Source organism: Zingiber officinale, chromosome 7A, assembly GCF_018446385.1.
Source record: "Zingiber officinale cultivar Zhangliang chromosome 7A, Zo_v1.1, whole genome shotgun sequence".
NCBI classification, from domain to species: Eukaryota; Viridiplantae; Streptophyta; class Magnoliopsida; order Zingiberales; family Zingiberaceae; genus Zingiber; species Zingiber officinale.
In genome coordinates this window covers 7878701-7949951 of record NC_055998.1, presented here as the reverse complement: position 1 = coordinate 7949951, position 71251 = coordinate 7878701, and the positions used below count along the sequence as shown (strand labels likewise).

The window sequence follows — 71251 nt, the reverse complement described above, 5'->3', positions numbered from 1 at the left end:
CGTCCCGACTCTTGGTCGGTCGCCCGGGAGGTTTATAGTCGCCGGTCCGACTTTCGATTTTTAACGACGGTGCTCGTCGGCGCGGATATTTATAGCCGGTCGGCGCGGCTCTCGATTTTTAACGACGGTGCTCGTCGGCGCGGATATTTATAGCCGGTCGGCGCGGCTCTCGATTTTTAACGACGGTGCTCGTCGGCGCGGATATTTATAGCCGGTCGGCGCGGCTCTCGATTTTTAACGACGGTGCTCGTCGGCGCGGATATTTATAGCCGGTCGCGGCTCTCGATTTTTAACGACGGTGCTCGTCGGCGCGGATATTTATAGCCGGTCGGCGCGGCTCTCGATTTTTAACGACGGTGCTCGTCGGCGCGGATATTTATAGCCGGTCGGCGCGGCTCTCGATTTTTAACGACGGTGCTCGTCTGTCTTCAAGTGAGACTATATACCCGACCGAACGGCTCGGGCCTTCACATCGAGCGCTGGGCTCGGATACCATATACCCGGCCGAACGGCTCGGGCCTTCACATCGAGCGCTGGGCTCGGATACCATATACCCGGCCGAACGGCTCGGGCCTTCACATCGAGCGCTGGGCTCGGATACCATATACCCGGCCGAACGGCTCGGGCGTCTTCGGTCGAGCGACTAATACAGATCATATAATTGACAAAGAACAGGTAACAGAAAAACTGACCGAAGTCATGAGGATGGCAGAACTCTCCGACATCGTCCATCTTCACGTTCCAGATCAGGCACGTTCACACAGCGGGCTCGAATACCATATACCCGACCGAACGGCTCGGGCCTTCACATCGAGCGCTGGGCTCGGATACCATATACCCGGCCGAACGGCTCGGGCCTTCACATCGAGCGCTGGGCTCGGATACCATATACCCGGCCAAACGGCTCGGGCCTTCACATCGAGCGCTTGGCTCGCATATAATCCTCCCCGAGGTAGTCTCGGCTATAATGTACCTGGCCGAGCGGCTCAGGCATTCGCTCCTAGGCAATAACCTCCCTCTATCATCCTGAACAGCGCAGGGTTTTGGTTTCCCATCCTGCCATAATAGTATGCAGCCCGGCCGAACGGCTCGGGGTCTTCGTGTTTGAGCCTGTGGCTCGGATATAAACCTCCCGGCCGAACGGCTCGGGGGCCTTCGGCTTCGAGCCCGTGGCTCGGATATAAACCTCCCGGCCGATCGGCACGGGGGCCTTCGTCTTCGAGCCTGTGGCTCGGATATAAACCTCCCGGCCGCTCGGCTCGGGGGTCTTCGCCTTCGAGCCTGTGGCTCGGATATAAACCTCCCGGCCGAACGGCTCGGGGGCCTTCGGCTTCGAGCCCGTGGCTCGGATATAAACCTCCCGGCCGATCGGCACGGGGGCCTTCGTCTTCGAGCCTGTGGCTCGGATATAAACCTCCCGGCCGCTCGGCTCGGGGGTCTTCGCCTTCGAGCCTGTGGCTCGGATATAAACCTCCCGGCCGAACGGCTCGGGGGCCTTCGGGACTAATACAGATCATATAACTGACAGGATAAATACCAGAAAAACTGACCGTGATCATGAGGATGGCAGAACTATCCGGCGTCATCCATCTTCACGTTCCAGATCAGGCGCGTTCCCACAGACGGCGCCATTTTGATCCTGTCTGGAAGCTGAGAAAACGAACCTGCCGGTGTGACGTGTCTGGAAGGTTGACCGCATCCCCATGACCCGGTCGATGATCTGTCCTCTACGTTGACCAGATCGTCAGAAGTCCTCCTCCGGTCAACTGTACCTGTATCCAGCGACCGGGTCGCCCCCGGTCTCTGGTACCTCGGTGCTCGAGGCGAATCCCACAGACATATAAATAACCGCATAATAATATAGCATAATTAACTGAATGCAGAAAAGGTACGAGAACGTACCCTGTCCCAGGGGGGCGCCCTCGGATGGATGGATGAGCTGGTCGAGCTAATGATCAAGTCGTCGTGGTCCCGGATCCGAAAAGCGACATGTAGGCCGAGACATAATGGCTCGTAGGCCGATACGCGGCACGCAGGCCGGATAACACAGATAGCTCGTAATCATAAGAGATGCACAGAGTGAAACCCAACGACTCAATGGCCGGAACAACCTCGGCTCGATGGCCGAACCCAACCTCGGCGCGATGGCCGGAATAACCCAAATAGTATCGAGCTGCGGCTATCTGGAAGGTGATGATATCCACTAAAGACAGCGGCAGTAGATGCGAGATGGGGAAGATGCGGCTGTCGGCGGCGACTGTGGCCGCGGGGGAAGGCAGCAGTGGCTGCCGGCGGCGGCTGTGGCCGCGGGGGAAGGTTGCTGTGCGCGCGGAGGCTGCCGGCGAGAGGGCTGCTGTGCGCGCGGAGGCTACCGGCGAGGATCTGCTGTGCGCGTGGTGGCTGCCGGCGAGGAAGGCTGCTGTGCCCGCGGAGGCTGCCGGCGAGGAAGGCTGCTGTGCACGCGGAGGCTGCCGGCGAGGGAGGAGAGGAGGAGAAGAAGGGAGCGCCGGCGGCTTCGTCGGCGCCGGCGAAGAGCTGGAGAAGGAGAAAAAATCTCCTTGATGGCTGGCGGCGGCCCAAAATCACGAAACCCCCCTTTTTCTCTCTGCTGGCGGCGGCCTCTTCTTTCTCTCCCTCCTCTCTACCGCCGCCTCCCCCCTCCTCTCAAACCCGAGCCTTTTTTTTTCTTTCAAAACCCTAGCTTCCCCCTAAAAGACCTAAATGCCCCTCTACTTTCTCCCATCTCCTTTTCTGCCCCTTACACAACCGGATCACTTATAAACAAAAAATTGATTCATCATCTCTCATGCCTTGTCTTATCATTACCTAATATATTTTATGGACAAACTTTTCTCCTCAATGAATTTGTCGACATAATCCCGATGTCTTACGCAAAGTTTGAAATCACATTCCATGTTAAGGTATCGATCTTCAGTCGGAATGAGATGTGCCACTAGTGTCAGTGGCATATCACAGTGGAGCCAATTGCACCAATCAGCAGGAGGAATTGATGAGGGAAGAAGAAGGGGGAGGAACCTCATTGAAGATTTCGCTGACTTCCAATTTATGGAAGTTTCATGGGATACTCGAGGAAGGCAACGGTGGAACCCCAATTTACAGAAGTTCTTGCAGAAGGTTCTGCTGATGATCTCCAATTTCTGGAAGCCTCGAGAAAGTCTCGTGACGTCCTCCGACAAAACCCAACTGAGGCTCACGGAAGCCTCAAAGAATTAGGCTGTCCAGCCGCAAGCTTGCCTTACTATACAATTTTTCTGTCAATCGGTCGAAAACTCGCTCGGTCTCTTCATCCATTCGACTTTTTTAGCCAGTTGGCCGCACGCTCACTCAACCACCCGCTCATTCGCTCGTTCGATCGCTTGGCTGCTGGCCCATTCAGCCACAAACCTACTCGGACTCTCAATTCGCTCAGCCGCTCATTCACTCGGACGTTCATTCGCTCGTCCACTTTATTCGATCGACTATATACTCACTCTTCCAGCTGCTTGTTCAGTCCGCTCGCCCCGCTCAGCCATACACTTAGTCCGTTAGATCGTACGCTCGCTCGCTCGCTCGCTCGCTCGGCCTCTCAGACCCTCAATCGCTTGGTCTCTCAGCCTGCTCTACTATTAGGTCATTGTGCAGTCTGCCTTCGATATTTGACAGAAATCAGCTTCTGCTGATAGCCTGAGATTATCGATTTAGATTATCTCGACAGATAAATTAAATTAAATTTTATTTATTTAAATTCGATTAATTTCCTAAAATCTCTGATGAATTATTTCTCAACTCAAACCACCCACAACTCCCAGAGTGAAATCCGTATTTCATATGAAGTAACAATAGGCGTTGCCTATAAGAAAATACAATTGAAACCCACAAACATATAAAAAATCAAAATTTCTCATCAATGCTACCTTCAGAGATGGATTTACCAATAAGAAAGCTCAAAAAAAGTGTACAAATTGAGAGATCTATCTAATGTTGAAACACGAAGGACTCGCGGATGGAGAAAAAAAGAAACCGGTAACGAAATCAATACTCCCAAATGCGGTATCTTTTTGCTCGTTTTGGTCTATATTTCCTCTCCGACTTCGGTTGCTGACGCCGCCGCCGAGGAGGCGTCATCCTCCTCCCCTTCGGCGAGCGAATGATTGGAGCATGAGGGCGAAACACGATTCCCCAAAGTGCCACTGATATCCATTTTTGGCAACCAAATTAATGGATTAATAAAATTTAGGATTCGTGACATCTTAATTTGTCACATATTCGTGACGCCACGGCTATCAGCAGTGACGTCATGCTCGTCCGCGGCGGCTTCCGAGTATTTCGATATAAAAAAATTTTTAAGTAACGGGAAATGAATTTCCCATTGCTCTGAGGATAGTCCAATCGAATCCAACTCTCGAATGTTTAGATTTGGTTAATTTATAATCGAGCTAAGTTCAAGATTTATTTAACGAATATATTTGATATCACGGTAAGAAAGAACTCATCTGTCATAAATCAGTTGACACGGTGTCAGTCAAAATCAAGATGGTCAACGTTAAGATTTATGGAAAGAAACTTAGCTAAAGGTGGATGTCTGTTTATTCCGATCGACAAAGGAATAGGTCGAGAGGATTACCCGGCCAGTCAGACGAGTAGATCATCCGACTGGTCAGACGAGCGAACATATGAGTCGGTCGAACCAATGAACAAACTTGTAATCAGTTGTTCCGGTTCGCAGGAAAGCGGACCACTCAGACCACCCGTCCGGCGCAAGGAATGACTACACAGGAGGAAAGAAAATACTCTATCTATCATTAATACACGAAGTCAAGACAAAGAAGAACACTCCATATATCATTGATGCATGGAAGTCAAAACAAAAAAATCTTCCTCCGATAATTAATATTATTAAATGAGGACAAACGAACAACCACAAAGAAAGGTATAAAAATAGTACGTCAGGTACGAGGAAAGGCAAGATTTATCATTTTCTTGATTACTCTCTTTTCCTGATTTTAACTTGAGCCTCGGAAGACCAATGTCAGAGACCCCTTCCCTGATTTGATTTTGTTTTGCAAAATCGAAGTCTTCTTCCCGTTAGTGGTCATCCCATCATGACTTTCTAGCTTCTTTCATTTGAACAGGATCAATATTCATGACTCATAAGTTTATTCAAACATTTATCAAGCTTAAACAAGGTTAATAAATATAAATTATAAATTTATATATTTATTAAAAATAAAATTATTTATTTAGAGAAAATTATAATATTCTTATTAAAATTTATAATTTTATTATAATAAATAAATTTACTATATTTGTTTACATATTTCAGTTAGTGTAAAATCTATAAATTCAATATCAAAACTATTTTTTTTATTTAAAAGTTTATTCATGAATTTAACGAACATGTTCACGACTCACGAGCTAACGAACCAAATATTATGAAACTTGAGCTTGATTTATTTATCTTAACGAAGCTCATTAAACGAATTCAAACGAGCTTTTATTAAATCAAGCTTTGAATATCTCATAAACAGCTTAGTTCATTTACCCCTAGTTGATTTTACTTTGGAATCACAAAATTTAAAAAGAAACATAATACAAATTAAAAGACAATTTCAAATCATTCAAGATTTTCTTTTTAAATTAATAATAAAAAACTATAAAGCATCTGATTGATAAATTGTTTAAATCCAAGTGAAAAAATACCTAAAATTTAATAAGGCATATTAAAGATATTTATTTATCGATTTAAGTTAAAAGTAACAAATCCATATTGGGCTCGTCTCAAAATTTATAATTTAGGTGAAGAAATCTTTATTGAATTAGTATGTATATTTTTCACCATATAAAACATCATTTTTTTTATAATTTATTATATCTTTATTTTTAATTACTGTTTCTCCCCTCATGTAATAGCTACTTTTCATTATTCAATTAATTTCATTTAGTTTTTTCTCTTCCAAATTAAATAATATTTTAATATTTTTAAAAATATATTTTAAAATTTAAAGAAGTATTATTTATAAAAATCTAAATTTAAGAAATAGATAAGACAGATGTAAAAAAAAATTAAATAAAATATAAAATTTATTAATTATTTTTTAAATAAAATATAAAATTTAAAATAAATTTTATATTTAAGGGAGCTGATGAATTTAATCGATAAATATTTATATTCTTACTTAATACGATATATCTATTTAAAAGACATTTTGTCCACCTAAGTTTCTAAAAGGGTATTTTGATATTTATCAAAGCTGGCCTTTTTTATGAAAATTATTTTTTTATTTAAAACTTTTTATATTTATGATGATACAAAGTAAATTATGTTTGTCCTCAACATCTCGTTAATCTGTCTCAAAATTAATACGGTGGAGAAAAATTTCTTACACTCATGGTGATAATAAAAGATGTGTCTCCAGATTAAAAAAACAAAAAATTATAACATGAATTTGTAGTCGATTATTAAATTCACTAGAAACCAGATTGGTTAAAAATCTCACAAATCCGCGGCGACGAATTGTCGTGCCACTTGACGGTTCGACCAAGCTGATTGTAGGCTTGTAGCCTGCCGCGCCAATTGGACGACGCGTGACCTAGACAATTGTGCGATCTGACCATGTGGCATTCCCAGATGCGAGGCCAAGCCGTGAAAATTTTTAAATATATTTTTTAATAATTTTTTTTTAATAAATATGTCTTTTAATAAATACTAAAACTGCAGTCAGCTCTTTCATAATTTTTAAAATCTGCGTGCGTATGTTGTCCAACCGGACTATTTAACCGAATAAAGAATTTAAAAATTAAATTATCAATCAATTCTTTTTAACAAATTAAAATTCTGAAAAAACTAAATTGAATTTTTAAAATTTGATTCATGAGGGGACGACGGCGTGAGCGAAGCTTTATGGTAATTTTGCTGGAAAGAAACACTTTTGCCAAAAAAGTACAGCAATATTCGGAAATTACAACTACACCTTTTTCTGATTTTTTTTCCCATAGATATAACAATCAAATTTCAGTCCTATAGTTTTTTTTTTCAAAAAAAAATAATTAAGAAACAGCATCGGAGTGAACAAGGCAATTGAGCCAGGCGCAAACTCAATCAGCGACGCAGGGAGTTCTAAAGGAATATATGAGACTGGTAAATACACATGAAACTATCGAGCTGAGCATCATCTCAGACCATCGCGAGCTAGCGAGACTTGAACATCAACGGCAGGGATAGACGATGACGGCGCGACGGCGAGGCGGAGGGGAGCAGATGAGCAACAGCACCATGGCGATGACAAGCGCCATGAGGAATCCCAGAACGTTGATGCCGTCCTCTTCTGGTTCGGTGCAACAAACCTTCCCCATCGGCAAGGGGGGCCTTGAACAATCCATTAAAGTACCACGAAGCCTCTTTTAAAGCGTTTGTGTCGATACAAAGTTGTTCGACCATCACTGTCGATCTTTTAGTTTCAGACTCTTGGTCTAGTGCGGCCAGAAGAAAAGATGATTCAGTGGCCTTGTCAATTTTCACTTTTTTATTTCCCCATATGAATCGAGTGGCGTTAGGAACCACTAATTAAGCTGTTGAATAGACAACTAATCCTAGGAGTTGATTCTCCTCTCCCGGGCCTACTGCCTCTGTTGGTTTGTTGGAAGATCGAGAAGTCGGTCTACGTTTCAGGAGGGAAGAACATTCAAATGCATCTAGTCATAAGATGGTCAAACACGCTGGCTTCTAGATTTCATTAACTGGCCAAACTGTTGAAAATTATATTTTCCTAAAATACATATGAACTCGAAACAGGAAAATAAATAGCACAAGATCTGGTTACATCGATTATACAATAAAAATTAAATATAAAAATAGACGATGGACTTGAATATAATAAAAAAAATTATATCTCCATGTGTCATCCTCTAAATTTGACAAAGAAGAAGGGGGGTTGGATCTTACAAAGGAATTAGGTTGACGGCGCCATAAACTCTTCGCTAATAGAAAGCGTAGAGTTCTATTAGAATACCTAATCTAACAAGGACTACGTCCTAAATATGATGGACTATGTCCTAAATATGATAGACCCACATTTGTTATCAACACATCATTAAAAGTGGTGCGGGTTAACTGATTCTATATTGTAAATCTCACATTTAATAATTCAAACCCTCCTCAACAAAAGTAAACTATAATTAGCAACGGTTTTAGTGAAGAGTAAATAATTTATTGCTATTAGTGATTGATGACTTATTCGTCGTCAGTATTAGTAACGAAGTAAATACTCCGTTGATAATTATATAATAAAATTTTAAAAATCAATCAATTATAGCAACAGAGTAATATTAGTCGTCACTAATCATTACTATTTAGCAATGAAATTAATATTTTGTCGTTAACAGCAATTGATACGACGAATACGATGGGGCCCCCAAGTCCAGTCAAAATCCAGAAGATCAGTTGACATGACATTCAAAGTTAAAGAAGGATCAACACTAGAGGGACATCTTTATCCATTCCTTCGGCCGAGTGGTTATCCGATCGGACTCTTGGGCCGATCGGATCCCGAGTCCTTCAATAGTAGTGAAGCCCCAAGTTGAGCCAATATCTTCCAGAGCCAAGTCTTCTTCATCACTCGGGGATAACGTGATCAACTATTCCGCCAAGTAATCTAGTCGATCGGACTTATCGTCTGACCGGACAAACTATACACTTGGTCCGATCGAAGCGGCTTAGCGAAGAACGAATCTCTAACAACATTTCTCAAATCTGACATGGTCGTTCCTGTGAGCAACAGTAGATCGGACTACAGAAGGAGCTTGGTCGGTTTGCCAGCTAAGCATATTTAGGGTCTCTCAACCCGACAACCTCAAATCCTTTTTGGCACTTTGTGCCACAAATGATAGAGAATATTTCATATACAAGTTGTAATATAGAAGCTTCCACTCTGCCAAACGCTGAGATTGCAGGTCCTTTTTTGATAAAGGTGTCAGAGTATCTTTATGGTTTATTCTTTTTTAGAAATGATTTAAGATTCATGCATAGACAAACAGTAACATTCTAAAGGAAGTCTTCATCTACAGACGCAAGTGCGCTTACATTACGCAAACGCTATACACATGTAACATTACGCATCCACTATTCATTTATTGTTTACAACTTCGATCGGTTACTGACTTGAGCGTCAGAGTGCCTGCACCGAAGACTCTTTCCCTGACCTGATTGCTAACATTCTTTTTGACACATAGGGTGGCTCGGAGTCATTTTTCTAGCTAGGAGTCCTCGCCCAGTAAACATCAGAGCCGCATACCTTACACGCCATCGTCACTGATTTTAGACAGAATTAGTGATAAAATATTAAACTTTCATCACTAAAATTGGGAAAATATAGGGTTTTCGACTTTATCTCACATTCACGCAATTGATCTCCCCTCTCGCTCACCCTCTGGCAATCCTGTCCAATGATCATTCGCATGCAGCATCTCCGGGGTGCTTCTTCTCCAACTTGTCCTCTTTGGTGTGTCCTCTCTGGCTAGTCTTTCGCGAGTTCTCTAGCATTCCTTCACATGTCCTTAACGGCGGCGTCCTCAGCCTCATGTCCACCAGCCTCAGACTCTCCGCCCTCCTCAACACTCTCTTCGGCATTCCCGAGTTATTGGTGCTCTCCAAGGTCCACAAGTCAATGTGCCCAAGCTCCTTCTCCTCTCTGGAATCCAGCTCCTCTTCGGCGTCGTCATTGTGCCCTAGCTCCCCATCGTCCATGACCACTCCTTCGAGCGTCGTATGTTTGCTCCTCTCCGTCATAAGGTAAAACTTTATTCTTCGAGGTCGTGTATGCTTGCAAGGCTGCCTACAACATCGCGTTGTGTTCGCGAGACTGGATTTGCTTTTGAGGCTACTATGCTTACGAGTCCACTGTGCTAGCAAACCCGGTTAGACTTGCAATGCTATTTAATGATATTATGTGTATGTTTGAATTTTTAGAAAAATTTTACTACACGAAGTTCTCATTTTGATTGTTCAATTAAAGTTTTCTAATTTCATACATGCTAATTGTGATGTTTGATAATTAGACTAAGTTAAAGATGTAATGATTTATTTTCAATTATAATTAGTTTCATGAGACCTAAAAATGAGCTTGTTCTTCTAATCCAATCATAGGAGAATCTCTTACCAAATACTAAAGTTTCCGACATTTACCTTAGAAAAATAATTATCTAAAAAAAATTTATCACTTACAAGATACTTGGGTAATATGAGTGCATGCTAGTGTGAAAGTTATGCTTTTTTCACTTTCTTTCCCAATTGTCTTATTTATTAATGTTGCAGAGTGAATTTAGTATCAAAACTAAGAATTAGAAACCAGTAGTTTGGGCATTAGATTAAGATAGGAGTAAGCTTGAAAAGTAAAAAAATTAAAATACAAAAATGGTAAGAATGTCAACTGTAGCTAGTGAATTCATGCTTTATTGTTGATCTTGTCGGGAATCTAAGAAGACGAAACTACCGATGATGTATCTGGAATATTGACCGTATCTCCATGCTCCAGAGGAGGAGGATCTGCCGAACTATCTCCTATGTTGACTGAGTCATCACAAAGCCTCCGATCAATGCTACATGTAGACAGGGTCCGAGTTTCTCCGGTCCCTGACATCTCGATGCTCAAGGCATATCACACAAATATATAAAGAGCAGGATAATAATTAAATAATGAAATGAATGGAAAGTAAGTACGATGACGTACCCTGGCCCAGGAAGGCGCCCTCTAGTAGACTGATGAGCTAGTCGTGATGCTGATCATAGCGTTGGATCTAACTGCGTGAAGTCAGATGAGGCATGAATTCGGAAGGTGACACGTAGCCAGAATACAGCAGTGACACGAAGGCCGAATCGTAATAACGGTTCACAGGCCGGATATTATTAACATCTCACAATCATAATAGTGGTGCGAAGAGAGAAACACAATAGCTCGATGGCCGGAACACAGCACGCAAGGCAGAACACATATCATGGAGGCAGAGTGCAATAGCAGTGGCTCGAAGGCTAAATTAACGGTGGCTCGAGCGCCGGATTAGCGCCGAAACCGTATGCCAACATGGATTGAATATCGGATCGACATTGGAAGTGTATGACAGCGTGGATCGAGGGCTGAATAGGCACCGCGAACGTGGAAGCGGCACTGGATGCATATCATGGAGGCAGAGTGCAATAGCAGTGGATCGAAGGCTGAATCAACGGTGGCTCGAGCGCCGGATTAGCGCCGAAACCGTATGCCGACATGGATTGAATATCGGATCGACATTGGAAGTGTATGACAACGTGGATCGAGGGCTGAATAGGCACCGCGAACGTGGAAGTGGCACTGGATGGTCGGATTTGGCGATAGGGGTGCCAACCGCGGCGATGGCGCTGTGTGACCGAAGAAAGCCATGGGTCGGTTGGTGGTTGTCGCTGGAAGTGGCATCAGAGGGCGGCAGCGGCCACTAGAGGCGGCGCCGGAGCACAGCAGCGGTGATGCCATCTGCGATGCGGAAGGCGAATACAGTGTATGAAGGCCATGGTAGAGTGAGAAACAACGTAGCCGATGAAGTCCGTAGGGTGAGGAGGTCTGGGGCATCCTGATTGGTGGTGGTGGCTAGTCGCTACGGCGGAGAGCTCACTGATGCGCGACTGTGGATGCCAAAAAAGAGGGGAGTGAGGCGGTTGGCTGTGGCTCGAAGGCTGTTGTCGCAGAGTGCGCCGACGACACCCTCGAGGCTAGAGTGAATCGAGGGTGGCCGATGACGGCGCTGAAGGGCGACTGTCGAAAGGTCGTGGAGCAAGGAGACCACTCATGGGAGGGGAGGCTGCACAATGATGATGGCAACCCGCGAGAGAAGAAGAAAAAAGATGGCCAGCCACGAAGATGGACAACGTCGAAGGCAGCCAGCGACCGACATGCGACAAGGGAGTTGGCGGTGTTTTTCTCTGCCTATGTCCCTATGGTGGCGGCCTTCTGCCCAAATGAAAAATGCCTCCTCTCCCAGCGATGCACAGTAGCCCATAAAAACACCCTTCCCATGTCAAAAGATTGAAATACCCCTCTTCTCCATAATTCCCCTTGGGCCCCATAAATATATCTGCATCACAAGCATCTCCTTCAAGTCTAGTCAAAGGAGGTACGAGTCCGACTGACTAAATAGTGTGTTGAAAAAGCTAAATCGCTCTTGAGTACAGAGTCTGATCACTAGGTTCGTCATGTGATGTCAAGCCCGTATCAATGATGATGTTGATCGAGCAACAGAATCAGTGTCAAAGTGACAGGAGCAATGCCGATTGAACAATGATAGTGATGATGAGTGAACAGTAAAAAACAACATTGCCCAAGTGTCGAATGAGACAGGTACCAATAGAGCAATGAGTGAGGCCAAGTAGGCAATCGAGTGAATGCCAAGTGATGTCGAGCATACGAATGCTAAACAGGCGACCAGGCAACTGCCAAGTTGGTGACCGAACGGATGTAGAGAGGATGCAAAGCAAATGACTGGTCTACTGCCGCGCGCATGCGGCCCCCATGAATCGAACAAGCACATAACCCATGAGATCAAAGGCGTGAAGAAGCAAGAGTTATGGTCCGAGTGGGTGTAGAGCCTGAGAACTAAACAGGAGCATAGCTCGTGCGATCAAAGATGCACGAAAGCGAAAGTTGTGAGCCGATCAAGCGTAGAGCCCAACAACTGAACGAGAATGTAGCCCGTGAAATCGAAGGCGCACGAAAGCGAAAGTCGTGAGCCGAGCGAGCGTAGAGCCCGAAAACTGAAGGAGAGTGTAACCCATGAAATCGAAGGCGCGCGGAAGCGAAAGTCGTGAGCCGAGCAGGCGTATATCCCGACAACTAAATGGGAGTATAGCTCGTGAAATCGAAGGCCCGCGAAAGCGAAAGTCGTGAGCAGAGTGGGTAGAGCCCTAAAACTGAACAAAAGCGTAGCCCGTGAAATTGAAGGCGCATGAAAGCGAAAATCGTGAGCTGAGTGGGCGTAAAGCCCATGAGATACTCTGGGTTGAGACCAGTAGATACAACTAGACCCCAAACAGGGAAGATAAATGCCACAATAAGCTGGTCCGACACTAATGACGACTACTCAACCCCGAAGGGGGGAGATAAGGGATCCAGTAAGTTGGTCCGAGACTAGTGAAGACTGCTCGCCCTCGAACGAGGGAGATAGGAGATTCGATATGCTAGTCTGAGACCAGTGAAGATCGCTCGACCCTGATGGGGGAGATAAGTTATCTGATATCTTGGTCCGAGACCAGTGAAGACTACTGGGGGAGATAAGGAATCCGATATGCTGGTCCGAGACCAGTGACGACCGCTCGACCTCGAACGGGAGAGATAAGTTATCCGATATACTGGTCTGAGACCAGTGAAGACCACTCAGCCCCGAACGGGAGAGATAAAAGATCCGATAAGCTGGTCTGAGACTGGTGAAGATCGCTCGACCCCGAATAAGCGGCATGGGAGTCTAACGCTGAGCTTATGGCTCAAATATAACTCAAACCTGGCCGAGTGGCTCAGGAGTCTCTGACTCGAGGGTTTATAGTCGTCGCTCAACTTTTAGAACCCGTGGCTCTAATATAACTCAAACCCGACCGATCAACATGGGAGTCTCTGACTCAAGGGTTTATAGTCGTCGCTCGACTTCTAGAGCTCATGGCTCTAATATAACTCAAACCTGGCCGATCGGCACAGGAGTCTCTGACTTAAGGGTTTATAGTTGCCGCTCTACTTCTAGAGTCTGTGGCTCTAATATAACTCAAACTCGGCATATCAACACGGGAGTCTCTGACTCAAGGGTTTATAGTCACCGCTCGACTTTTAGAGCCTGTGGCTCTAATATAACTCAAACTCGGTCGATCGACACGGGAGTCTCTGACTCAAGGGTTTATAGTCGTCGCTCAACTTCTAGAGCCCGTGGCTCTAATATAACTCAAACTCGGCCGATCTACACGGGGTCTCTAACTCAAGGGTTTATAGTCGCCACTCGACTTCTAGAGCTCGTGACCCTAATATAACTCAAACCCGGCTGATCGGCACGAGAGTCTTCGACATTGAGCCCATGACTCTAATATAATTTAAGCCGGACGATCGGTATGAGAGTCTTCGATCGAGGAACTATGGCAGATCCTATGACCGAAAGAGAAAATATAACGGAAAAATTGACCTGCCAACCAACAGAGAATCTGACTTAGTTCCTCAACTCCCGAATACCCGTGGAGTGACGAGAATATGATATGTTCGTCGAAATCCACCAGGGTAATGAGGATGGCAGAATTTTCTAGCATCATTCATCTTCATGTTCCAAATCAGGTGAAGTTCCCACAGACGACGCCAATGTGATCCCGTCGGGAATCTGAGAAGAAGAAACTGCCGATGATGTTGCTGAAATGTTGACCTCATCTCCATGCCCCGGAGGAGGAGGGTCTGCCAAATTGTCTCCTATGTTGACCGAGTCATCATAAAGCCTTCGGTCAATGCTACCTGTAGACAGGGCCCGGGTTTCCCCAGTCCCTGACATCCCGATGCTCAAGGCAGATCCCATGAATATGTAAGGAGCAGGATAATAATTAAATAATGAAATCAATGGAGAGTAAGTATGATGACGTACCCTGACCCAGGGGGCACCCTCTAATAGACTGATGAGCTAGTCGTGATGCTGATCATAGTGTTGGATCTGACTGCGCGAAGTCGGATGAGGCATGGATCCGGAAGATGACACGTAGTTATTTAAAAAATATTATTTCAAATTTTGCCAAATTCAATATTTTATCAATACTAATAAACCATGAAAGGATGAAAATGAATTTTTTAAAAATAATTTTGGAGGGAAAAAATGAAAGGCGTAAGGTTTTATTTTTACCCTATACAAACGACAAAGCCACGAAAAATGCTTGAATGGTGGTTGCACCAGTTCAAAGTGACCCCGCTCTGATACCAATTGTTGGATCGAGACACGCTAGAGGGGGGGTGAATAGCACTAGTGGCTATTTCGTTTTTCGATTATCGGAATTGTATCGAGTAAGTCATTCGAGTATAAGCGCAGCGGAAAGAAACAGAAACAAGTGCAAACAAAGACACGAAAGATTAACTTCGTTCGGAGCCTAAGGCGACTCCTACTCGAAGGCCCGCGATCCTTGATCGCTTCCGGTGGGCAACAACTATAAGCTCGATAAGAATTACAAATTACAATGAAAGTAGTAAAACAACTTTGTACCGACAACTTAAGGAAGAAGAAAGCAGAGCTCCGGGTCGTCGGAATTTTGCAGCAGCACTTCAGAATGATTTTGTTAGCAGCATGTTGAAGACGGAAAGCCTGGAACTTGATGATTTGAAGTGCTGGTTGAAACCCCCTTATAAAGGGTGTTCAAGGCGCCTTGAAGGCTGTTCAAGGCGCCTCCATGCTGCCGAGTCTTCCGCGTGGATCAAGCTTGCACTGGTCGAACTTCATCTGCTTAAGGCACCTTAAACCCTACTCAAGGCGCCTTCCAAGGCGCCTTATACTCCCTTCAAGGCGCCTCTATTGATGCTTCGCAGCCAGGTCAGCTTTTGCACCCGAGGCGCCTCCAAGCTCCATGTGAATCAAATAGGTCAAGGTGAAGGAGCTCAAGTACGGAGTTAGTTCTTTCTGTTAGGATCAATGGACGCGGCTAGAGAGGGGGGGTGTGAATAGCCGACCCAAATCGTTCGTTTCTTTCTACAAATCAAGGTTAGTGCAGCGGAAATAAACAATACAAACGACAACGGAGAATAGCAAACCTCAAACTCGTCGATGTAACGAGGTTCGGAGATGAAACTCCTACTCCTCGGCGTGTCCGTAAGGTGGACGAAGCCTATCAATCCATCGGTGGATGAGTCCCCGGAAAATCGGCTAATAAGAACACTCCTTCTGGGTGGAGAAACCTCACCACAGAAACTTCTTGCAACAGCAAGAAAGGTGTACAAAAATACAGCACAAAACAGAAGACAATATGAATGTACAAAACAAAGCTTGCCTACTATTCTTGTCGACTGGAATCCGAAGCAGCAACTTCAGGAAACTCACAGCAGCAGCTGATCAGTCGAGGAAAGCTCACCCGAAGCTTCAAGAAGGAGCTCACACGAAGCTCAGTAAGCTAAGAGCTCAGCAAAGCTCGATCACAGTCAGGAGTAGGAAGAAGAAGCGTAAGAGTCATTCCACTGTAGAAGCCCTCAGCCCTTTTATAACCTGCACTCAACCTGCACTGCACCTGCGAAGAACCGAAGACAGAAGACTAGCTGTTGTGAGCCAACGGCTAGGGCTGGACCGATCAGGACATCTCCTGATCGGTCCAGGAGGACCCTGATCGGTCCTGGGGACCGATCAGCATGCATGTCCCTTCCTTTTCTCCCGAACTTCTTGCTTTCTGATCGTTGTTTCCTGATCGGTCTGCAGACCGAACAGATAACACTCAGTAGGCTGCTGTTTGGTTACTGATCGGTCACCAGACCGATCCAGATACCCAGTGTATCACTGGATCGATCCACTGATCGATCCAGAGCTTGGTTTTTGCCCAAACCAAGTCCCAAACCTTCCAAACCAACATCCAGTCAACCTTGACCTGTTGGTACATCATGCTTAGCATCTGGTCACTCCCTTGACCTGCTAAGACTCCCCACCAAGTGTCCGGTCAATCCCTTTGACCCACTTGGACTTTTCTCTTCGTGTCAAATATCCGGTCACTCCCTTGACCTACTTGACATTCTCAACACCAGATGTCCGATCACCCTTGATCCATCTGGATTTTCCCTTGCCCGGCTTCACTCACCAGGACTTTCAAATTGCCTGGCTTCACTCACCAGGACTTTCCCATTGCCTGGCTTCACTCACCAGGACTTTCACCTAGCTTCACTCACTAGGGTTTTCACAACTGCCTGGCTTCACTCACCAGGACTTTCCATTTCACCTAGCTTCACTCACTAGGATTTTCACCTGGCTTTACTCACCAGGATTTCCCGACTGCCTGGCTTCACTCACCAGGACTTTCCGAACTGCCTGGCTTCACTCACCAGGACTTTCCGAGCTGCGTGGTTTCACTCATCAGGACTTTCCGAACTGCCTGGCTTCACTCATTAGGACTTTCCGAACTGTCTAAAATCCCAGTTAGAACTTCCCAGTCAAGTATCCGGTCAACCTTGACCTACTTGACTCTTCTTCATCTAACCTGATCAGACCCTGATCAGTATCTCTCCGCATGGACAACTGCACCTGCATTGTCCATGTCTATATGTCTTTCTGTATTTTCAAACATCGAAACCATGACCAAGGTTTACGCTTGGTCAATTAGGTCAACCTTGACCTACTGGAAATTGCACCAACAATCTCCCCCTTTTTGATGTTTGACAATACCTTTAAGTTAGGCTAATCCAATAGCCTCAACTTTCTTCATGCCACTAGGTAATGAAACATAAGTTACAACCTTACATTCTCCTTCTAAGAAGGCAACCTCCTTCTTAGGTAATGAAGGCCTAACTTAAACCCTTCATTCTCCCCCTATTGGCACACATCAACAAACTCTCCCCCTGAAGAGTAAGTTATCGTTGTTCACAACTTCACTCGTTGTAATCAACAAACTCTCCCACTATCTCCAACGTTCTTCCTTGAACATTCTCTAGACATTCTCTCCCCCCTTTTTGATACACATCAAAAGGAGTGAATCAAGGTCAAGAGTTTCTTCCTAATGAAAGTCCCATACCTTTCATTGAAACCCTTAATTTCTCCCTTGAAACTAAATTCAACAATCAACTTAGTGATAATCCCATATCACTCATCCTCAAAAATTTCGACGAGTAAAAACTCCCCCTAAAGGTGAGCAAAACAGCAGTGATGCCGTCTGCGATGCGAAAGGCGAATACAACATACGAAGGCCACGATAGAGTGAGAAACAGCATAGCGGACGAAGTCCGTAGGGTGAGGAGGTCGGGGGCATCTTGACCAACGGTGGTGGCTGGACGCTACGGCGGAGAGGTCACCGATGCGCGACTGTGGACGCCAAAAAAGAGGGGAGCGAGGCGGACGACTGTGGCTCGAAGGCTGTTGTCGCGGAGTGCGCCGGTGATGCCCTCAAGGCTAGAGTGAGTCGAGGGTAGCTGGTGATGGCTTTAAAGGGCGGCTGTCGAAAGGTCGTGGAGCAAGGAGACCACTCGTGAGAGGGGAGGTTGCGCGATGACGGCGGCAGCCTGTGAGAGAAGAAGAAAAAAGATGGCCAGTCACGAAGACGGACGTCGTCAAAGGCACGACCAAGGAGTTGGCGGTGTTTTTCTCTGCCTATGTCCTTGTGGCGACGACCTTCTGCCCAGATGAAAAACGCCTCCTCTCCCGACGATGCACAATAGGCCATAAAAACCAAAACCCTTCCCATGTCAAAAGACTGAAATACCCCTCTTCTTCTCCATAATTCCCCTTGGGCTCATAAATATATCTGTATCAATTGTCATATATTCATAACAAGTCTTTGTATTCATAAGTATGAGAATATCATTGACTGAGACAAATATATAGCATTAACCTAACCAAAGATGATAAAAATGATTTAAATATATGTATGCTTAGTTTGACATGATTAATCATGTTGAAAATTTTATTCTCATTAGAAAACAATGTATATGAATAAGACTTGGATGTATAATAGATTAGACAATGGATTTATTAGTCAAGATTTTTTTTTTTTTTGATTAAAGAGTTTGTGAACTTCGTCAAATCTCATCGAGAATACTTGAATGATGTTGAGTTAAAGTGTCCATGTAATCAGCGCATATGTAGAAATATAACTTTCTGTGAAAAGTCTACTGTGAAAATCATCGTTTGTGATGATTGTATTTGATTATATTAAACAGGTAACATGGACAAAAATAAAGAGTTTTTTTTTAATTTAATCAAAATTAGTAACGGATTTAAATATCCGTCTTTATTTTATTTGATTGACAAGTTCCACTTACCGAATTAGTGATGAAGATGTAATATTCGTTGCTAATTAACAACGGATATTCACTTATCGTCGCTAATTAGTGATGAATTTATATAAATATGTCGCTAATTTTATTTATAGAATCTAAATTGTGTTCAAGATATTAGTGATGGATTTATATAAATTCATCGTTAATTTAGTTACATAATTTAAATTTTATTCAGGATATTAGCGACGAATAATAATTTATCGTCCCTAATTAACTTACGAAATATAACAACGGTATAAAAATAGCGACAACATATATAATTCATCGCTAATCAACAATGACGTTATACATATATTCCATCACTAAAATCATCAATGACGGAATATATTCCGTCGCTGATTCATCGTTATATGCAATTAGTGATGAAATAAGTATGTCTCTACACGCTGGACTTTTTTTAGTGCTCCATAATAATTCATTGGATCATCAGTTTAAATCTTAATGGCATACTTTACAAATAAAAGTAAGCCCATCAAATATAAAATAAGATCCAACACAAACTAGTTCCTTCGATTACCTAGGAAGGAAGGATATATTGTATATATTGTTCGATACAATAACAATAATAAATTGTATCTTATTATATAAAATTGATTATATGAATTTTTATGTTGGACTCTCCTATCTCATATTTTATTTTAACTATATTATCAATTATATTTAAATAAATTTTATCTTATTAAAATATTTTTTATTTTTCTCTTTTTTATTTTAATGTGTACATTTATCGTAATTTTACATCACAATTTTTTTTATTATAAGTATATGTTCATATTATCTTCAACCCGTCTTTCTAAGTTTTGTTCCCTCGGATGGGTCTAGTGGTTAGCATATGAGGTGTTGCCACCAATGAGATCTGAGATTCGAATCTCGGCAAAGCCGAGGTAAATGCCTTCCGTATGTGCTAGTCACTATTCCAAAGGTTAGTAGCCGCCCGTGATTTACCTCTTCCGTGTTAGCTCTGGGACGGGTTGGTGGAGGCGCTGAGGGCGAGCGTATTCACCTTTTACCACCCATATAATCCCGATTTTAGATTATAACTAAAATATTGATTATACATCACACAATTTAAATATTTAATAACGAAAGCAAACTCAATTTCACCTCAGAACTCAAATTTATTATACATCACACAATTGTCCCATCAACATCTGTTAATTAACTCTCTCAAGACGCAGAAGCATATTGAGCTTTCTGCTACCACATAATTAAGAAGACAATTGAGACAAATCAATAAGATCCACATCTACAAGCATGATATGCTAATCAGAGTTGTACAAGTTGTCGAAGATTCATTGGAGATACATATTTAGTACCGCCATCAACAATATATTTCGCAAAAAGAAGATTTGCTGCCTCACTCGGATGATACGGATCCCAAAACACATATGCTGAACGATCGTCGCACATGCTCGAGGTTGGTCCGCATGGAATATAACCCTGATATTGCCCCCCGTCTCCACAACAAGGATAACTGCTTGTTTTGAAGCCTGAATAATTTGATGTTTGATAAGAATGCAGATGTTTAAGTGTCAATCAAGAAAACATGAGATTAAGGTGATTTGATTAATGAGAAGATATAAGCTTTCTTAAGACTATATCGTCGATTCTAAATACAATTTAGATATCAATTAAGCCCACTGGTCCAACCTTGATTTATAGCTTTAACAGTTTGTTGTAAAAGGTTAAGCAAAATTTCAAACCTTGCAAAACGGTTCTTACCATATTTTCCAGGGTTTGTGAGAACCTCCAAGACTAAATCATAGACATTGGCAAGAACAAACTGGCCTCCGGGGAGATTGTCATTTAGCTCAGCGAGCAAGTCCCTCAGCTGGCCATTGTACTGTACTGCAAGCTCGTTTGGCAACCCAACACACTCATTCTCCTTCACACCATTCAGAGTCTTCTGGTAAGGGATGCATCCTATCGGCCCTACGTTTGCCACAACGATTTTTCGCGCGTCGAGAGTGTAGAGTCTCTGGCAATTTGATCATCTTTCTTGAGTGTTGAAACAAAGATCATAAAAGAAAAATGCCGAAAAGGATGAGGCAAGGAGTTGATGTGTACTATAAGTTGGCTGCGAAATTTGGTGATGAGTTCATTGATGAAGTCATCTGGATTTAGCCTGGCTCTTTCTCTCGCAGACAGTACTGGAAGAAGGTAATTGTTTAGGAAATCATTGGATCCTATGGTAACTGAGAAGATAGATTTCTTCATCATGAATTCTTTTGCCTGGGACTTCCCCAGTAATTCATCCAGTTGCTGCCTCGTGGTGTTGAAGTAATCAAGTTGGATGTCCAAACCCAGTCTATTCACCTGCACCAGCACAATCTCAGTTCGACTTTGCGAATTGGGAAGTGCAGAAATTAGATATTTAGTTAAAGAAGCTTACAAAAATTCTTCCAGTTCCATTGAGTATGCCTCCACCTCCAGAAGCATAGTTCACTCCGTTTAGAATGACAGATCCAGTTGTATTCGGGGCTAAAAATGGTGGAGAATAGCCTTTTTGTCCTAGCAATTCTCCTATAAGAGTTTAAAAGACAGAAATTTGTTGATTATATCGGCAATGATTGCCGAGGCAAATTCAATATGAACCCAACTACTGACCGATGATGTCTGCAATGGTCCTGCCGTTGGTGTACCGGCCGGTTGGCTCACCGCCAGAGGCCGCAAAGTCGATGCCGTTCGGTGCCATGTCGGCCTTTGACAGGGTGTTGAAATAGTTGTTATTGCCGGCATCAACGAGGGAGTCGCCAAACACGAAAGAAGCTGATACAGACGTCTCCTGATCACCTTCATCTCCAGTTGCCATGGCACAGAGTAGCAGCAGAAGCAGAGTCACCCAGGCAAGGCCGGTGGCCATCTGATTCACTGAGCAATCTCTTCCGAGTGAGGCTTAACTGGAGAGAAACTCGAGTTTATAGAGGCCGTCTTCTTGGTGAAGGAGTTGAATGGGGCAGTAGCCGATGGAGCTACTGCCATGTAAACTTGGCGTTTGGTTTGACGACGATAGATATTGGATTAAGGGAGTAGCAATTGGTGGTTGATCCATATTGAACGTTGCGGGTAACGATGAGTTGCTTGTTCTTGACAACCTTGCGAAGCTAGAGAGAGTTGGGCAGGCATCAAAGGCTTTGGCTTTATCTACGCGTGGACTATTTGGGGGATTTAGGTGGCAGTTAGGTGGAATTTTACTATTATGTATCAATCGTTTGTAGGATGATTGGAGATCTTCCGTAGAGAATTTGGTTGCTGCAGGAACAGCCTGTTACTTTAATTCTAATAATAGCTAGGCAGGTGTTCTAACAGGAAGATGAGAAACATATCGTGAAGATGAGAAATATTGAAGAAGAGAGAAAAAGATTAAATAAAAGATGTAATGAGACAATCAAGAATATCAACATTTTGATGTTTCCTAAATATTTTAGGATCAACCTAAACAGATCAGAATCCAGAAATCCTATGCTGCTGTGGAGTCAACGCCCAACCGGTTGACTGGGGCTGGGCTGTTTTGTCGAAATTTAAAAAACAAAAATGCTTATTCGGGAGAACAAGAGTTAATTGTTTATATTCCTTTGTCATAGCCAATAGTTTTAATTTATGATAGAGGTGTTGGCCGGATGAACAAGATTTCATTGTGTATGAATTTTTAGTTAATATTGAGAGTCATAATTTAATTATTGGTTTATATGGTATTTGATGCGATGATGATGAAGGGATCCATCCCGCTGTCACGGTGGAGGTTAAAGGAAGTTAAAGTAAAGACGGTCAACGCGTAGATGACATCGGTCGGTTGGGCGAAACATGCCCAGATCGGGGAAAGGGCTCCGACCCGCCATCGCCTTCGACATAGGGAGCAATCAAACAACCGACGTTCAAGGGAGACAATGTGCACAAGCTGAGCCAAACGGTGTTGGAATGTATACTAAAAGTCTAGCTTTTTGTATAAACATTTACTTAGAAATAAGAATCATATTTGTCAAATATCTATATTTATAAGTTAAGTGTAGTTATTCAATTAATTTATATCATAGATAGCATAGTGTGTGGTATCACACACAAAAGATCATGTTATCAGTTCTTTATAAATTATAAACAGTTGCTCACGAATAAGATGGATAGGAACAAATTATTGTAATAGTCGTATTGTAATTTGGTATTAGTTTATCTTGACTATAAAATTATACTAGTACACTCAGAGTGTATTGAGCTGGACCATTTAAGGTAAGTTCTTTTTATACTGATTGAATAAAAGAATAAGACCTTTGTTATTATGGAAGTGTGTGCTCTTAATTATAATATAATAACAAGCACATATACTTAATATTCATTTCTTTGATTTATCAAAGGGTGCGATTTAGTTCAATAAATCAATAGGCCCGATAAGTTGGGAAATAGTATTATTTATATGGTATGTTGTTGATTATAAAATGAAACTGTGTCCTAGTAATTTAAGTTGATAATGTCCCCAAGAGGAGCTCATAAGGATTGTCATGTTAAACCCTGTAGGTGGACTTAGTCCGACATGACAATAACGTTGAGTGGTACTACTCTTGGAATTAGATATTAATTAAATGAATTGTCAGTAACTCATTTAATTAGTGGGCATTCGATATCTTAAACACAAGGAGACTGACACACTCATGATAAGAAGGAGCGCATATAGTAATATGAGATTGGTGCGGTAGTTTAATAATAACTCTTTAGTGGTATGAGTTATTATTGATGAACTTGAGTTGGGTGTTCGGGATGAACACGGGAAGCTCAAGTTCATCGAAAGACCAAAACTAATTCCTCCTCACGGTCCCTGTTGTAACCTCTTAATTATAAAGTGTTATACCAACCTTCTTACTCACCTTAAGGTGGTCGGCCAAGCCTAGCTTGGAGCCCAAGCTAGGGCTGGCCAAACCAAGGTGAGTTGGTGGCCGGCCCTAGCTTGAACCCAAGCTTAATTGGTCGGCCACATTAAATTAAAAGGATTTTATTTTTTTAAAAAATATTTTCTTATGTGGAAGCCATAGTTTTAAAAGAGAGTTTAAAATTTAAATATTTCTTTTTATAGTTTTCTACAAAAGATTAAGAGAAATGTTTGATATCTTTCCTTATTTAAAAGGAAGATTTTAGTTTTGATAAAACTTTCCTTTTATGTAACCATCCTCATGATTTTAAAAGAGAGTTTTAAAATTAAATTTTTTTTTTTATAGTTTCTACAAAAGATTAAGAAAAAAGATTTGATATCTTTCCTTATTTGTAGATTGAAAGGAAGATTTTAATTTTGAGAAAAACTTTTCTTATTGTAATCAACCACATGTTTTAATAGAGAGATTTTAATTTATAAAAGTTTCCTTTAATAATCAACCATGTAAGGAATTTTTTAAAAAGAAATTCTTATTTTAAAAATTTCCGGAAATAAATTAGGAAATTTTAATTTTGTGATTAAAACTTTCCTTGATTTGAGGGAATAAGGTGGCCGGCCACATTAGAGGTTTAAAAGGAATTTTTAAATTAAAATTTTCTTCTTAAACATTGGCAAGGAATATAAGAAAGTTTTAATTATAAAATTTTCCTTATTTGCCAAGACCAAGGAATATAAAAGAGATGATAGAAGTGCCTCACCTCACACAACAATATCTCTTCTATTCCTTGGTTAGTGGCTGACCCTCTCTTCCTCCTCTTCTCCTATTCTTTTTCCTTTGTAGCCATCGACATCTTCATCTCAAGGAGCTTGGTGGTGGCCGGATTTTGTTAGAGGAAGAAGGAGAGATAGGAGGCTTTGTTTCTTGCATCCCTTGGAGCTTGGTTGGTGGCCGAAGTTCTTCATCTCAAGGAGTTGATTGATTGTGGTCAAAACTTGCTTGGAGAAGAAGGAAGCTTGAGTGGATTCTCGTCTCGGTAGATCGTCGCCCACACGACGTCCGAGATAAGAAAAGGAATACGATAGAAGATCGTGAGGTCTATAAGCTACAAAAGGTATAACTAGTTATTAGTTTCCGCATCATAACTAGTTTATCCTTTTTGTTTAGATCTTGAAATACCAAACACAAGAGGCTAGTGATTCTAGATTTTCGGATTTGTGATTCGAAGTTGTGTTTCTTTGTTTTTCGATCTTGTGATTCGATTGTTCTTTTTGGTTAAACCTAGGGTTACTATAAGGAGATTAAATATTGAATTTCTATGAAAGGCTTTTTCGAGGCAGTGGTGGATGTTCCCATACCCAAGAAGGCCAAGTGCCCCGCCATGTTTGACCTGGGAGCCGATCTCTGAAATAAATATTTAATCGAATTTGTAACATAGGTGGATTTGGATCAATAATGTTAAGTATCATTTGCGATCCAAGTCTAAACCTCTAAGAACAAATAAGTTAAATTTGGAATCAATAATATTAAGTTCTATTTGTGATTCCATATTTAATTTCTAAAGAACACAATAGGTTGTTAGGAAAGGTTCAGAACTTGTACAAAATTTTTGTACAGGGGAACCGGTATGACATTCCGAGTAGCAACCAACAAGTGGCTACCTCGCTCGGCCAGACAGTAGAGCTTGATTGTGCGGAGTTCAACTTTAGCCAAGCAGCTACCCTGCTCGGTCTGGCAACAAGCCTTGACAGTGACAAAGTAGACCTTCGGTCGAGCAAACACATACTGAGGAACAGCGAGGGTCTGGCCGACCGGACAGTGCACCAGGGCGGCAGAATGCTGGCTGAGCGGCCAACCCGCTCGGCCTAGAAGTACACTCCTGATGATATCCAATGATATCCTTTTGGGAGTTGGTGCCGCCGACACCGGGCTTGGACTGGCAGAAGATCGTACGGCGGAAGTTTCCACTGTCACTTTAGAGATATGCTCGGGCTGTTAAGGTACTGTGTCAAAGACACTTTACTGACAAGTATTTTCAGGGAAAGCTTTGAGAAGCATGCTCATTTTGGGAAGCATGCACGCGTGCTACCGAAGATCTATATAAAGGGGGGGTCCAAGTATCAACGGAGGTATGCGAGATTCACTGTTTGTGCTACAGTCTTCTTGTTGCTCCGCTTCATTATATATCGTCGGTGACTGACTTGAGTGCCAGAAGGTCAATGTCAGGAACCCCTTCCCAGGCTCGGCACTGACATAGTCTGTGTTGCAAGTTTAATGAGCACATGTGTTTTTGTAGAAAATTCCATAATCAATTGTTCCTTTAATATATCGAAGAACTCTTTTTGCAGCTTCCTACTGGTTCGAATAAGGTTTTTCCATAAATCTGCTAATCAAACTTACTGCAAACATGATATCAAGTCTAGTGGCAATAAAATACATCAGGTTCCCAACCAAGCTACGAAACATCGTTGAATTCACCATCTTTCCTTCACCAATCTTACTTAGTTTCAAACCTGTGATGCAAGGAGTTGAGATTGGATTTGTATGTTCCATCTTTAATCTTTTAAGAATTTGAGTTGTATAAAATTCTTGCAAGATAAAAGTTCCTTCTCTTGATTGTTGAACACTAATACCCAAAAAATGATGCAACCAATCTAAATCAGTCATTTCGAACTCTTTCATCATAGAGTTCTTAAATTCTGTCAATATCTCCAGATTATTTCTAGTGAAAATAAGTTCATCAATATAAAGACTCACAAGTATAAAACCACCTAGAATTTTATTTGAGATACAGTGTATGCTCAAAATGACATCTTTGAAAATCATATTTAATAAAATAATCATTAATTTGGTCATACCATGCACGAGGGGATTGCTTCGAACCATAGAGAGTCTTTCTGAGCTTATATACTTTGTCCTTATCACCTATTCTCACAAAATTAAGTGTTTGTTCAAAATATTTTTTTTTTTGAAGAAAACCATTCAAAAAGGTTGATTTGACATCCATTTGAAATAATTTCCAACCATTTTGAGCAGCAAGTGCAATAATTAATCGAACTATATCAAGTCTAGAAACAGGATCAAATACCTTATTGAAATCTTCACCTTCTTTCTGTTTGTAACCCTTTGCAACCAATCTTGCTTTATATTTATTAATGGAGTCATCTAGATTTGTTTTAGCTTTAAAGATCTATTTCACACTAATCAGAAATTTGTATGGTGGCAAAGTAGTGAGCTCTCATGTACCATTTTTCTCAATAATGCATATCTCATCATTCATAGCATGAATCCATATATTTTCTTTTGATGCTCTTCATATGTGATTTGATCTTCTCCTACAAAGAAAGCAAAAAAAACTTGATTTGCCATATTTACCTCTTTAATTCATCATAAATATCTCTCAAACTTCTTGTTCTTCTTTGTGATGGTGATGGAGATATATTTCTTTCAAGAATATTAGTTTGCAATGATGAAGAATAATCTTCAAATTCAAGAATTTCCCAACTTAATGAACCTGCCAAATCTGAGAAAACTTAAGAACCTTTTTCGTCAAAGCGGACATCCCTGCTAATCATAATTTTTTTCTTTTTGGATTGTAAAGTTTGTAAGCTTTGCTTTTTTTTTTCTCTATGTCTAATAAAAATGTACTTTTCAGGCTTGTCATCAAGTTTAGTTTTTAAAGCATCGGGAATATGAGAATATGCAAGACAACCAAAAGTTTTTAAATGAGTAACATTTGGTTTCTTTCCATATCATGTCTCATTTGGAGTAAAATTTTGTAACCTTTTTGTCGATGATCTGTTGATTAGGTAGACGACACAAGAAGTTACTTGAGCCAAGAATTCAGCAAATAAATTTTCTTCTTCAACATGCACCTAATCATGTCCATGATTGTCCTATTTTTTCTTTCCGCAAGACCATTTTGTTGTGGCATATATCGAGCTGTCAATTCATATCTAATATCATGGTTTTGACAAAATTCTTCAAATAAAGAAGATAGGAATTTACTTCCTCGGTCACTTCTCATATTTTTTATTTGATAGTCAAAAAAACTTTTTCACTTTCTTTTGAAGACTTTAAAGCAAGAGCGAGCTTCTGATTTTTCTTTAACAAAATAAATCAAAGTTTTTCTAGTGTAATCATCAACAAATAATAAAAAAAATATAAGTTACCTCCAAGAGATGATACATGCATAGGTCCACAAATATCTGTGTGGACAAGTTCCAAGGGTGATTGTGATTCCCACTTAGATTATATGAGAATGTCTCTCGATGTTGCTTTCTAAGCTAACACTCTTCACAAACTTCACTTATCCCATCAATTTTAGGTGTAGGATCGAAAAGCGCTAGAGGAAGGGAGAGTGAATAGCGCTCGTAGCTAATTCGTTTATTTCGATTAGAACACGCAGCGAAAAAATAAACAATGCAAACACCACGAATTTACTTGGTTCAGAGCCTGTGACGACTCTTACTCCAAGGCCCGCACGTAAGAGTGCTTTCGATGGGTAATCACTATAGCTTCAGAAATATTACAAAAGAATACAACAATTAAAGGACTGCCAAATATTATACCGACAATAAGGAAATTGAAAGTTTCTAGTCGGCGGAGTAGAGTTAAGACTTCGCCGATCGATTTGTTAACAGCACACGAAAGAAGGATTGCAAGTATTTGATGTTCTTTATCTATTGCTCGAACCAGCCTTAAGTAGGTTGTTGAGGGTCCTCCAGTAGCCATAGGAGGGGCCTCCAGCCCACCAAATCTGCAGCGTTGATAAGCTCCTGCGTCTTCGCTGCTTATCTACCCGAAGACACCTCCAGGTTCCATGGAGGGTGTCCTCCATCTAGCGTTCAAGGCTCCTTTCATCTCCTTGGAAGGCGCCTTCACGCCTTGCTACGTGCGGCTTCAACTAATGCACCCGAGGCGCCTCCAAACTCCATGGAGGGTGCCTCGGGCATTATTCATCCGAGGCTTCTCTTGTGCAACTGCCTTCCTACAAGGCATATTAGTCCACAAACAAAAGTATACCCTGCAAAATAAAGTTAGCACAATAAAATAAAATAAATTTAGATCTTTGATAGTCACCGGACTGTCCAGTTCTGACTTCGGATTTTCTCCGGAAATCTTAGGTCGAACCGACGTCTACTGTTCCCTCATCGGGGAACATGTCCTCACCTACTTCTCTCAGGAGAGTTTATCTACTGCTAGACCAATCCTCCAGAACGACTGGACTTTTGCTCAGCATCCGAAGCTTCCGGTCTTCATGCAAGATGTCTGCTCCATGACCCGTCTAGACTTCCACCCGGTTCGCGACATCAGGATTTCAACCTAGAGTCCCCGACTCTAGGATTTTTGCCCCAAGCCTTTGACCCGCCAAGATTTTCTGCCTAGGATTACCACCCCCTAAGTTTTTTCACCTGCCTAACCGCAGCTAGAACTTTTCCTCACCTAGGGTTATCACCCCCTAGGACCTAGGGTTACCACCCCCTAGGGGTTCCACTTGCCTAACCGCAAATAGGACTTCTACCTAAGAACATTTAGGACTTTCCTACAATCTCATTCAAACTCGTTAGACCACAAATAATCTTAAGTTTGAACCCTTTGACATAATCAAAACTCAGGTTCGATCATTGGATGCTTCCCGCACCAACATTAGTAAGTCCTCAAACAATATTTTGGCTTACTAACTCCTTCAAGCTTTGAAAATTCAGTTGCCCAAATCTGTCATGCCATAACTTGGAAATTTCTTCATTAGCAGTAAGATAACAAGAAACATTTATAATATCAAGTTTGAGAGGAAATAAGTTATTTGAGCCCAAACTCATCTTTATCACATACTAATTTTTCTTCTTCATGGTATAATACTTATTAGAAAAATAAATATCAAAGCCTTTTCTCAATAAATGACCAACACTAAGTAGATTACTCTATAAACCAAGGACATAAAATACCTCAGACATTTTGTCAATTTTTCCAGACTTTGTTTTGAAAGAGATTTCTCCTACTTCTTCAATTTTGTAGGACTTAGCATCTCTAATAGTTACTTACCCATGGTTAGCTTTTCCTAAGTTTGAAAATAAGCTTTTATTACCAGTCATATGCTGATTTACACCGCTATCTAAATACCAAATATTTGTAATATTTTCATCACTAGTAATCTGTAAAGTTTCAGAATTTTGAGGTTCATTTTCATGTACTAATTCAGCTTCACATTTTTTTCTCCAGATATTTTTACCAACAATCATTTATTTTATGTTCTGGCTTATAACAATAATGGCATTCAATATAAGGTTTTGTACCTTTGTAATTTCCACGTCCTCTTCCTATTTGGAAGTTGTATGAAAATTATTTCTCCTCTTTTTAAAACTCTTCGTTCCCTTTCTCTTGTGACTATTGGTAAGAAAATATGTCACCTCTTCTTTGATTCCAACCTCTTCCACGTCCACGATAAGAGCCACGACCTCCCATGTGAACTGGGATTTAAAAGCTTGATTTGAAGAAGAGATAAGATGATTTCATTGAAAGATTCTAACCTCATAAGCTTCCAATCTTCCTTGCAAACTTTCCAAGGACATTAGTGAAATATTTTGTGATTCTTCAATAGCGACTACCACATGATCAAATTTGTTTGATAGGCTTCGTAAGATTTTCTCCACCACCCTTTGGGTCTCCATGATTTCTCCATTTGATGTCTAATTCACAATAGAACTGGTTCATGTGAAGTACTTTGAAACTTTTTCATTGTCTTTCATCTTTAATTTTTCAAAGTATACTCGTAGAGATTGTAAGCATACCTTTTTCACTTGGTCTTGGCCAAAATAAGTTGTTTGTAGAATCTCTCTTGCTCTTAGAGCACTTATTGTTTTTGAAATCCTTTCATAAATTAAAATGTCAAGGGCTTGATAAATTTGAAAAAAAAAAAAGTTTTTCTATCTTTTTGCTTCTTATTCTTCAAAATATTTCTTTGCGGTTCGGTTAATTGATCTTCCTCCTCTGGTATTCCTTCTTCAATAACACTCCATAAGTCTTGTGATTGAAGACATAATTTCATGAAAGTGCTCCAATAATCAAAATTTTCACCATTGAATTGAGGTACAAGAGAAACGAGATTGTTGGCCATTGCTCAGATACCAGATTACAAGTAGATTTCACCAAGGAATAGAGTATATTTAGAGGAGGAAGAAGAATAAGATGAAACCAAGTTTTTTTTTTTTTTGGTTTTTACTACACTACCAAAACAATACATGTTCTTCTCCTTTTATACACATTTGAATGTCTTGTAAAACACACCAACATTAAAGAAGACATTAAAGACAACATTAATTTTGTGATTCTTTGAAAACCAAATTTATTGTAGGAAACAAGGAGTTTTGTTAGGAAGTTTTATTATCACTTAATCCTCAACATGCAGGAGATTAAGAGGAAAAGATTTTTCTTAGAAAGATAACTTTGGTTTAATTAATCCATCATCGTAGACATGAGATGATTTTTAAAATTGTTGGTACGATTGTTCCTGGATCAAAGTTGACTAGTTTGGTTTAAACTTGAATTTTGATGTTTGACAATATATGGAGATTGCAGATACAATTATCCATCAGAGAGAATGTTAGTGCAAGTTTTCTCTGGTCAAAGGTTGACCAGTTTGAAATGAGAGAGTAGTCAAGTAGGTCAAGATTTATCAGATACTTGACTGAGAAAATCCTAAAGGGAGGTTAGGCAAGGACAAGACCAACGAAATGATTGTCAGAAGAAGAAAAACCAAGTGGGTCAATGTTGACCGGACACTTGTTGTAGAAAGTCTCAGTGAATGAAGTCGGGTAGTGGGAAAATCCTAGTGAGTGAAGTTGGGTGGTGAGAAGTCCTAGTAAATGAAGCCGAGCAGTAAGGAAAGTTCTTGTGAGTGAAGCCAAGAAGATGGAAAGTCTTGGTGAGTGAAGTCAGACAATGAAAAAATCTTAATAAGTGAATCTCGATGGTGAGAAGTCCCAGTAAGTGAAGTCGGATAATGAGGAAAGTCCTGGTGAGTGAAGTCAGGTAGATGGAAAGTACTGGTGAGTGAAGCCAGGTAGTGGAAAGTCTCGGAGAGTGAAGTCGGGTAGTAGAAAGTCTTGATGAGTGAAGCTAGGTATTAGAAAATCCAGGTGGTTCAAAAGTTAACCGGACACTTGGTGTTTGGAAGTCCAAGTGGGTAATGGAGGACAGGACACTTGACACAAGGAGAAAAATCTGAGTGAGTCAAAGGATTAACTAGACACTTGGTGGAGAAGTCCCAGCAGGTCAAGAGTGACCGGATGCTATGCAACGAGGAATCCTAACAGATCACGATTGATCGAATGTTGGACAAGGAATCTTAGGACTCGGGTTTAGGAGCTAGGGTTGCCAATCGATTGGGATAATCTATTTGGCAGAGCTTAATCGATTAAGCTTCAGCTTAATTGCTAAGGCTCAAAATCGTGACAACATAAAGCTTAAGATCCTTTCTGTGAAGAAATAGAAAGGTGTTAAAGCAATTACCTTAATCGCTTCAGCTGTGGTAAGTGATTAAGCAAGGAAGCTTAATCGCTTACGACCTTTCTCACAATCTTAGCAAAAATGAGCAGAATTGATCAGGTTAATCGATTTTGCCCCTCTTAAGCGATTAGGATAATCGCTTAGGTTCAAAAATGTAATCATTCTGAACAGGTTGCTGATATGGTAATGGCTTAGAAGATTCTTAAGTGATTAAGGCGCCCAAGGTAACCCTAGAAAATGATTTTTTCGTAACTATTCTCAAAAGAGCTTTCAACGTCGGTTCTTGAGATTTAGGGGAGACAAGTGATGTTACATTTTCACCTTCAAAAGGCATTTCAAAGCAAGAAAAGCTCAAGCAAATCAAGGTTCAAAGTGTTAAGTCGTGTTTCGATTTGTATTTGCGTTTGTTTCCCTATTTTGAGTTGTATTCTTATTCTTGATCTTGTACGAGACTTCTTCACCTCCCGATTATTTTTTAGAATGAACTCTTTTATAGTGTATATGTGAGAGAGGAATGAATCCTTTGATTCATTATCATGTCAAAAAGATAGATACTAAATAAATCCTCACATTAACATTAAAGAATTCTTCACTTTAAATATTCCACTACAACTTATCTTTATCAAATAAGAGAAATTATTCATCCCCTTACTCTCATCGGCCCCAATAAAGATTTGGTCAATATTGCAGGGGTTGCATCACATAAACTCAATAGTTTTGAAGACAATTCTACCTATTCCATATTCCATACCATTTTTTTTTTACTGCATTATTTTGGATCAAAATTTTATTAAAATTCTTCTACGTCATATAATAAAGTAGTGCATATTTATATTCACGCCGTTTGTACCTTTATAGTTATTATTTATAATTTTGCAGAGATGCATATTGTGTTCTGCCGTGCATATTTATAAATTACCATTAAATAATATTAATAATTAAAAAAATAATTACATTATTAAAAAAAGACTTAAAATAAAAAAAATTATTAACTTTTAAATTAAAATTAAAATAATTATATTAATTAAAAAATAAAAATAAAATAAAAAATCAAGAAGAAGTGGCTCCCAAAACCTTATTCCCCAATATGAGGGAGCTCCCTCCCATTATCAATGGCGGAGCCAGGACTTATAAACTATCCGGGCTAAAAATTAAAAACTAAAATTGAAATTATCGATCATAAAAAATTTTATTGCTAATGCATTTTGTAAAGAAAATTTAATTTCGTCATTAAATTTTATAATGAAATTTAATATCCATCACTAAATCTAGCGATGAAATTAAATTTCCATCACTAATTTTTTTTAATATTTTAAAAAATAAATATTAAAAAAATTATAATATTATCACACAAAGAATATTTCAAACGTTTTTTTTACAAGACAAATAGAAGAATAAAACTTATATCTTTACTTCAACCAAAATCCAAAATTCATTAAAAAAAAAACTCATTTGTCAAACGAGCCCATAGAAAAATAATAGATATTAAAAAATATATCAGAATGCAAATTATCAAATAATACAAGTTGAGTAGAATCACTAAGTTATGGGACTTGACAAGCACATCAAATAGGTAACTAAAGCTGAGTTGAAATCATATCAATTCTAGACAAAAGGTACCATAAAAGTAAGTTTAACGATAACTCTAGTATTAATCCTTAGGTCGTTGTGGATAATGATACTGTGAGCTGCATCAACAATGATGACCTTAAAGTATTTGTCGGTCGAACCCTATAAACATGAGAGCACTAGTCAATTCGTTAGCAGTATAAAGTTCAATAGCATGAAAAGGAAAACTAAACTCACCTCATTAATACAAAATATTAGAAATGTAACAAATGTAAACAAATAAAAAGTCTTGAAAGGTTGAGGGGCCAAAGTCAAGTTCTGCAAAGGGAATCTCTTTGATGTTTCTTCTGCAAAGGGAATCTCTTTGATGTTTCTTCTGTAAAAGAAAATTATATTTAAAATGGATAGAAAACCAAAATCTAACAAAACACCAATATACTATTAGGAATAAATAATTAGTCGATGCTTAGAGGTCTTCATTGCCCGATAAAATGAAGCACATAGTAATTCTTCATAGTATTTTGTGATTATGTGCCAACAAAAGAAATGAAAGAAAATCAATGTGCAACTGTAATATACAGAGTATATATTAAAATTTTGAATTTTAAAAATAAAAAGAAATTAAAATAGGCTCAATATGAAACACACATCTAATTTGTCAAGTGAAAAACAGATAATAGATAAACCAAATCTAGGAAGAATACCTTCAACACTATTCTTGAACCAAACCAAACATCACCAGAAACCTTTAAGTTGTCAAGGTCAACAATATTGGGTGACTTGAAACGAGAATGGAAGTTTGCCACCTACAAGTTGAGAAGCAAAATTAATCAAACAAATTGCTAGCTAACAAACAACTAATTAAAGTTACAAAACCGCTTGGTCGTGATTTTACTTTCTTAAATGTATGTCCAAGTAAAAAAATATAAAGTTAAGCAAGATACAGAAAGTAAAAAAGGGTAGTTGAAATCATATTGTTCCTTATAGAAAAGATGATGGATGTATACTTACACTAGAAGAAGATTAAATGTTGTCTTCACGGGCAAAAACCGGGATTGTGGTACATTAATCTCAATCGCATTGTTAAAAACCGTTAAAGCATACTTTGGTATGTTTTAGATATATATAATTTGAACTACAAGAGGCAAAGTATCTAAGTAGCTAAAAGATTACTTGAATTGTCGCTCCAGCTGGAGTTCCAGTTCAAGAACTTTTGCGCCATCAACTTCCTAAATAAAAGTCGAAAAAAATTAATTAGCACAAATAAGTCACAAAGTAAAAAAAATCATTTTATGATCATATATACATACATATATTATTGAAGTTGTGATCTACGATTCTTCAAAGTATAATATTCATCAATTATAGAATCTGAATCAATACTTGTAGCAAACTCTCTCTCAATGTGAATAATCATAGAATCTGTCAGAAAATCCTCTCCCATTCTATTACGAAGAACTGTTTTCATATGCTTCATAGCTGAAAATGCACGCTCTGTAGTTGCCGCAGAAACAGGCAAAGTTAAAACTAGACGAATCAACTTGTCAATCAAATTATAGTATTGCAATTTTTTTGTTTCAAATAACCCTTGGCACAATTCTGAGATAGTGGACATTTTTTGAAATTTTTTATGACAAACCACATCGAGCTCATAATGTTGTAGTCGACACCTCAAATTATGCATTTCCTGTTCAGTGAAGTCCTCAGGATAATACTTCTCAACGAGAGTGCAGATCTTATCAATGTTGAACCAATTAAAATTATCTTTTGGATATAAGGCAGAGCTAAGCATAAGAAGTTCTACTGTCTCATCACTGAATCTAGAGTTTAACTTTTCCAATTGAAAATCTATTGCAGTATTAAATATATCGTAATGAAAGTGATGTTCAACTGTGATGGTATCCCTTTGCCGACATGAACGACTAGAATGCTTATAATGAGCACTCATGTCTGGTACATCAATATCTAATCTTGTGCAAAATGATTTGATATATGAAAGAAGAATATCAAAACCATCATTTCTCAATGTCAGAAGAAGTGCTTTAGTTGTAGAGACCAAATCCATTGCATTTATGATATCAAGAGATTTATGTTGCAAGGCATGACAAAGTAAATCTGTGATCCCCATAATTTTATGCATCAAATGCAAAATAAAAATGAAATCAAAAGACTTCATCACTATTAAGGAACCGCCAGCTTCCCCACGCATCGAAGTATAGGAACCATCAGTGACAATGTTTTCAAGCACATTAATAATTGCATTATACTTATCTATTAAGTCGCAAATAGATTCAAAATGGGAGCTCCAACGAGTAGTTCCTGCTCGATGCAAAGTACCAATCTGATTAGCTCCTCGCCCAGTCTCACGTTCACCGACAACAACAGAACGTGCAATTTCATTAACTTGAGCAGATTGTAACTCGGCACTGCGTTTGGCAGAAGATGTAACAAGATTAACAATAGTTGTCATATTCGAAAAGAAAAGCCATATAGAGATCTCATTTTCAGCGGCTGCAACTAACGCTAGTTGGAGTCGGTGGGCAAAACAATGCACATAATATGCATAGGGGCAATCTTTAAGAAATAAAGCTTGCAATCCATTAAAAGCACCAGACATGTTGCTAGCACCATCATATCCTTGACCTCGCATATTATGTATTTCTAGATTATATCTAGTGAGGACATCACATATTTCTTTCTTAAGTGTTGCAGTTGTGGTGTCATGAACATGCACAATTTGAAAAAAAAATGCTCCCGTAAAAAGCCATGGATATCAACAAATCTCAAAATTATAGCTATCTTCTCTTTGTTAGATACATCCTTCGCTTCATCCACCAAAATACAAAACTTAGAATCTCCAATTTCATCACGGATTTTATTTCTGACTCTGTTACCAATAATATGTAAAATTTCTTTTTGAACATCTGGTGAGGTATACTTTGCATTTCCCGGAGCTTTCTCTAAGATAACATCGCCAATACTAGCATTCCATTTTCCCAAAAGTTTTAGCATCTCAATGAAATTACCACGATTTTGGGAATCTAAAGTTTCATCATGACCTCTCAATCCACATGCTTGCAAACTAAGCCAACGAACGCTCTCAATTGTTGTTGCAAGCCTTAATCGATTCTTTTGAATCTGTTCAGAAAATTCTCGATTCATAACTTTATCTATATGTTGAGTTACATTCATCACATCAACAACAGATTTTACATATTTATTATGCACTGAGTTAGAACTTCCCATGTGAGACAAAAAGGCACACTTGACTCCATCATTAATGCGTTTCCAACTTTTAAATCCTTCAACTGTAAATGCAGATTGTTGTGTTTCACTTAATTCAAAAAGATAACATGGAAAACAAAATGTTGCATCCTTTGAAGAAGAGTACTCCAACCATGGAAATTTTTTAAACCATGTATATTGAAATCGACGATGTTGATTTCCTGATTCAGATCGTGGGTACTCTTGCAATTTAGGCTGATATGGGCCCATTTTAATATAAGCTCATCTAATTTCATCACGATAATTAATTGGATGTCGCCATATTGGAATACGCAATCCAGGATCTCGTTCAAGTGATGTTTCATCAAACTTAACTCTTTGATATTTAGAAGAAGGTTCGAACTCCTCATTAGGAATGGATGTATTAGTCTTGGTCCTCTCGGATGATAAAGGATTATCAATTCTTGGCTTAAAGAATGATAGAATATTGTTTCCTCTTTTTCTCTCTTGATTTGACATTAAAATAACCTAACACAAATAAACATTGACATGATTAGCTTAGAATCTCATGAATCTTAAAGAACTATTTCTAACACAATTTCTAGTATAAATCTCACCTTCGCCTACCTAGATTCAACAACAATAGTAGTAGCTAAAAATCCAACATTATTTATTGAATTAAAAAGTACAAAAACTCATTTATTATAAGATACAGCAAAGCAACCACGGTGGCATACTCCTAAGAGGATTATAAAAGGATTAAATACTCTACTAACTAGTAATAACAAGAGGTAACACACGTGGTCTTTTTATCACGTTTGGCAATCAATCTAGCATTGTTTTTTGCTTGCAACATGAGTGAAAATAAACTTGTGTTACATATCGATATGCAATGCAGACAATGTCAGATAGAAGTAGAGAAAAAAATATATCAAGCTGTTAAGGAAATGTACCAATTTATGGAATCAACAAGATGTCATAATTTCAATGTAGATATTCATTTATTAGCTTCACATAGTAAAAGGAAATGGAACATTTAGCTAAATAGAAGCAAATCATTCATTTCAGTGCTAGTAAGGACTTAATCGAGTGGAGGACTTTCCATATTGAAATACGATAGAAAAGATGATTATCTATAAAATAATAAAACAGTCACATGCAGTTGAAATCATGTAGCAAAACCTTTAAAAACACACATCAGTTCTAAAATAAAGCTACTTGACAAATAAACGAATAAATAATAAATCAAGCAAATAGGAAAAAGTTTGTATTTGCTATCAAAATCCTAGGAAGCATGTGTTAGAAATAGCTAACTTCTTTTTGTCAATGTCTAGTATGTCACTTCTCTCAGCTTTCTCCACAATCACCTGTAGCATACAAACAATTAGTATGAGACAGTGGAAACTATTGTTATTTTAAAAAAAAAATAACATGGATTATTTACAGGAATTCTATCAGGGTATTTCTCCCTGATACGAGCAGCCTCTGCTTGCCTCCTTTCTGCAGATGTGAACATATAGGCAAACTTGAGACCCTCGATCAAAATTTAAAGCATTACGCTGAATTATAGTAGATATCCTTGTGTTTCTAAAAAAATTTGGCAGTCAAGTTTCAACCTAGTCTATTCATATGTTGAATTATTCAACAAATTGTAGATAACCAGATAAAAAGTCATGTTAATAATGGAGAATGATCAAATAAAAAAATAGCATTAAATGAACAAATTGTAACCCGTTATCAATTCATGGAGGAAAAACAAAGAAATTCCAAACTAGAATAAGAAAACAGAGATGCAATAAATACAATACAACACATAGAAAAAGCCTAAATTCGAATTTTTCTTCAAGAAAATTTCTACCTAACCAATAGAGGAGTTCAGAGTAGGTAGGGCTCTTGGGGTTAGTAGTGGACTGGTAGCTAAAGCGGGAAACTGCAGGCGAAGACTCTTCGCCGAAGAGGGAGAAGGTGGAAAACTCAAAGGTGGAAAAGAAGAGGGAGTTGGCAAAGAGAGAGATGAGGAGGGGAGGACAAGATTCGGGGGTTCTCGGTGAAGAGGAAGATGACTTCCTTGAGGATGTTGCAGCCCGAGCAAGCGGTCATCGACTAATCGAGAGAGGCGTGGAATGTGAAGAGCAAGAAGAAGAGAAGAATCGAGAAGAAATCAAGCGGAGATGTGAGAAAGAGGGATTTTATTTTATTTTTCTTCCTTCTCACTTCGTTGGATTTGGATGCAAGAATCGGACGAGTGTGAAAAAAGGATTTTATTTTATTTTTCTTGGTCTCTTTGCTGGATTTGGATGCCACCCGGGCTATAAAGTAAAAAAAACAGGGGCCCAGGTAATATTAAAAGGGAACATTACATGGTAATAAGGAATTTATAGAAAATGACCCCGGGCTACGGCCCGGGTAACGTTTCACTTGGCTCCGTCTTTGCGGCCATTATGAGAAGAGCTCCTTTCCATATGTCATGTTCACAATGAGTGTTCTTATTGTGGATGCTTTAGAATTATTGTAGGAGATGCCCTTATAATAAGATGATCTTTAATATTAATAAGTAAAAAAATTGGATAGCTTATTAAACACAAAAACCATTGCCTTCTAATGAATTTCTGGCTGCAATTCAATTAGGGAATTTACTAAAATATATCCTTAATATTTTTTTTTTACTGAAAAAAGCTCCATCATTATTTTTTCTTTAAAAAATTTGTTTTTTACTTTGCTACGTAAAAGACGTTCATAACACAAATTAATATGCAAATTAGTTTATCCTAAAAGTTTTAAAATTTTAAGATGATTATAATCATGCGTACCATCCTTTTCATTTGTATATATATTACTCTTTTTTGCCTTTTAAATCATATAAAAATTTATTAAGTTTATTTGATAATTTTGAAAAACTTAAATTCACGGCAAATGATACATTTTTATGGATCCTTCCTTTGCGCATGTTTATATTTTTTTTTTTAAAAAAAAATAAGCTTTTATGGTCATCAAATATTTTCAAGTGAAAAATCGATAATTTTTTTTAAAAAAATAATTTGTGCCAAATCAACGTCATTGTATACTCGTATTTGTATATTATTTTTTCTTTATATTTTAAACTGTCTTCTAATTAAATGTATATGATGATGTTTAGAAATCAATACACTTTAGCTCCTATAGATATATTTATATGATAGTCGGGCTATAGTATTGCGATAAGATATTTAGGTTGTCATTCAAGTATCATAATTTGAACTCCTGATTTAATCTAATGGTCGATGAAAAATTTCAATAGAATCGGATCAATTATTTTAAGGATAATCAATGAAGTTAACTGTGACTATTATTTTTTTAATATATTTATATGTTTTTTTAAGATCTTCTTTATCCATCGTTTTTACCAATTGAAGTACTATTTTTATTATTATTTTATTTCTTATCTAAATGAAGCTTGTTATACTAATTATGATTTCATATTTACTACATAAAAAAATAAGATTAAAATTATTATAGGTTTAAACAATATGTTTTTTAGCTTGAAAAAAATTAAATGATTAGAGTTTCACATGTAATCAGTTATAAATATCTGAACGAGTTTTGAGTTAATATATTATGTGTTCCATGATTTAACCAAGTTAGAAGTTATGATCTTTTAAAAATTTTGGTTTAACGTACATGTTGTAATATGTATGATTTTATAACTACTACAATTAAACTGTTACATAATTATAGTATCTATGGTTTTGTTGTTATTACAAAGTGAATATTAAATCTTAAAAATTAAAATATCATAATTTTTAACTTGACACATAATATATTAAGCACATAGATTTATAACTAATTATTGAGTGGAACCTATAATGACCCAATTCAAACTAAAATAATATAATTTAAAATCTTTTTAGAGATTCCAAATAGTTTTAATTAAAAAAACATGATATATTATAGCAATTATATATATATATATATATAATCAACATAGGTTCAAGGTTAGGTTAAAAAAAAATGTTTTCTAAGTTTTGCCCAAAATTAAATACTTTTTGGAAAAAAAAATTGATGGTTAAAAGAAAAAACTACACACTCGCAAGATTAGTAATGGTGCAACGAGAGTTTAGGTCCATCAAGTATTTTTTTATAAAAAATGCTTAATAATTCAAATAAAATATTTAAATAAAAAACTGCTGTTTGTTGATCTGCTGTTGGTAAAATGCAGGTTTTATCCGAGCAATTTCGAGGAAACGAACAAACGCGGAATACAAGCGTAAGATGAACGCGTCGACACGGTCCCGTTCGAACCGCTCTTATAGATAGAGGCCTCTTCTTCATTGTTCCCAATTCCCAAATCCATCAGCTTCCCCTTCTTCTATTCTCCTCTGCCTTCTATCCGGTGTCGAAGCCCTAATTTCTTCTGCCATGGCGTACCGGACGCTTGAGATCACCCTGATCAACGCCAAGGGCCTCAAGGAAGTCAACCTCATATCCAAGATGGCCGTCTACGCCGTCGTCTCCCTCTCCTCCGACTCCCGCGCGCGGCAGCGCACGCCGCCGGACCGCGAGGGCGGACGCAACCCCACCTGGGACTCCACCCTCCGCTTCACCGTCCCCGCCGACGCCGATCTCGCCCGCAAGCACTTCCTCAACATCCTCCTCCGCACCGAGCGCACCCTCGGCGACCGAGACGTCGGCGAGGTCCGCGTGCCTCTCTCGGAGCTGCTCTCGGGCGCCGGCGACGGTGCGCTGTCCGTCCAGTTCATCAGCTACCAGGTCCGCAAGATGACCTCCGGCAAACCCAAGGGCGTTCTCAACTTCTCCTACAAGCTCGGCGAGCGCGTGGCCGCGCCTGCTCCGGTGACGGGATATCCACCGCAGTCCGCGGCCTATCCGTATCCTCCTCAACCCGCGCCAAAGGCCGATGAGCCTGTGATGGCGTACCCTGTAGGTACGGGCTATGGAGCGCCGCCGCCTCCGTATCCGCCGGCGGTCGGTTATCAGCAGCCGCAGGCGTACGGGTACCCACCATCCGGGTACGGGTACCCGCCGGCAGGATACGCTTACGGGACAGCACCACCTCAACCGCCGAGGAAGAACAGGATGGGATTGGGATTGGGGGCGGGGTTACTCGGAGGCGCACTCGGAGGGCTTCTGATCGGAGACATGATATCCGATGCTACGTCCTACGATGCCGGTTACGATGCTGGATTTGACGACGGCGGTGGCTTTGATTTTTGATTCTAGCTTCTAGACGTGTCTTGTCCGGTGTCTCTTGTACGCTTCTTTGGAAGCCTTGTACAGTAGGTCTTGTTGGAATATTAGTGAAAACTATGGATTGCGCGCAGTGTACAGGTTGCGGTGTATATTGGCTTTGTATGATCTGCTTAAAGAGTGTATGATTTCAGCATTTTGGATCAGAATGTGATATCTCAGACACCAGGGTAGTTTAGTTTAGGGAAAAAAATGATTAACCGTAATGTCCAATCTGAGATAATCGGTTTAATTTTATAGAAATTTTTTATAAATCAGGAAGAACTATTAATGGACGGTTTAGAATATCAACATTTTTGATTATGCATTCCATCTGTAAGAAATTTTTTTATAAATATGTTCTAGCTAGGAATTGAATGTGGTGATAAATGTATATCCTTCTAATATATCATAACCCGGTTAAGGGTATTTTAGTTTAGCGCTCTTTGTGCAGAGGATCTGTTAGAATGAATACTTATGTAAATAAATATCAAACGGGTCAATCCATGTGGAGGTGATGATTTCATCATTTTGCCCCCTTTGAATATTTGCTAATGTGAGTGATAACGAGAATGCTACATTGATAATAATCGAACGTTCAAATTGATCATATGGGAGCAGAACTAGCTAATCAATGGATAGTGATATGGTACGTTGTGAGTGACCCTAAAGGTAATATGAAGTTGATAGTTAAGCTGATATGAATATATGATAAGTCAAAGTCAAGGTTGTTGATGCAATCATACCCTAGATGAGAAGTTTTAATGATGTTAATATGATAAGTCAAAGTCAAGGTTGTTGGTGTAATCATACTCTAGATAAGAAGTTTTAATGATTGACATATGTTGGATCTAATTTGAGTTACAAGTTTGCATGATAAGAGAAGTCCAAGAAGATCAAGGGTCGGATTCTTGGCAAGATGAAGTCTTTGTAGGTTGAAAGACCGAATGCACGGCAAGAGAAGTCCAAGAAGGTCAAGGGTCAGATTCTTGGCAAGATGAAGTCCTTACAGGTTGGAAGACCGGACGCAAGGCAAGAGAAGTCCAAGAAAATCCTGAACCAGATTCTTGGTATATAGTGAGAACTTGAGCAGATGAGATGTTAGGGTAGACGAAGACCAGGAGGTAAGGAAATTGTAGGCACAAAATCCAGAGAACAGGAGGTTATTTGACACAAGGTAATTGAAATCAGTTTGTGAGTTTATAAATCGATCGCAAGCACTCAATGGTCCTAAATCGATTAACTAATCATTTAGGTATAAGCCTAATTGATTGGTGCAATCGATTATAACGCTCTTTATAGTGCACAAAGAGTACAATCGATCAGGGAGTTTCTATGATTTACAGAACAGGTGCCAAATCAATTGTCCAATTGATTAGGACTATACTAATTAATTGGTACAATCGATTAGAGATTTTCTACGAGCTCATAGAAGCATTGCGATACTGCCTAATCGATTAGCAATTATTTGCAAATGCATAGAAATCTGTTAAATTGATTGCTCAATCGATTAGTCATGGTCAATCAATTAGTTGAATCGATTAGCAAACTATCCTCAAGGATCGTACTCATGATGAAGCAAACTTTCCGATTAGATCACTATCAGTACGATCGACGTTGGAATATGATCAGATCTAAACAAACTTTTCTTAGCCATCAATCTAAGCCCCTGTTTAGATTTGATCGGATTTCGATACCGATTGCACTCATGATGATCACTTAGATTCATCTTCGATTATAATATTAATTAGAACAGTGACTGAAAGTCATCGACAGTATATTAGAACGACGAGAGACAAAGGATTTGATCTCTGTTTATGTTGCCGTTTGGTATTTGAAGCAATATAAGTTTTTAGAAAGGAATTTTCTCCTAACTCGAGGATAATTGTTTTATTAGCAAAAACAAAAAATAGAAGGATAGTTTTCTTAACCCGAACAAATAAAAAACCTCCGTTGGATCGGCTCAGTTGAACCCGATTTAACCATTCAACGTTGTCCGAGTCAAAAGCCTTCCCGATAAAACCCTAATCCCCCGGTTCATTCCACATCTTTATTCGCCGCAAACTTCTCGCGAGAAGCTTGCGGCGGAAACCCTAATCCACTTCCTCTATACATCCATATTTTTTTATCTATATATATCAATCAATCGTGGATGTTTTAATATGATTTCCCCTTCTTTCTCTTAGATCTGTAAGTTTTCTTGTTCCTTCGTTTCTACGTTCAATTTTTTTGTTTCTTTTTTTCGAAGGGATTGCCGTGACGACTCTGGAAAATTCAAGCTCAACAGACCGGATAGCAGGTCTCTCATCGAGGGATCTGTATGTCGATTATCCCGCTGAACTGAGCAATCTCCATTTTTTTCCGTCTTCTCATAATTCGTAAAAAGATGTTCTTCCCTTTTAGTTTGTCTACGTTTCTGCATGATCGATTGCGATAAATCATCTTATGGAGGTTCCTATAGTATTATTATTAGGAAAGATTGTTTTATTCGTTTTTTTTAGCTTTATATAATTGGAGAATGATGGGATGAGGATAACTGAGCTCCCTCTTCTGAAGTGCGCATTGTAGATGCTTGCTGGCAGAATCGAACCTTTAACATACACGCCAACACTGAGCCTTGTTCTCCAATTTATTGTATTTCTCATATTCTTTGGAGTAGCCTTTAGTTGTAAATGTTTTGCTTTTTCTATTTTTATATGTTTTACAAGTAGAGATAAGGATGAAGTAAAATTTTAAATTATCCAACACTTGATCTGAGGATCTTTTGATCCGACTGATGCACTGGTTTTTTACTTCTGAATCGTAGTTCACTTGTGATATTACATTTTAAAAATATTTGGAACGTGTCAAATGATGAAATCATGAATATTTTCTTAGGACACCTTCCTACACTTCCTATTTATGGGTTGTGGATGAGAATAACATGTTCATGCTGATGATAATGGATTTTCAGTTATCGGCCATTGTTTTAATTTTTCGATTTATCTTTTCTTACTGGATCTCTCTCTTTCTCGATTCCCAAGTGTTAGCTTTTGATGATTGCTAATAAATGTTGGAATTACCGGCTGATGTGGTTTAACCCATTCTCTGATGTAAATTCACCTGGCTTTCTGAAGCTTGAATCTTATTTCTTCCCTTGTTTTTTCAGTTTTTAGTTTGTTTTTCTTGTTGTAATCTATGCCTTGTTACACAGATTGAAAGCATGATTATGTTTTGATGTCCCAATGAGGAAGAACAACTTTCTTGATAGGAAGTGCCGTATGACTCGTTAAACAGCAACTGTGGCATCTAGTTACTTCCACCCATCTTCGTTTGCTCCATTCTTTTCATATTCTTTAAGAATTGAACTGTTGTGGATGTTAAAATGAATGGCTATGTGGAATGACTTGAACTCGTCACGGTTGTGTGTGTGATTTTAAACAGTTCTCTGAGGGTTTTTGTTTTGCGTTTTATTTTAGCTGTTTTGGTTAAGGCCTGATGCCACGTCTCCAGAAGCGAATGCAGTGACTGGTGATGCTATTATCAAGCCAATACAAAGGCCTTTTGGCATTTCGTTTGCTGATAGGAATCTGTTGATAACTTTTAATTTATCTACGGAGCCGTTTACGGCGATTACATCATTTTTCATTGTCTGCCTATTTCAATTTGCATAATGTGATTTGTAGATATCCTTTGCAAGTGACGATAAACATAGACAGGGACATCTGTACTCTTAGAGAGGTTGATGATTGGTTCTATGGGAAATGGGAATCTCTCCGATGCAATTTCTTTTTCTTTTGCTGAGTTATAAGTTTTTCTCGTCACTTCTTTGCCTGTGATGCATAGATATGCACGTATTATCAGACTTTAAATGATGACGAATACATTGTCACTACCACTGAGGCTCTTCTTTGTTTTTTTCTACACTTGGAGTTTTTTGTTTTGTTTTGATTGTTTACGAATGAGTTTTTGACTCCGATGATGATTAAACATTAAACTTTCGTTCTTCTGAGTTTACAAGCATTGCGGAATAAAAATGGAGACCTGAACTGAGGAGTTTATATTTTTTGTGATTTGATGCTTCCTTTCTCGGTGTGTCGTTTTGTTTATATGGTTTCATTCAGTTTTCTGTAAGGTGCCTATGATTCCTATAAATATACTTTGATCTAACTTCATGAAAAGATTTTAATCTGAGGCACTAATGCAATAATAAATGTGGTTTATCGTCCTAACAAATCTTTGTTTTTCGATTGGGCATTACTTGTGGTGATTTTGTTAGATTATTCAGGTGTCAGTTTAGGTAGGACATCGAATCTGTGCTACCCAAATGTAAATCGTTTAAGAGCTCTTAGAAGTACCCACCCACATTTTGAACAGTCTCTCCAGTCTAACGGCTGGTTTCTCGCTCCAGTGCCACGCTCCCACCATTGTGAGCACCCAGCTGTTATACTGAGTCTCAGAGGATCTGATTCTCTTCTTCCGCTCACCTTACTAGTCAAGCATTTCTTCTTGGATCCTTTTGGTGCAACTTTTTGATTGGTTTTGTGGCTGGCCGTGCTCTCTGGTGCTTGTTGCCCCGCTGTTCTCCAGGCATTAATCTGAACTCAATCTCTAATGTTTTTAGTAAATCAAGGTAAAATGGTCAGTTTTTAATCTTTTGAAATCAATCTCTCTAGCTATTGTATTGTAACTGGTTTATTTTCCTCTATTGTGTCTGGTTTCCGAAAATTTTCCATCGTGTCCTGGCAACTTGTGTCTATTTTGTGAAGCCTTCTCAACTTACCAACTATATTTAGGCAGTATTTATTTGCTGTCCGATCTTGTGCTCGATTACCGTATCCTGTGCTTTGCGTTCCGAAATAATCCGGGTGTCTTGCGGTGTGAGTCACAAGTTTGAAATAATCCGAAATAATCTGCATAATATTTCACTTTTAGAAATCTTTACAATTCCCAACCTGTGATACTGTTTTTTTTATTCGAAGGCGTTGGAAAATTTTGCACTGCCATTGCGTAGTCAAAAGTTTAATCAGCACGACCATTGTCCAGGGCAAGGCACGTTCTCGCTATATTGGACATCTTAGGTCAACAAGTGTCAGTGCCGGAGATGCTCTCGTCTCATGCTACGGTGATTAAGGATATTTATCCCTAGTTCAAATCTGCGCCCGAAAAGCTTATCAATAATTTTTTTTATTCAAAATTTAGTCATTGAGAGATTCGGATTATAGAAGATAATATGGTAGTTAAAATTAAGATGGTGTGGCGGAGTATTCAGTACTTTGTTTTATTGATCGTCCAGTCCTAAAGTTCTCAGGTTTTGTTCATACGGTATTAAAGCAGGATGCTTAGATAAGACTGACCGAATATAAACCTATGAGGACTCTAGGATTTTACCATGGATTTAAAGAAATAATATACTCAAATGATAAATGGCCGGATGGGTTCAAAAGATCTCGGCTGGAAGAAAGGCCGATCGGGCTCTAGGCACTTAAGCATTCTAAAATCTCTTTATGCTCACATAGACAAATGATGGCCAGTCGAATATAAGACTTTCTGTGTATATCCGATCGGGCAAATGGTTGGTCGGGCTTAGCGTCCTTAGCCTAGTAAAGATCTCAATATATAATTGGTCGGATAAGGACCGGTCGAACATAAGACTTTTTGTTTACGCCTGTCTGTGCTCAAAGACACTTAGTCTCACAAAGATCTTGATAAATGATCGGATAAAAGTCGGTCGAACATAAGACTCTGTGTACGCTCGACCGGGCTCAAAGACACTTAGTCTCACAAAGATCTTAATATATGATTGGCCAGATAAAGGTCGGTCGAACATAAAGCTCTATGTGTACTCTCAGTCGGGCAAAGTCCGACCGGGCTCAAAGATACTGAGCTTCACAAAGATCTTAATATACGATCGGCCGGAAAAGGGCCGATCGAACATAAGGCTTTCTGTGTATGCCCGGTCGGGCTCAAAGACACTTAGCCTCACAAAGATCTTGATATACGATCGATCGGATAAAGACTGGTCGTACATAAGTCTCTCTGTGTATGCCCGGCCGGTAAAAGTCTGGTTGGACTCAAAGACACTTAGCCTCACAAAGATCTTAATATACCATCGGCTGGATAAGGTCGGTCGAACATAAGATTTTATGTATACGCCCGACCTGGCAAAGTCCGACTAGGCTCAAAGACATTTAGCCTCACAAAGATCTTAATATATGATCGGACGAATAAAAGTTGGTCGAATATAAGGTTCTATGTGTACGCCTGGTCGGACAAAGTCCTTTGTCCAATCGAGCTCAAAGACACTGAGCCTCACAAAAATCTTAATATGTGATCAACTTAATAAAGACCGGTTAAACATCTCTTTGTGTATGCTCGACCGGGCTCAAAGACACTCAACCTCACAAAGAGCTTACTATGCGATTGGTCAGATAAGGGCCGATTGAAGATAATATTTTATGTGTACTCCCAGCAGGGCAAAGTCCGGCCGGGCCTAAAGACATAGCCTCATAAAGACCTTAATATACAATCGGTCAGATAAAAACTGGTCGAATAGAAGACTCATATGTATACTCTGTCGGTCAAAGACTTAGCGGGCTTAAAAACACTTATCCTTATGAAACTCTACATATATGGACGATCGGGAAAAGGTCAACCGAGTTTAATTTATATGATGTTATATTGTTCCTAAAATAAATAAACACTCTAACATATATAATTTATCATATGGTTGCTTGAATAGATCTTTGATATATTATGGGCATTATACTAATCTCTGAACAGATCTTTGCAGTATTTAGCATACGACAGAGCAGATTGATACTAATACAGGTTAAAGGCGCTTCATTTCATAGGGTTTACTATAATTGCCCGACCAAATGAAAGATCAACCCGACAAATTCAATGAAAGACATCCCAGTTAAATGACCGACTTAAGGACCGATCAAGATAAATGTAGCACACAAGTAGCAGATAACATTCTGACAGGTTGTTAAAGTTGTTGAAGAATATTCCTTGGGGATTTCCTCATTAATTGATCTGTTACAACAGTATATCTTAACAACCTCAACAAAGGGCTAAGGCATAAGCAACAAAAGAGATACATCTGTGGGTAGAAAAAAGATTCACTACTGTTCTTCTTCTTCGCTCTCTCGCTAGAAAGTGTATTAACTTAAGCGTCGGAGGGCCTTACTAGGGATTTCTTCCCTGGTCTTTGGTCACTAACGCTTTGTAGGATCGTTTGATTGTGTCAGGATTGGAGGAAGGTTCCATTCTAAGCTAAAGAAGTTTTCTGTCGGTCAACAAATCATCCATCAAAGCCAGCGCGCTATCTCCCTAGTCTTCATATAGGATTAGATATGACTCAAACTGATACAAATAGGGATGAAGTGAGTCTTACTTAGTAATATGATTGACTCTTGCTATTTTTTTTTTAAATAGTGAGAGTCAATTCTAGGATTTAGAACGATGAAAATTAGAGGTTGAAAGTATCAAATCACCTTTGCCACTTAAGGAGATACTGTACCTCAGGAGGATAGCGCAGATGATGGGCACATGACATCTCTTGCATAATGATCAGGGGTCGATTCTCAAGAACTGATGACGTGGAATTTATACCATCATGTGCCTAAAGCTTATGTACCTATATTTACCTTATGTGCATAGATTATATATGTTATTTTATATTGTTTAACACACATCTTTAAGTATTCATTGCCTATGATCTATACTTTTGCACCCTTTTTTAACATATTTCAGTATAATTATTATTTTACATCTAGAGATCTGCTTTGTATTTGTTTTCACTTTCAGGAGCAATTTGGAGAAAAAGGAATCCAAAGACACAAAAGAAGATCAATTGAAGAAAACCATGACCTAACCTTGTCTACCCCAAGGAGAAAAACATCAAAGATTGGAGTGCCCAAGTCATTTCAGATGCAAATTGGGCCTGGCTAGTGAAGGCAAGAGGTCATGCCAAATGGCACGACCAAGGAGAGGACCAGTGCAGAAATGCTCCTAGCCATGTCAAATGACACGACCAAGAGTTTACCTGTGCCTTTCTCCAAAACAAACACAACTATGGCCGTGCCTTAAGGCACGACCATGCCTCTAGAATTGCAGGTTTAAAGATCTAGCTGTGCCCAATGACATGGCCTAGAAGTAGAAAAGCAGAGCAACCCTACTTTGGCCGTGCCAAATGGCATAATCAAGCCATTTTGCCAAAGACAAGTTGGCCAAATGGCATGGCCAGGAAGCTGAAGGGCGGTTTGGCTCTGCTTCAAGGCACGACCACCCCATGCCGTTACCTCTATAAAAGGGGCACTTCATCCCCTTACTAAGGGAGGAAGATCCAAGGCGACAAGGGATTATCTAGGTCAAATCCTTGCAGCTGGAGGCGTTATTTGGACCATTCGAGGCCGTCCTGCTGCTCCATCCTCATCGGTACTCCGAGGGCTTCATTCGACGTCAAGGATAAGTTTTCCTCCCCTTCTTTAGGGTGCTTGAAATTCTTATGGATTTGAGCTCTTGGATTGTAAATTTTTCAATTATGGAGTAAATTTCTATTATTCTAGGACGTAGGAAGTAATTATAATGTGTAGATGTTGTAAACTCTATTGAATTATCAATTTCCTTGTTTGATGAAGCTTGTATGACACTTGTTCTGTTTGATGAAATGCTAGCAAATAGACTTTCTTTATGAATATGAATTTATCTATCTAGATTGTATTTCTGTATGTGTAGATCTAATTTCTGAGTTAGATACATTGCTGTGTGTCTATGTCTAAGTGTGAACCTGAATTTTCATTAAATTGATGTATAGGTTGTTGCCTCTTTTGAGTGTACGTTCCGATATAGCTCGGCATGACCTTAGGATACTTGTTTAACGTTTAGTATCTAAGGTAACTATCCTTCTATATGAAACATAGCATCCTAAAGGAGAACAATTCTATATATGGATAACTCTATCACTTGACCTAATAGGCTTTCCCTAATCATATGCTATGCAAGTGATTTACGTAATCTATAGACGTACACTCGGAGGAGGCCTTGTGACAGGAGGTACTCTCCTGAAAATCTAAACTCTCTAAGTTACTTCTTCACTTGATGACATACTTGGTTACTGGCAAGGGAAGTACTCTGATACACCGTCGTAGGATGATATTCGGTAGTAATTTAGATTGCCCTGCAAACATACAAGTGATAAACTAGGAAAGGGCGAATTCATAACCCAATATTCACTATCACAATGAAACCCACGGCCTAGAACATCTTCTGGACTAAGGACTTTCTTAGTTATCTTTCTTTTTTATTATTTTTCACATCTTAGTTGAAAACTCAAAATAAACGATTATTCATTGTTGTCTAGCTTAATTTGAAATGTAAAACCAATTAGCATTTAATTCTCAGTTCTCGTGGAATCAACTTATATAAATTTTATTACTTGACTACGAGCATGCGCTTGTGGTACACATATCATTACCTCTCTTCATATCTGTGGCGTCGATATTAGGGGGGTCGTTAAGGTAGCGAATCTATCTTTTTTTCTTTAAAGAGATATTATATTAGGAGCGTTAGGGATGAGCACAGTAATCTTTTACTAACTTAAGAAGACTAACTTAAGAAGATAATATATCATATTATGTGATTCTGTCCGAGAGTTGAGTCGATAGACATTGGAGAGATGACGCTCACATTGACTGGATGTAGACTGAAGATAACGTGGACCTCCAACGAGCTAAGCCTGCAACCACAAGTCATTAGTGCTGAGCCAGGGAGGGGTTCCTCGGCGATGACCCTCCGACGCTCAAGTCAATCACCGGCGGCAATCGAGTGAAGTAGAGAAGAGAAAAGAGCAGCAGCGTAACTGTGACTACCGTAGTCGTGAACATACCTCCGTCTATGCCTAGGGGTCCTTATATAGGGCTCCCGGGAGGCGCGTGCAAGCTTCCCAAGGCATGCGCGCTCCTCAAAATATATCTGGAAAGGATGTGTCGGAAAAGCGTGTCTGATGTCATACCGTAACAACCCGAGCATATCCCTGACTTGACAGTGGAAGCTTCCACCGTACAATTCTCCGTCTGACCATGCCGCTAACCATGCCGCCTGTTGGTGACATTGGTCTCTAGGAAGACATCGCCAATTGCTCCTTTTGTCCGTTATTGGGTCGAGCGGGAGAGTCGCTCGGCCAATCTGCCGTTTGGGTGACATCATGGCCGGGCCGAGCGGGGGAGTCCGCTCAGCCAACGGTCCGCTGCCTCGGCTCCGTCCTACCGAGCGAGGGAGTCGTGCTTGCTTGGTCGGGGCTGTGCCCACTGTTCAACTGAGCGGGACGGTCGCTCGGCCTTCGTCCTTCTATGCTTGAGCTTTTTGAGTGTCAGAAGCTCGGTATTTGATCGAGCTGTCGTAGTGCCGGATCGGGTATTCCTTGCGCCGATCGGCAAGGAAAGGTCGCCTGATTGGACGAACTCCCGGGGTGTTGACCACCTTGACCCTCTATCGGGCGGGCCTCACCCTACCACCGGATCATTATAAAATCCGGGCATCTTTATTCCTTATGTCTAAAATTTATTTATTTTTATTTTAATTTATTTTATATAAAATTCGTTCATTAATAATGCTTAAAGAGTTGAACCCTATTAATATATGAATGTTCTAACACCCATCTATATTTATTTGTAACTATATTTGGAGGGTATAACACTTATATATTAGTGAATGTTCTAATCTGCATGCGTCACCTAATGAGTTATATACTGTCAGTCTTTCAATCTAGTTTCATTATTTTGTAGCTTTCATCACAAGATAATAAAAATAATAAAACTAAATCGATTTTAATACTAATAATGAATTTAAATTCCTAGTTATAGCTGAAAATTTAACCGATATGACAACTATTGCTACCTTGAGTTATCTTTGAATATTCGATTTCTTTTACGCGTCTGTTAAGTTTACCCAAATACTGGACTGTAAATATCCATATATCTTAATTAATTTTTATTTGCGCCCTATTCGTTTAGAAAACATTTCATGTACGTGCACATATACGGAACAAGTTGCAATAATAAATTTAATCCATTTTTTAATTTATTTATAGAATTTAGCTCACGCGGCTTTTGACCAACTTTAATATTATATAAAAGGAACGGAGAAATCAATCAGCCTGACAACACATGCATATTGCCACCTACTTGCCTGTTGAATAGACTAATTAACGAAATTAAGTATTGATTAATTATTGTTTATTAATATCGATATTGATAAAAAGAATAATTTATGCACGTACTCCACTAGGATTTCTTTCTTTCTATTTAGGAAATTAAAGAGAAAATAAGATATTAATTTAGTCGTAATCAAATATGGTTAAGGATTGATTAGATTTGATGTTGACTAATCATGATCAAAGATTAGAATTCAGCGAAGCTTCTGGTGTGTACGCGCGTGCGTCTGACCCTTGATCGTATCCCAATTTAACTAAATTAATAAATAAGTCAAATACTCAATCATGATTAATTTTAGTCTATTCACGCTAGCTAGCTAGTTCTATATTATAAAAGTATTTAATTTCTTATTTTCATATATAACATCGGAGTGGCAAAATGAAACTATCACAAGACGACCCGTGTCGTCCTAACTGCAACCGCGTTATTGAACTTTGCCTACGCGCTGTTTATCCAATTGAATTACTTATTTTCGGTCAAAATGCCATTTTAATTAATTAATTAATTCGATAATATAAATATATATCCAATTGAATTGAATACAACTATCAAAACCAACCATCACTGTATATAAACAAACATTTTGAGACCTTGGAGGATCTCAAATTCCAGTCGCTCCAGATCTCAAATTCCACTTAAAGATTGAGTTGGAGGAGGAGTGATTGACATGGGCAGTGGCGATGAGCACTGGACGGTGATCCAAGACATCAGTCGAGCTCAGGAGCTGACGGGCCAGCTTCAGGCCGTGCTGCTGCCGTTGCTTCCAGACGCCGGCGGCTGGTCGGAGTTGGCCAGAGACCACATGAGTGAGATGATCAGATGCTACGCTTCCGCCCTGGACAGGCTCAGGACTTGCGGCTCTCCAGAGTCACAGTTCGACATCGACGCCTATAAGAACGATCGGAGTCGGAGCTCCGACGAGAAGAGTAGGAAGAAGCAGCTGAAGCTGGAGGGTGGCTATAAAAGCTGGACCCCTAAAGATACCAAAAGAAGGTACCATATGGAAGCAGTACTCAATCTATTAGATTAAATTAAAATCTAGTCTTAGTTTCTAAATATAGAAGCCAAAATATATGAATCTTTTTTTTAATATCATCACTATATCAGCGATCTTAATTAATTTGCCTTTTCCTTGCATTATTTCTTTGCACAGGTTTAAACAGGATGATTCTTATTCGATAGTTACATCAATCCCCTATGAAGATGGACATCAATGGAGGAAATATGGGCAGAAACCCATCCAAGGCTCCAAACATCAAAGGTTAACTCATGGACACACACACGCACCATACTTTAGTTTCAGTAGTGTACTAATTCTTAACTTGTGGCTATATGTGCATGCAGGAGCTACTTCAGATGCACATATAGCAAAGAACAAGGTTGCCGTGCCAGGAAGACGGTGCAACAAGAAGATACTAATGTGTATCCCCCAAAGTATCGGGTAGTTTATGCGATGTCGCACACCTGCAGTTGTAGCAGTACTTCAGTGATCAGCTTGCCCATCTTTGTGTTGGATTCGGTACTTCCCAACAATAACTCGCTACCTCTTCTTGATACCTCTCCCGACATCAATAATATTGTCCAGCACCAGCAACATGCAGGTGACCTTTGTGTTCCTCCTAAAAGCGAACTTGTAGGGGGGATCATGCATCCTTCAACCTCCGAAGTGATAACATATGATGAAACAAATGCAGATGCAGATGGGATGGTGTTGAAATTACTGATATCACCTGAATTGGATGCATTTTATGAGGCAGTTATGGATAACATACATGCTTCAGGAGGATGACAAGAAGCAAGTTTAATTTTCAAGTTAATTACTCAAAGGGCAAGTCTAGTCACCTCATAAAAATGAGGTGATATGTATGTACACTATGTTAAAATTAGTAATAGACTTTAGATATTATCTATTACTTAATAGGTAGATAATTATTGAAGTAGACACATGTGAAGTAAAAGAGCTAATTTATTAATTCACCACACAATTACTGAAAGTCTATCATCGGTCCAAAACTGATTCAAAATCACACCATTTTTGAAGTCAAAAAGGCTCTATTACTTCATCGAGATCAGTAAAAGTACCGAAGTGATTGATGATACATGACTTCATAAGTTACATTGATTGACAAAGTAAAATATGTATACAACTTTATAATTTTTGTATTCTAGTACAGTAAATATTTAATTTTACTTCTGCATAACTTGACTTAATCGAAGTATTTTTTATTGTATTACTTCTTCACAGTATAGAAGTAATAGAGTATATTTTACTATAACAAAAATAATTTAATTTAGTAAAATAATTTATACGAATGACTTCACAAATTTGATTTAGTAAATTTTACTATAACATTTTTGAAGTAAATAGTTTCTTTAACTACGCCACTATTTAAATTTATCAAAGTCTTTTGTGTTGTATTGCTCCATCATTTATTAATAGTGTCGAAGTAATTGACCATATTTTATTATAATATAATTTTAATTGACGAAAGTGTATATCATAATTATTGGTACATTTGACATTAATGATCAAATCTAAGTTTTGATAAATGACAAATGATTTAAAATTAGATATATTGTTGATCTAACCTTGTTATCGAGTGCGCATGGTTGACTAACTTGACGGGTTAAGAGGACCTCACATCAGGCAGGAAATCTAGTCGGGATGTGCAATTCTTGATTGACGAAGTCCGGATGTGTAATTCCGGCAGGAAGACCTAGTGGGTCAGATTGGACGTTAAGGAGGTAACTTGACATTTGATAACTAGAGGTAAGTCGCTAGAGGAGAGTGACTCAGTGAGGACGTGTTCTGATTGAGGGGACAGTAGGCGTGGGTCCATTTTAGATCCCTAAACTAAAACCTTGATTAGTTATTAGTCTTGGAAAAATATGAACTAATTAATATTATTTTTATTGTACATACGCTGCTTTACAGGTTATTATTTGTTTTGGTCTTGGAATGTGCCTTAAACACTCAATAAAAAGGTGTCTTGCCCAAGGCTTCAAAGAAACTCAAGTACACTTCTATTACAAGCTTCTACGTGTCCGTTTGATGTTCCGACTACTCCAGCTTTGTGCTGCTGCTTTGCTATGATGTTGCTATGCCCGACTACTGTTGAGGAGTCGTCTAACACCGATCTTGATCTGATCATTTTCGAGGGTGTTAGGTATCGAACTTTTAATATTGTACTTAATTTTTGCATAAAGGAAAGTGTAAAGTGTTACACTTTTTCTATTCTTCCATTGTACTTGATCCTCTCTTACGGCGATTCTGGAAGAGATATTTAGTGGATTACTCGTTGATAGATCCATGGGACTTGGGTCTTGAAGTAGGAGTCGCCAAAGACTCCGAACCAAGTAAAATCGATCGAGTTCGCATACTTGTCTTTTTCTTCTATTTCTGTGTTTTACGCTATGTAATTTTTCAAAAGGAAAAACAAATTTTTTAAAACCATGTGATTCACCCCCTCTCAAATACGTCTCGATCCAACAAGTGGTATTAGAGCGAGACCACTCTGAATTGGTGAAACCACCAATTGAGTAGGGGTTTTTAAAAAAATAAAAAATTATATATAATTTTTTATTAAAAAAATATTCTTATATTTTTTTATTTTTATTTTTTCACCATTAGTTAGCATTAGCGAAATATCCCTTCTAACAAAATTTGTTATTAATTTTTTATTTTACTATTTTATTTTTTTTCTCGAAATTGATGAACCACCCTTCTTTCTTTATCTTCCACAGTATTTATCCCAAGACATATTCTTGGAATCTTCGTGAGTTCTTTTTCAGTGTTGAAAATGGTGAACAAAGAAATACTTGAGCGAAATGTCAACAAACTATCTCCATACAAGATATACAAGAAGGAGGAATTCAACTATGGAAGATGCAGATGGAAAGCTTCGTCCTGATAAATGACTTCAATGGTGGCATGACACTGAAGCGATCATCTTCTCATAACTCAAAAGCAAACAAAAAGGTAATAAAGTTAATTTTAGATTTATTACCTAACAAAGTTACATGCAGGATAGGAATGGTCAAAGATGCCTGCGTGTAATATACGACAAATAAATAATAAGGTTAAATGGACGAATAACCTTAACGAAATTTTCCAGAATTTTTAGAATTTTTTTTTGAGAAATTTTCGGAGATCGTACGACGAGTTTGAAGGGATGAATCGGTGGTTCGGAGAAAAGCCTGTTTAGATTACCCCACTTAAGTGAGGAAATGTTTTAATATATATACTTCCTTTTCTCTTTCTTCCCCGAACCCATCGCGATCCCAATCCTCTCTTCCCCCTTTCTCTCGTTCTCTCTCTCGTGGACGACTCGACGTCGATGCCGGAGGAGCACGTCACCGGAGCTCGACGGAAACTAGTGGAGTCACCAGAGCTCGACAGTGCCGAGGAAGTCCAAGCTATATCCGGCCGAGGGATCTCTGTTTCGGTGGATTCTTGCACCGATCGTTGACGGCAAGTGGCAGCGGCGATCTTACCATAGCCACCACCAATCCGTGCCCTAGCTGCGAACTCGAAGGTAAGGCATCATGTTCAGTTGATTGTTGAGGAGTTTGTGTGACCGATTCTTGATCCTTCTTCTCTAGACTCTCTCCAAACCATGCCCTAGATCCATCGTCGATGCATTGCCCCTTTGGATCGATGCTTCGTGTGAACAGATCTCCGATCAAGAAGGGAGATCCTAGCCCTAGCCTCGATCTTTCCTCTTCATCGCCGGCTTGGATCCACTATGTCGTGCCCTAGCTCCAAGCTTCGTCTCATCTTCACAGTAATGGTGTTCCGGTAATGTGACAACAAGGTGAGTTAGGTTGTTTGGTTGATCCGTGATCTCCACTGCTTGATCTCCTTCTTGATCCGTTTGATTCCAGCAGTGAGGTTCTGTTCTGTGGGGTTGTTCTTGGTTCCAACAGCCACTCCATCCAGCAGCTCGCCTTGTTCCAGCATCAATAGTGGCTGTGAATTGAGGTAAGGTGTAAGAATTTCATCTGCCTAGCTTCACTCACTAGGTCTTTCCAAGTCAAGTATCCGATCAACCCTTGACCTACCTGACTATTCTTCATATCAAACTGGTCATCCCTTGACAAGAGGAAAATTGTATCAACAATCTCCCCAATCAGACGATTGCATCTGCAATTTTCATGTATTGTCAAACATCGAAACTCAAACATCAAGACTCAAGCTTGAGTCAACTCAAGCTTAGTCAACCTGTTCAACCTGACCTAGGGGATATTGCACCAACATGCTAGTTTGGCATACTCATCCAGTTTGGACTCAATGAATCGTCCCATGTTGCCTTCAGAATTTTGTGCTTTGGTTTGCTTGGGCATTTGCTCTTCTCCTTCTTCTTCAGTGTTAGGTAGTCATCTTTGATGTACCATTCTAAGTGACAATTGTGCTCCATTTTCCCAGAACAAACTTCTTGTCCTGCGACTTTTTAAACTTATTATATTTAAAAAACTTAGTGAATTTTCTTACCATGAAGGTTGCTTCGTCTTCGTCAATTGATGAGTCTAAGTCTGGTATGCTTTTTTGGGCTTGTATTGCTAGGTTCTGACTTGATCCCTTTCTTTGTCTTGCACATCGAGACTGCTGTAATTTAAAAGTGGGAAAAAAGCTTTCTAATGTACTTACCTCGAGGTATTTAGAGATATAGTAGGAGTCTACTATAGATGTCCATTCCAAGGTTCTCAGAAACACATTTAAAGTATATCTTTGTGTGTCCCGATTAGTTATCGTTTTGTCGAGGTTTGTTAATCTAGTGATTAGCTCTTTGATTCTTCCGTGTAGATGAGCAACTGTTTCACCTTCTTCCATCCAGAGGTTGCTGATTTGGTTCTGGAGCAGGTCTCGTCTTGCAAGTTTTTCTTATGATGTTTTTTCGTATAATTTCAGGAACTTTTCCTAAAGATCCTTTGCTAATTCATAGGTTATGATTCGACTAACTTCCTGGGGTGGAAGTGCACTCAGCAGGTGGAACTCAACTCATCCGTTTTTTACGAAGTCAGTTTGTCCTTTTTTGGTCTACTGGTATTCCTCCTTTTCATTTTCATGTTGGTCTTTGGGAGCTTCAAAACCGTATTTTATTTTTAAAAGTAATTCAAAATCGGTCTTAAAAATTAACTCCATTCGTTTCTTCCATATTGCAAACTCCCCCTCAAACTTAAGCGGGTAGATGCTGGGTTCGACCATCGTCTTTGTACTTCAGTCGACAGTTAGTCCTTCTGAAGTTATTAGGCTCTGATACCACTTATTGGTCCCTTGAAGGTCGACAAGAGGGGGTAAATTGTCTGTATAATAATTACAAACCTTTCTCGACTTCCAACTCTAATTAGTAGCATAGTTATAATAACAAATTAAACGAACAACTTTAAAAAGAAAGAGGCAAAAGAGTTACTTGGTTACAACCTAGATGTTTGTTAATCTAAGGCAAAAGAAAGTATTATAAATCTTCTTTGTTGAAGGTGGCGAAGCCTCTTACACTTTTTGAGCATTCAGGAATAAGCTAGGAAATGAATACTCGAGTTATTGAATATTTCCTAAGTCCAGGGGTCTTTTTATAGCCCCTGAAAAATCTTATCCGAGACTAGAAGATGCTTCCAGCGAGGCAAGCGAAGATAAAGTTTTATCTTTGCTAACGGTTACATTTTACCTAGTCTAAGACGCCTTCAAAGGGTTGAAGACACTTTCCATGGGTAGTTGAAGGCACCTTCCATGGGTGGTTAAAGGCGCCTTCAACCCTTCAACTCTGTTGAAGGGGCCTTCCTACAGAAAGACAGGGAGGCACCTCCAACCACATTGAGGGTGCCTCCAGCAGCTCCGCAGCTCTCCATTGGCTCTTCCACTGCTCCGATTACTTGGGTGATTTCGTCCATCCAAAACTGAGCTCCCTCAAACCCATCTTCCAGCCTTCTCCTTGAGCAGACTTCCTCCTCGACTTCTCATTCCTCGAACGCCGCACACGTCCTTCTCGTCCACTGGTGTACTCTTTCGCAGCATCTCCTCCCTTGGATGCACCAAGCCTGTCGGCTCTCTCTCATGCCATCCTTCTTACTAGCTGCGTCTTTTGCTCGACTTCTTATGTTCCTAAGCTCCTGCACACTTAGACATAAGGATCAAATACAACAGAACCTAACTGAACTTGGTTGACCACATTAAAACAACCGCGAGTACTAACATAATTAAACATAAAGTCGTGGGGTCAAAAGTTGTCAGTTGCACTCGGGGATAAAACCCTGGACTGCTGCGCCAAAAATTCCTTCAACCCCCAGTCACCTATCCTGCCCAGCATTAACCGTGATTTATTCCCTCTGACATCTTGTGGGACCGGGGCCGGGGGCCCGCTAGGGTGACGATTCCACCTTTCTTGCCAATAATTAAACATAAAGTTAATTAACATATTACATTAAAAAAATCATTTTAAAAATTTTTTAAAATTCTTTTAAAAATCATTTAAAAAAATTCTATTAAAATTCTTTTAAAAATCATTTTAAAAATTCTTTCAAAAAATTCTTTTAAAAATTCTTTTAAAAATCATTCTTAAAAAAATCAGTTTAAAAATTATATTAAAAAATTAGTTGAAATATTATTTTCAAATTCTTTTAAAAGTCATTTAAAAAATTCTTTTAAAATTATTTTAAAAATCATTTAAAAATTATTTTAAAAATTCTATTGAAATTATTTTAAAAAAATCATTTAAAAAAATTCTTTTAAAAAACATTTAAAAAAGTTTTTTAAAAAATATTCTTTCAAACACTCTTTTAAAAATTATTTTAAAAAATCTTTTAACAAAATTCTTTTAAATATCATTTAAAATCACTGAATACAGTTAAATCTTCAAATTCAATTAAACTAATAATTAAATCAATTAAAATTTAATTAACTTAAACTTAAAACCGAATTAAAGAATTAATAAGTAATACAATTAAAACATAAATAATACTCAATATTGATAAGAAATAATCCAATTTAATTTTAACAAAACTATCCATCCAAAATAAAACTCACTGAATACAGTTAAATCCAACTTAATAATTCAAACTTATTTATCTTTAACTTAATTAATAAAATATTAATAACTAATTGTTTTGTTTAGTCTGAAACTTAATTTAATTAATTTAAATTCTAGATTAATCTTCCAAGACTACTTAATTAATTTAAACAATATCAAATTACTCAAACTTAACTTATATAATTTTTCTAAATTACATATTTTCTAAAAATAAGTATTCTAACACTAAGTCACTTAAATAATTAGATAGAGCTCCTTGATAACCATAAATGTTAGATTAAGGAGTGTCAACTTAAGAGAAAAGATCTATTTTTGAAAATTGATTAAAATTATCTTAGAAAATATTTAAATACCTTTCCCTTGAACGACCTGTTTTATTGAAAAATATTTCAAAAATCATTTTAAAAACTATTATGAAAGATCCATTTAACAAAATAATAATTAAATAATAGTTACAAAATATTTTTAAAAATATTTATACTTGAACGAAGAACCTTTAAAAATATTTTGAAAAGTAATAAATACTTTAAAATTATTTTAAATTGCTTTTGAAATTTTTTTTAAGGTTTTTAAAATTAGGGGCAGTACTACTGATGCTGAGTTAGAATGGAACTTTTTTGGGCTCGCGGGTAATCTTGAATCTTCCAACTGAGGGCAGAAGAGGATTTCGTTACTGTACACATGAAATAATTCAAACTCGGTGATAATACTCCGGATACAAGGATTCTTATCATAATTGCAACAACTGAAGAGAATTCAACACACGACTAGCAAGCAATCTATCTACCATAGTATACTATACTATACTATATCGCTGCCATCTCTCTAGATTGGGATTGAAGGTTTCCCTCTTGGATATGTAAATTCTGTCGATAAGCGTATCTCCTAGCCCAGTAGATAAAATTCAACAGCGCGAGTATTTGCATAAAGCAGAGTAGCCAGTAGAAATAATCAAGGTGACTCTTATTCAAGTTGTTCCCCTCTATCCATCCTCTTCCACTGGTACCATGTCTACTTGCTTTATTTGCCAATTCAACTGTAATAGATCCCAGGAAAGCAGCTAAGCCATACACGCACCAAAAGATAGCTGTCCCTATTGATTTCATTCCTCTCGGCGCTTCACTGTTGAAGAATTCCAGCAGTCCAACGAAGGAAGTAACATCAACGACACCCAAGCAACAGAACTGCACGACGAGCCAGAATACTGACATCGGGACGCCAGTCGTCATGTCTTGAAGCCCGTTCTCCTCTACAATTTTCATCCTTCTGTTCTCCACCACTGCTGCTGCGCACGTCGCGAATGCTGCAAATAAAAAGCCAATAGCAACGCGTTGCAAGTGAGTTATACCGCCTGTGTACCCTGTCATCCTTCTCAGAATTGGCACTATGGATCGGTCATAGACTACGAGCATCACAGTCTGAAAGAACTGTGGGATTACAAATAGATTTGCAGGCGAGATTCGAATTTTCCCGAGCCTGGTGTCCATGGTCGTGCCTTGTTGCACAGTAAAACTTAGGATTAAGCCATTTGGAATGCTACCCAAGATGGAACTGATGATGATAGGAATCATTCCCAAGACAACTTTTGTTTCCTCCACTTGAGTTACAGTGCATAAGGACCACGGGCCATTATCAGACCCATGCTCACCAACGATAGCAGCTTTGTCAAGGAACCTGATAACATTGTCAGAACATTAGCCAATCACTAAGACACTGATAAACTCACGATCTTAAAAAGTATCAATGCACTCACTTGAATCCATGTGTGTGAGAAAGCACTTCCATTTCATTGGTGCCTTTTTGAGGACTTTTATTGAGGTCTTCTGAGTTTTCAGGCAGTGACGCATTTCTCTTTCTGAATGCTGCTACTAACACCTATGATAAGAGGTGTCAGTAAAACCAACAAAAGGAATTCAGATCAAAGGTGAACAGTGATGTCTAGAAAACCAAAATGCCTCTTATGTTAGTGTTTAACCTGTAGCGTCCTGGCTATGGGACTTCCATCCGGTATCTGATTGCGATATAAAGGGAAACCACTAGCAACCACAAGCACTGATAAGAGAACCGAAAGAGCACTAACGCCAAACCCAATATCCCAACCCTTGTTATTCTGAATCCACACTAGCAAAATTAGCCCTATTAATCCTCCTAGTGAGATCCCAAATGCGTAAGAATTGAAGAAGCTAGTTCTTTCTATTACTTCAACCGGATCTTCACCATCAAACTGATCCCCTCCCAGTGATGGCGATGAAACACGGACACAACCATCACCCAACGCTAGCATGTACAAGCCCACGTAAAGAAGGAAAGAGTTCCAGCCATGGACTTTCTGGCAATTTTCGCCTGGGTCATTGATGTTGCAATGTGGAGGATGGAGTGATGGAAGGTGTGCTTGCAATGCTAGTAATCCATATCCCTGAAATAAAAAAACATGTAAATTGTTTTTAATTCACCAAACACTTTCATTTTGGACTGGACATAAAGCATAAAACAATTCAAATTGATTATTATTATCATCTGAACTGCGTGAGACCAGCCAACAAAATTATTTCATTAATTTAGCAGATCAGGGTGTAGCAGGTGTTTATTAGATGAGTGAGGTGTTTACTTTATGGAACTGGTTAGTTCTAGTAGGTACCAAACAATGACTATTTTTGTCTGACCTCCATATTTAAACCCTTCTGAGATAATTCTCAACTAAAGTTCAATCAGTTAAGCGTAGCCTTTCGTAGACAATTAAAAATAAGGTGACCTAACACACGCATTTCTTTAGGAGATTACTTTTTTAATCGTAAAGACGTTTGATCATAGTATCTCATATTATGCGCGTTGCTGACAATATTTATCCGATAAATACAAAAAAATCAGGATTTTTTTTTTTTTGTGAAAACTGTGTTCTAGCCATTGTATCTTTAATTTTTAAGGAGAAAATAGTCTGAATAACTCACTTAAACCACTGCTTTAAAAGCAATAAATATTTTTATAAGCATTTGCTAGTGATATAAACAAAGGAAGTATATAGGAAACCTAAATTTACTTGTAGAATTACCATGAATTCAATAGGCCCAAATATGAGTATGGTCTTAAATCTTGTGATGTAAGAGTCAGAGATGAAGGCTCCCAAGAGAGAGAAGGCACAGCTTGCGCCAACAAGGTTATTGACCATGGTTGAAGAGTTTGCAATATCCTCGTTCATGGTTCCATGCAAATAAGTCACCAAGTTCAACAAGATCGGGATGAAGGCAAAGTTCAGCAAAAGCGTTTGTGCTGCAATATACATAAATATAGGTGTATATATGAATTCAGTTTCACTGAAAGCTTCTACTATATCTTCTCTTCTTCTAGCTTATACAAGGATGAATGTGAAGAGTTACTTGTACCGTAGGACAAGTTAGAATTATACTTACTGCAGATGAAGGAGGCAGCTCGTGCACCACCATGTCGTTTTTTGTTGATAGGCTTTCCTTTCCAATCTACAAAACCATGGATAGCCATTGAGCCAGCGGACTGAACAACTCTTAATGATTCCTGCAGTGCTTCCAGGCTTATTTATTTGCGCACTAACATCCAACTTGGATGACCGATCCGTTTTCCACCGGTCACTTAAATCGAAAAAGTATATGCATAGTCAACATTCTCAAATCAACTATTTATTAAGAAACAAATTCTTAATAAAATATTATAGTTAAATCTTAAACATTAGAGGAGACGACAGCCTGTCGGGGAGCATTATTTATTTGCATACTCAGCGAGGAGAGGAGAGAGTACAGTTGAATGATTGTGCAATGCTTACCGGAGCGTGACATCCTTGTTCTGGTGGGATAGGGAGATGACGGACAATAGATCCTCCTCCGAAATTTAACATTGAGAGGAATTTTATGCATCTCTATTTTTCAACTTTTTATATGACCATGAATCGAATGCGATCATCGTGTTGGCCTTGGAACGAATTGACGGGGGCGCTGGGGACGAACGTATTCATCTTTTGCCATAATGTATCAAATGCGACCATGAATCGAATGTTCAATCTACAATTTTGTTTCTTTCTTATGATTTTTATGTATGCTTTTTTTTAATTGGCATTGATATTCACTTTTTTGAATGGATTGATTTATCTATCCGTTCATACGGAAATTTTCTAGTTACTATAAGATGTGTTTGATTCAAGATTATTGATAACCTTGATAGGTTATTAACCAAAACCTTGTTTGATTTAAGTAATGAGTGATTTATGATAATACACGATTTCCACATCAACAATTTGGAAATACAACTCGGAATCCAAAAATTTTGAGGGTGTGTTTGGTTGAGGGTTATCCTTGATAACCTTGGTGATCCATCCAAGGTTATCAACGAAAATCCTATTTGGTTTAGATAATCGATGATTCCCGAGTAATGTTTCTTGCCCGACAGATTAGCAAAAAGGACATGCTATCCGAAATCGAAAAAAAAACTCGAAAAATTAAGGTTTTTCTTGATTCTGGGGTTAACGAATTGTTTTTACCTAAAATACACTTGAATAAGCCAAAAAAGTGAAAAAAAAATGTAAAGACAAAAATAAAAAATTTTAAAAATAAAATAAAAATTTTTAAAAAATAAAAAAACATTAAGAAATTTTAAAAATAGACAAAAACGTAAACAAAATTTAAAAATAATAAAAAAGGTAAAAAAATAGAAAAAAATAGAAAAAACGTAAAAAAATTTAAAAAACATAAAACATAATAAAAAACATTAAAAAAATATAAAAAAATAAAAAATTTAAAAGAAAACATAAAAATTTAAAAAAATAAAAAACTTTAAAAAATTGAAAAAAATAAAAAAACTGAAAAGAAATAAAAAAATTTTAAAAAATAAAAAACATATAAAAATAAAGAAAAACGTGAAAAAGAAAAATAAATAGAGTTTAAAAGATATATATATGATTGATTTTATAACTATGTTTGACTAAATTTATTAAAAATAGTTTATAAGCTCGTACAACTTATAAGTTGTTAGGTCTTATTTTAAAAATAAGTTGTTAAAGTGTTTTGATGAACTTATTACAATCAACTTAAAGGTATTGATGTGTTTGGTATTATAAGATCTTTTTATTAATAAAATCACCAAAAAGGGTATAATACTATTAATAGAGGATTTTGAGATTTTTATTAATAGAGGGTTTTGGGCGAATTTTTGCACCGGAGGAGAGAAAGTTGGAAAGAGGCATTGGCCGAGAAGATGACACAGCGTTAGAAGAAAAGTCGGCGGAGATAAAAAGATATTAAGCTTATAAAAATTTATGGAGAATAAGATGAGGATTTATGATATTTTAGAGAAAAAATTATTAAAATAAGATCTTTTTTTAAAAAGTAGGGTTTTCCATACTTTTTTAAAAACAGCTTATAAGCTCCAAAACAACTTATTTTGACAGCTTATAAGCTGTTCAAAAAAAATTTTACCAAACAAATTTGAAGAGCTTATAAGCTCCAAAACAGCTTATAATTAAGCTATTTTAGAGAGCTTATAAGCTCAGCCAAACACCTTCTGAGTAATATAGTAAAATATTAAATTAGATTATTCATTAAAACTTTCAAACAAATAAGTTTTTGTTACATTAGGTTGAACCAAACAACATTGGTTATGTTTTATTCCCCATAATCTTGGTTATGTGATTATTTGGTAATCACATAACCAAAGTTATACATGATAACTTAAACCAAACACACCTTGAAAGTGTAAGATTTTTTTTTATGATTCCGGGGTTAACATTTTTTTTTTTGCCATAATTATCGCCTGATTTTTTTTCCCCTCTTCTCTTTGTCCTCCCTCGTCAAGTCGCAACTTCCTCCATCTTCCTCTCTCCCTCAGTTGGCGATCGACAAAGAGGTCGTGAGAATTGGCCAAAACTCCCTTCTTTGGATCGACAAAGATGTCGCTGTATCACTGGAGATCACGCACGTTCCTAGCCGCTATCAAGCGCCTCGGAGTCGCTTGCCTCTACTTTGATATCCGTCTTGCCCTTCCTTCCCTTCCCCAACCGAGCTACACCTCAACACCCTCCTCTACTTCTATGTCAAGGGCTGCATGGTCTTCGAGGCCATCCATGTCTACATAGTCATGGACACCGCCGCGGATCCCTCCTCTTGCCCCACGAGTACCACCTATAACCTCCTCTTCACTGCCACAAATAAGCGTCTCTCACAAGAAGTGGCCTGCCTACATTCGTCGGAGAAGAGGACCTATCGTCGGAGTCAATGCCGGCATCGGAGCAGAATTGCTTGATCAACAACTCACCCTTTTGCTGAGGACCCTCTCCTTCTCGATGACCAACAACTCTCCTTTGTAAAATTCTTCATTGTCATCGCCACCATCCCAGGACAACGACTAAGGACCCTCTCATTCTAGACAACTTCATTATCGCGCTCACCATCCACCTCGATGACAACATCGACACCGCCCACGTCGTCGCCGGGCTCACAGGAGGATGCAGACAATGTTGGAAAAGAGAACATAGTAAAAAATAATAATTCGAAGCGGATTTGATTTTTTTTTAATTTAAACTTTAGTTAAAATAATTTAAATAGATATTTTAATCCTAATATTATTAAGGATGATATAGTAAAAATTAAATTAGGTTATATCATTATTTAGGTTGAACCAAACAATACTAGGATTATATTTTATTTCCTATAACCTTGATTATATGATTACCTAGAAATCACATAACTAAAGATAAATTAGGAGGAGATCATGGTTATTTATCGAAGTGGTCCGCTTTCTTAGGTTCGTACCCTATCAACTGATAACGAGAGAATGAAATCGGGATAAATACCAGTCCCTAGTATGGGTAAAAAGATACATATTGAAACAAATAGTTCTCGTGGTCCAGAATCCAAAAAATTAGAATTTGTAACATGAAATAACTTGTATCCATAGAACATCTGACGTAACATAGATAATAAATAAATAGGAGTTAATATCATTCCTATTGCCATTACAAAAGTAATTAGTATTTTTGACATTAAAAGAAATCTTTTACTAGTAATTATTCCAAAAAAAAATTAATGATTCTACAACAAAACCGCTCATTCCCGGTAATGCAAGAGAAGCCATTGAAAAACTACTGAACATGGTAAAAAGTTTTGGCATTGGGATCGATACCCCCCCCAAATTTCATCGAGATAAACAAGACCCATTCTATCACAAGTCGTCCCCGTCAAGAAAAAAAATGCAGCACCAATAAATCCATGAGAGAGTATTTGTAAAATATAGCTAAATCTCAACTTTAAAATTCTAAAATTAGTACTTGGAAATCTAATCATTGCACCATAACTCTAGGGCCACCTTTTCTATTAGATTATTCTATTTTTATTTTAAAAAATATTTTAAATTTAATAATTTAGTAGGCCAAACAAGCCGAATAAATCAAATTAGTTGAGCACATTAAATATGATAGTTTGGTTGGAACAAATGGATGAGTTGGATAAGTCAACTAATTTAAGCGGGTGAGATAGACGACGTGTTAGTGAGGTAAGGTGGGCCGAATTAAATAGATTAAGAGTGGGATTAATCAGTCAAACGAGTTCAGTTAGACGTGTGAATAGCAAGACTAAAGGAACTAATAATGCTAGTTCATGATTTATCATGTCAAACAAGATATAACTAATAAAGCAGGTAGGCCAAGTATAAATAATGAATTAAATGAAATAATTTAATCAAATAAATTAGTCCAGTCAATGATTGAATGCAAACTGATCATATGACAAGGTGATTATGTCGAGTATCTAGTGAACAAGTCATGACAAATAAGTTAGCAAAAGATTTACTAAAGGTCTAGCAACACCAAAAAATAAACTTCTTTTTAATAATCTTTATATTTTAAACTCTTATTTGAGTTTATTTTCTAACAAAGTATTAGAATCACAATTAAAAATGATCAGAATATCTTTTGGTTGCTCACCAAGAATCTGTTTGAGATTTATTCTCCACATCGATCATATCATGGGGGTCTTACTCGATGAAGAAAAATAGGAAATCAGCAGGGGACCAACTGCATCAGTGTTTTAAATGAAAGCAGGCAAGGCAAAGAAGTTGAATTTTCTATCGGCAATTTTCCATTTGCATGTCTTTTTCACACATAGAAGTAAATGATTTCACAGAATATTGTCCTGCATTGGAACAAGTCTCCTATGCCGTCTGTTTCAGAAAAATGACTCCACCATACGAGACGCCGGAAGTGAAAACCCCGTTTTCCCCGAGAATTCAACATTGTATTGTATGTCTTTGACTTGTAAACTTAACAATGTAGACTTTTCAGAGATTGCACTGTGTGATATACTGATAGGTAAGGCTATTTACTAAATTCTGTGTTATTTATTTTTTTAAACGATAATTTACCAAACCACATACCTCATTTTACATATTATTCAAAAGATTATCTATTTTTGAATGAATTAATTAAATCATGTATCTTTTCTCATTTTTTTAAATATCCCTCTTTATTTTTATTTTATTTTATGAAAAAAAACTTAATGTTCCGACCCTCCTCTTTCATCTTTGTTACCTCCATCGTCGGAAAACCGACGGCAGTTGTCCGTCGTCATCATTCTTTTGCCTCCGCCCAGCAGTGCAAAGAGATATGGCAAGTCGATGACGGTGTCCAATTCCATCGATTTTAAAAGGGGCATCGGGATGATCTTTCCTCACCATTCCATCTTAACTTTATTTATTCTCTTTTCATGATCTCCAGGCTATTGTGTTACATTTTTTTTTTTTTTTTAGCATTTGATCTCTTTGTTGGATTTCTTGTTATTGTTAGAGGTAAAGCCTGATGAGTCAGAGAAGTCGATCATGAGAGGAGGAAAATGAGTGCTTTTGGAGGATGAGACGACTTCGTCGGAAGGTGACTCTGGTTGTAAGAGTGTCAGTGCGTCCCTGGTGGTGAAATGAATTTTTGATTTTAAATTAAAGATATGAACTTTGTGTTTTATAGGAAAGTTCTATTTTTTTTTAACGGTAGTTGTTTGATGAGATGTCAAGGTGGACGACGATAAATGAAATTCGTCAAGATGTAGACGAAGAGGATGGATGAAATATTAGAAATTTTTTATGGTTAAAGATAAATTTATATATATATTTGATTAAACTTACTTAATATTATGCATACTAAATTTATATTTATGTCGCTAGTTCTTAAGAAGTTATGAAGTATCGATAATAATAAATTTTACTTTTCTTACATAAAATTTATATAACTTTCAAAAAATTACAATAATGATATTAAAATAATCAATTTTTCATATGTCAATTAACATTCTATTTATTTATTTTTAAATTTTCCTATTATGAATTTTTCAATAAACTATTTCTATCTCTTTTTTTTTAATGCTTTCATTATCTTTCTATGTTTCTAGATCTGAACTTCATGTGACATTTGGTTTACGAGTTTACAAATGAGAGAATGAATTTATTTTCAAACTTGATGTTTGGTTGATGGAATGAAATCAAGATTTTAGAAAAAAATTCAAAAGCTTGGGTATTGATGAAACTCATTTCCTCCATTGAGTTTTGATGGAAATGAGAATAATAATTAAGTTTTGGATAAAAATACTCTTAATATATTTATTTATTTTTTCTTTTATTTCACTTTCTCTCTCCTTATTCTCTCTTATCATACTTTC

At 38.4% G+C, this 71251-nt stretch overlaps 5 protein-coding genes, 1 long non-coding RNA gene and 9 other non-coding genes across 15 annotated transcripts; 12 read left to right on the top strand and 3 right to left on the bottom strand.

Annotated features, from left to right (window-relative positions):
• Positions 1–20147: 20147 nt before the first annotated feature.
• LOC121999902 (GDSL esterase/lipase At2g23540-like) lies at positions 20148–22009 on the bottom strand. Its single transcript, XM_042554529.1, has 5 exons — positions 21597–22009; positions 21382–21512; positions 21057–21305; positions 20712–20967; positions 20148–20479 (listed from the first exon to the last, which is right to left on the bottom strand). Exons 1-5 carry the CDS (start codon positions 21850–21852, stop codon positions 20256–20258), a joined length of 1116 nt encoding a protein of 371 aa, XP_042410463.1. The 5' UTR covers positions 21853–22009; the 3' UTR covers positions 20148–20255.
• Positions 22010–35237: 13228 nt separating this feature from the next.
• On the bottom strand, positions 35238–36572 carry LOC121999178 (zinc finger MYM-type protein 1-like). The gene has a single exon (XM_042553895.1). It carries the CDS (start codon positions 36570–36572, stop codon positions 35238–35240), a length of 1335 nt encoding a protein of 444 aa, XP_042409829.1.
• Positions 36573–41444: 4872 nt separating this feature from the next.
• Positions 41445–42464, top strand: LOC122000890 (protein SRC2-like). The gene has a single exon (XM_042555384.1). It carries the CDS (start codon positions 41543–41545, stop codon positions 42356–42358), a length of 816 nt encoding a protein of 271 aa, XP_042411318.1. The 5' UTR covers positions 41445–41542; the 3' UTR covers positions 42359–42464.
• Positions 42465–44417: 1953 nt separating this feature from the next.
• LOC122000889 lies at positions 44418–47084 on the top strand. Its single transcript, XR_006117238.1, has 2 exons — positions 44418–44560; positions 45564–47084. It is a non-coding gene; the product is annotated as an uncharacterized LOC122000889 (long non-coding RNA).
• LOC122003304 lies at positions 44620–44720 on the top strand. The gene has a single exon (XR_006117940.1). It is a non-coding gene; the product is annotated as a small nucleolar RNA Z107/R87 (small nucleolar RNA).
• LOC122003355 lies at positions 44887–44988 on the top strand. The gene has a single exon (XR_006117969.1). It is a non-coding gene; the product is annotated as a small nucleolar RNA R30/Z108 (small nucleolar RNA).
• On the top strand, positions 45081–45175 carry LOC122003319. The gene has a single exon (XR_006117953.1). It is a non-coding gene; the product is annotated as a small nucleolar RNA snoR31 (small nucleolar RNA).
• LOC122003307 lies at positions 45397–45492 on the top strand. Its single transcript, XR_006117943.1, has one exon. It is a non-coding gene; the product is annotated as a small nucleolar RNA snoR77Y (small nucleolar RNA).
• On the top strand, positions 45589–45806 carry LOC122003295. Its single transcript, XR_006117933.1, has one exon. It is a non-coding gene; the product is annotated as a small nucleolar RNA Z112 (small nucleolar RNA).
• On the top strand, positions 45842–45990 carry LOC122003321. The gene has a single exon (XR_006117955.1). It is a non-coding gene; the product is annotated as a small nucleolar RNA snoR2/U65 (small nucleolar RNA).
• LOC122003299 lies at positions 46042–46135 on the top strand. Its single transcript, XR_006117936.1, has one exon. It is a non-coding gene; the product is annotated as a small nucleolar RNA R44/J54/Z268 family (small nucleolar RNA).
• On the top strand, positions 46180–46255 carry LOC122003334. The gene has a single exon (XR_006117964.1). It is a non-coding gene; the product is annotated as a small nucleolar RNA snoR122 (small nucleolar RNA).
• LOC122003286 lies at positions 46321–46408 on the top strand. The gene has a single exon (XR_006117925.1). It is a non-coding gene; the product is annotated as a small nucleolar RNA Z159/U59 (small nucleolar RNA).
• Positions 47085–54143: 7059 nt separating the features above from the next.
• Positions 54144–55385, top strand: LOC121999901 (probable WRKY transcription factor 62). Its single transcript, XM_042554528.1, has 3 exons — positions 54144–54561; positions 54722–54829; positions 54913–55385. Exons 1-3 carry the CDS (start codon positions 54236–54238, stop codon positions 55355–55357), a joined length of 879 nt encoding a protein of 292 aa, XP_042410462.1. The 5' UTR covers positions 54144–54235; the 3' UTR covers positions 55358–55385.
• Positions 55386–62193: 6808 nt separating this feature from the next.
• On the bottom strand, positions 62194–65180 carry LOC122000888 (protein NRT1/ PTR FAMILY 4.5-like). The gene is made up of 5 exons (XM_042555383.1): positions 65000–65180; positions 64642–64859; positions 63568–64008; positions 63346–63467; positions 62194–63266 (listed from the first exon to the last, which is right to left on the bottom strand). The coding sequence occupies exons 1-5, from the start codon at positions 65085–65087 to the stop codon at positions 62399–62401; spliced, it is 1737 nt and encodes a 578-aa protein (XP_042411317.1). The 5' UTR covers positions 65088–65180; the 3' UTR covers positions 62194–62398.
• Positions 65181–71251: the final 6071 nt, after the last annotated feature.

Coding starts and splice junctions, on each gene's coding strand:
- LOC121999902 (XM_042554529.1), bottom strand. CDS start 21,852: ATGGCCACCGGCCTTGCCTGGGTGACTCTGCTTCTGCTGCTACTCTGT. Junction 20,968..21,056: donor AATTTCGCAGCCAACTTATA/GTACACATCAAC, acceptor TCAAATTGCCAG/AGACTCTACACTCTCGACGC. Junction 20,480..20,711: donor CACAAACCCTGGAAAATATG/GTAAGAACCGTT, acceptor CAAATTATTCAG/GCTTCAAAACAAGCAGTTAT.
- LOC121999901 (XM_042554528.1), top strand. CDS start 54,236: ATGGGCAGTGGCGATGAGCACTGGACGGTGATCCAAGACATCAGTCGA. Junction 54,562..54,721: donor CCTAAAGATACCAAAAGAAG/GTACCATATGGA, acceptor TTCTTTGCACAG/GTTTAAACAGGATGATTCTT. Junction 54,830..54,912: donor CAAGGCTCCAAACATCAAAG/GTTAACTCATGG, acceptor ATGTGCATGCAG/GAGCTACTTCAGATGCACAT.
- LOC121999178 (XM_042553895.1), bottom strand. CDS start 36,572: ATGCGAGGTCAAGGATATGATGGTGCTAGCAACATGTCTGGTGCTTTT.
- LOC122000890 (XM_042555384.1), top strand. CDS start 41,543: ATGGCGTACCGGACGCTTGAGATCACCCTGATCAACGCCAAGGGCCTC.
- LOC122000888 (XM_042555383.1), bottom strand. CDS start 65,087: ATGGCTATCCATGGTTTTGTAGATTGGAAAGGAAAGCCTATCAACAAA. Junction 64,860..64,999: donor AGCTGCCTCCTTCATCTGCA/GTAAGTATAATT, acceptor TGTATATTGCAG/CACAAACGCTTTTGCTGAAC. Junction 63,267..63,345: donor TCTCACACACATGGATTCAA/GTGAGTGCATTG, acceptor CAATGTTATCAG/GTTCCTTGACAAAGCTGCTA.